Genomic DNA, 72,089 nt, shown 5'->3' on the forward strand with positions numbered 1-72,089 from the left:
GATGAGAAGGAAGGAAGCGGTGTAGTACAGCAGTTTTACGTTCTTTTACTGGAAATAAAATACGAATCACGAGCTCGGAACAGGGCTTTTGTCCACAAACGAATAAGATAAGAAAATAAACAGTTCAAAATTGGTAATGATAAACTTTCATTTATTACTCTGTACGGTCGCTGGTATGATGTTATTGTTTAGTTTTTTTCTATATGTCCCAACAAAAGATATGAGTGATGGAAAAGAAGACACTTTTTTACTAATAAGTAGAACAGTATTTGACAAACTCGCATGATACGAAGGAATTTCAATGAGAAGCTAGGTCAAGAGCATATTTTCAAACTGATTATAGGAAATGAAAGTTTGCATAAGGAAACTAATGATAGATGCGTGTAACTAGTGAACTTTGCAATCGCCGAAAACATGATCGTGAAGAGTGCAAAAACGCCACATCGCGAAGATCATAAATGTATATGGATCTCAACCAGATGATAAAAGAACACATAATCAAACTGATCACGTTTTATGAGACAGGAGAAAACAATCCAGCATAATCAATGTTCGATTGTTCAGAGTAGGTGACTGTGACACTGATTAGTATCAGCTGGCAGTGATAATCAGTACAGACTATCTTTGAGTAAGGGGAATATTCAACATCTGGAAACTGATAGGTTTAATTTAAGGTAATTAGAGTGCAACCAAAAGAGAGGGTAATAACAGATTAAAGACTCGAATACATTCTCGGTTTTAGAAGGTTTCAAGAAGAATAGTGTTGGGGTGCTCGGTTGAAATTAGGAATAGCAATAAAGGCAAAAGAAGAAATCGAGCAGGAATGCACCAAACTAGTGAAGCAGAGAAAGCAAGCGAAACAACTTTTGCTACAAAATCTGAACGATATAACTACACAAAATGTCGTTAATATCAGACGAAAAGTTTTAAAAATATATAGACAAATGCATTTTTTAAAGCTGAAATTAATAAACTTGAAGACAATAGTAAAAAGAATAATATTCGGGACATGTACAAGGCATCAACGAATTAAAAAAGTGCATCTATTCTACCTGTCTCCATTAAAGTCGGCGAAACAGTTCTCAATGATACGGATAGCATCTTGAATAGATGGAAAGATTTATTCGACGATCTGCTTCTCATGCAACTAACAATTAATGTTCGTTGGGAAAGGGGAATTCACAGAGCGGAACCATATATTGCACAGCCTAGTCGAACAGAAAAAGAAATAGCCATAAAAATTAAACAAAAATAAATCTTTGGTTGTTGATGAAATCCAGGTTCAATTTACTTTAGCTGAAGGGGAAAGATATTGAAACAAGATACGAAGACTCACTCTCATTACCTGGGACCAGAAGAAATACCAAAAGAATGCAAATAACATGTCACTGTTTCAATTTGAAAGAAAGGAGACAAAACTGATTTTAACACTTATCGAGGCAATTCTCTTCTGTGAACTTTTTTATGAAATCTTTTGAAACATTTTAGTGATAAAATTATTCACGTTTGCAGATGAAATTATTGGAGATTATCAGTGTGGATTTAGACGATATGGATCAACTAATGACCACATATATTTACATTCGACAACTACCCGAAACGAATTGGAACACAATACCAAAGTACATCAATTATTTATTTGTTGCAGTGTTGTTTACGATCGCATTAAGAAGGGTACGTTATAATGCATGTTCAAAAAAAAATCAGAATACCGAACAAGCAAGTTAGGTTAATTCAGACCTGTTTAAATTAGTAACAAAGTAAAAGCAGGAAATTTCTGTTATTATTCGGTTCAATGTATGTTCAATGTACGGAGGATAAAACTATTTGAAAATGAAATCCTGAGACGAATATATGGATATTAAAGGAAAGGGAATGGCGAATGGAGAAATCTTCATAATGATGAATTGTATAATTTATACGGTTTACCAAACATTGTTAGGGTCAACAAGTTTAAGAAGTTCAGATGGGAAGGTCATGTAGCGATAATGAAAGAAGGTAGGAATGGTTTCAAAGTTTTGGCTGGAAATTGTATCGGAAAACGTTTATTAAAAAGACCCGCCTAGATGAAAGGACAAAAATTAAGATGAACCTCCTTAAAATGTTATACGAGGTAGAAACTGAATCAAGTTTGCTAAGTATAGAAGTAAATGGAGAGCTTTTGCGTAAGTGGTATCAAGCCACCAGGTTCGAGAAGCCATAGGGTTAGTTAATTAATTAGTAAAATAGGAAAATAAGTTTTCTCCATAATGCCGGTAAAAAATTATTATATTCTTATTTAACGTAAATTATATATTTTCTGAACATGAATTGTAACAAAAATAACTCAATATTAAAGTTAAGTTGCTTGATGCATTACTTCCTTCTAACACTTTAAAATTATGGTATTATTTTTGAAGGAAATATTCTACTGAAATAAGCGGTACGCTTCACTCGGACAAAAGAATGATTATAATCAGTATATTAGAATAAATCTAAATAATTGTGTGGTTACCTTAAACTATTTTCAGTAATAACTTACGCAATGTATTTCTTTATCTTTGTATAAGTTTTCTCTTTGTATAAGCTGAAAGAAACTGAAACTTAGAAGTAAGTTTACCTATTTCCTTCTAATCATTAAAAGTAGCTTTACAGTGACATTTGTAAAAATGTCGGCTGTTGTGCAAATATTCGTATAATATATCAGAAGTATTTAGGGTTAGAGACACACAAAGAAATGGAAGAGCTTTTCATGCCTTCCGATATGTCTAAAATTAATCAAACAATAAACACCATAAGTTTAGACGTTTATTTATTGACATTTATCGTATACTTAGGCGTACACTTATAACTTAAAGTGGAATAAAAGCTAAATTACTTTTGTCTGTGCTATCGTGCTAGGAATGTGCACGGAACAAAAGAAAGTATCACATAACGTGTTTGATTTCATATTGTATTAGCATCCCTACTGATGTAAATTTGTTTATAACTTCATATAAATTTACTCAAAGATAACTTTCGCCACACACACACACACACACACACATATATATATATATATATATATATATATATATATATATATATATATATATATATATATATATATATATATAGCTATATATATATATATGTATGTATGTAAAGACGATTACCATTGTTGTTGTTGCAGGATTGTGGCAAACGTCTAGAAAACGTTAATTATATTGATTTCTAAGTGTGAATGTTGTCAACGCCACAATAAAATTCGGTTTTAGTTTTCCAAATTTTGCAGAAATCATCGTCATTTTTTTTCATAGGTAAAGTGGAATTCGTTCATGTTATATGATTATGAAATCCGAAATATACGGTACTACAAATTTTACTCCATTATCAGTACGAAACAATTCAATGCCCAAGGGTATCAAACTTTGCATTTGCAAATTTTCTGGCCAATTTGTTTAGTTATGCTAAACGGCAGAGAGAAATCAAAAATGATTGACAAGTGTTTTTTTCTTTCTTTCGTTTTCTGGTGCTTTTTATTTCTTCTTATTCCCCTTTCCCTCTCCACAAGGTTTAATTTATCAGAGTAGTACAAATATAGTGCAAACTTCTACTAACGAGTGTTATCTCCGGAGATACATAAAGGGATAATGGAGCTTAAATAACCATTGATTTTAAACTTATTTGTTCCATTGTGATACCCTCCCTGAAGCATGGACAGATAATTGCAATTCAATCCAAATTCGTGGAGAACTTTAATGAGAAAGTCGTGTGATGCAATCTCGAAAGCTTTTGAGAATTCGGCTGATAAAATGGCCACAGGAGTGGTCTCATGATAAGCTATATAATCTCTTACGTTAGCTAAAGCTTCATATATAAAGCATGGCGTCCATGGCCGTGTTGATAGGAATTCAGTAACTCTCCCGTATAATTGTCCATACAAAGAGCAAGACATCGGGCACATCGAGAGATCGGTCTTTTAGTCTGCACATAAAAGACTGATCGGGCGATTTTATCAGCCTGATTACCCAAGAGTCAATTCTATTAGATTTCCTACGTTTTCCTAATCTAATTGAGATCTTAACTACAACGATTGTAAAAGAACTTTTTCGATACTCTTGAGCATTTCATCTAGAATTGAATGATACAGTCTAAAAGAGAGTCATACATATCCGTTACCTGAGGTACTGAATGCAGTTTTTTTTATAATACTGAAGGAATTGGGGACGTACTTGCAAACCTTCGTAAATTTGGCCATTCTTGTCTTTAATGGAAGAAATCAACCTTTGTTTGCATCTGAGTCGGTCTTTTTGAATTTGTACAAAGCTAGCCTGTTTCGTGTGATCGGCCGGGAGAAGTTTGATTCGGACAATAAAACAAAAAAAGCCCATTCTCTGTTCATGCAATGTAATTAAAGGGCTTTGTTCTTTTTATTTGAGGCCTGACCAGATGGCCTCACAATTCTTGTTGCATTTATTCTCTAAGTAGGCCCGGGTAATAATTGTATTGAGTATGGTATACCTTGTTCCTTTGGATACAATATTGGTCACTGATGGATTGAAATCTCAGTTTAACTCGCTTCTCCGAAAAATATATCAATTTGAACTGATAGCCTGATATTAATGGAAACAAGATTCACCATTCCTCTCAAATTAAATGCTAATACTTAGTGTCCAGAAGTATAGAAGTGTTAAGATACCAAAGGGGACTACTTCAAAAAAAATTTGGACACTCGTAGGGCTATTCTCATATTAAGAGCATAGTGATTGCTAAAACAGAGTAACATCTTGTACTTGTGAAACAAGTGAGTGACTTATGTAAAAACGGTCCAAGCGACTAGAAGATTTTGATTGTGAAATGAATGACCTTGGTCAGTGTGCCGAAAGTGACGCCGCATATCATCTAGATTGTATGTGTCTACTATTTGCTGGAGTTCAGGAGGAAAGTTAAGTTTGGAATCTGGTCAACAGGCTGTAAAGCTGAGTTATAATCTCCACCTATATACAAGGGTACGTACTACTAAATAAAGCCTGTGCAAGGTCAATGTTGAAAAATCGTGCCTCCTTCTCTTTATGTGGAAATCAGACGGGATATAAAATTACATAATTTGATGTTTTGAAACATCCCAACGGAGATAAGTTCATTTGGGTGATAAGTAGCAGCTATAATCTCTACATCACTATGGTACATGGTCACGTACCTAGTCTATTTTCCGTAAAACGAGAATAGCATATATGGTTTGAAAGATAAACATACTCTTGAGGGGCCACTTGTTGAGCGAACAACAAATCAATATATGCTTTGCGCTTCTTGTTTAATGGAAGAGGTAAATAAATTTAGGTTAATGGAGAAAAAACTAAAACTATAAATAAATATAAAAATGTTAAACATAGAATCAAGCGAAATTGTAAACATTGCATAAAAGGCTGAAAAAGAGACCACAATATAACAAGGAAGATAATTTAAAGTTGTACCCAAGGGAAGTACCAGTTTTCAACTTGTTGAAGATGGCCCGAGTTCGTGCAGATGAAACTTCTCGCATAACATCTGAAGTACAGCCTCTTCTGGAAGTTTTTGAAACTCCACTAACAGTTGCTTTAATTTACGTTTTTTTTTTGTATACAAGGGCATTAAGATCAAATTCACTTGCAGAGTCACTGGTAAGTGATTGTACATTCCTGTCAAGCGTGATGTTTGAGTCTGCTACCAAGTGCACGCGAGACTGATTATCATGGTTGAGGGAAGTACTACGATCAACTTTTAAATTTTTAACTGAGTGTTGTTCACCTACTTGAGAAAGTTGTCTTTCCTGGATAATTTTCCTGGGCCTTAGGATCAGGATTATTTGTGAGTACTGCAGTAGTTTGCTGAAGGGCAAGAACTTTCTGGTCAGTAGAAAAAACTTCAACCGTAGGTGGGTCAGGGCGAATGACGGGATAGTGGGATATTTCAAGTGAAGGAACAACATGACTTGAAGAAATACGAGGGTGAGCAAAAGTAAGCAGTCAAGTCCATGCAGGTATCAGTATGTAAAGATTCTTTTCCGGTAGCGGTTGCGAATTTCGATCTTGCGCATGAAATATGAATTGCTGACCTTTTTTGCAGGGCACTGTAATAAATGACGGAATATTTTGTTAGGCCTTCATTTGAATTAATTTATGTCCTGTACGGGTGACATATACAAGATCCGCAGAATACTGTTCGTCTACGATTGAAGGTATTTAACTATAATGAGAAAACTCTTGTTAACCGTTATTACTAAATATCATCATGCACAAAGATGCTTTAACGACTGTAATACTGTTGTCAGCTACATCAATGGGAAGTAAGTATTCCTTGTCACTATTGGCGTATTTGAGTTTACCGTTAGTTGAAGATAGAATTCGTTCACACAGCACTTAGTTGACTAACTTAATATACATTTTTCCTTTTGGAATCCATTTCTCTACCACATATTTGATTAATTGTTCATTTGAATATATTTCGTATCCCTTTATGTATTAAAATTCAATTGAACTTTTGACTTACTTGACCAAAAGTGATACGTAAGGTATTCTCACGCTAGGAACTCATGTTGAATTTCCATCGTATAGCGACCAAAAAACCACTTTGAAGAGAAATATAGATCTAGAACACTAAGATGAACTGAATATCATACTAGGATATTAACGCAGTACACTAATTAACTTCTTGACTTGTCGTTTGTTGCAACACAAACGGTCAGCGAACGAGAGACGATAATACTAACACGAAGTGTCACGAACGTATGCTCACTGAGCTAAAACAACCACTATACACTACGTCGTTCTAACAAAATATTACGTAAAGACAATATCCATTACATACGCTCCTTTTGGTCTACTTTGGCTTTTCTTTTACTAAGCAGATCAGAATTATGTTCGATGCCTTTCTTTTAGTCTTATTTTACGTACGGAAAGATTTGTTTATATATCCTAATGTTTTTTACGTGTGGAAAGCTAAATGACCCACAAACATGTGTTGACATTAATACATGGTTTCGAAATATTTTATCATTAAGTATTTCAATGAATGTTGATTTTTTCTACACATACTAACCAATCTTATTATACTTAAAAGAAAAAAACACATCTGCACAACTTTTCTCGATTACAAATGTTGGCTTGGAAGTTCGAACGTGATTTACTTCTTTCGAAAAACACGCGAAGTTGCACTTAGAAGATTATTAAGCCAGATTAGCAATACGGAGTTCGATCATTCCTTATGGAACAGCATGTACAATATAGGCATTAATGCCTTATGAAGTGGCACTAAAAATTAGAAACAGAAAACAATTTGTTCGACAATAATGTAGAACATTTTTATTAATATTTTATGTTCTCATTTCCCCAATGATACTAATAGGGACTGAGCTTGCACTTAACTGCCATCAACAGTTTCTTTACTCACTGCTAGGTCACTGGTAAATATGAAATTAACATTAACACAGGCAATTTTCTATTATTTATCTAATCACACTCTTTATCACCCTAAGTGTGCTCAGGGCCCCGTCCCTAGTCATATCAGAACTTTGACTTAAATGGCTCTACGTATGAACCACTTAACCTAGAAAAATTAAAGAATTAACACTAATCTCGTTCCGATTCGATTTTCTATATCTATTGATTTCGAACATCTGGTGATGCTATTGGGTATTAAACATAAAGTTCACATTAAAAGTCATATAAAGTAGCTTAGGTATCCTGGAATGTAAGAATTTGACAAAAAATCAACCAATTATAATTATTTGTATGTTTCAAAATGTCACCCCTAAGGTGCTAATCGGAGCCTAATTCATCTTAAGTGTGTGTAGGGAGTCACTCTTTATTTCGGAAATCCCTAAAACTATGAATGCAAGTCTATTATTTTTTGGTATAATTGTATCTTACCCTAAAATTCCCCCAAAGCGTGCCAGGTGGTTCTTTCCCTAGCTAGAATTTTACCTTGGAGTTGTAGAGATACACTTTGTTTTCTTCATGAAACTTGCCGTGACCATGAAACTCCTGTGAAGAGGTAATGGGTATTCTACGGATGGATCCTCAATGACAGTGGCATCATGTGAACGACACATGAAATATTAAAGTGTGTGTGAGGATACATCATATTGTACCGTAACCAATAAACAAACAAGAGAGGATATCATGAATAACATCTAATGTAAAGGAGTAGGTACAGAACCTTCTATTTGACTGAACTAACCATTTTACAGGATAGACCTTATTGGATATTATGTATTGAGTTTGGGTAGCTGCATTTTGTTCTTTCCCCGAAGGTATATTCGACTTGTTTGTTTACGATAACCACGAGATTACAAAGCTAGATTTCTTTGAAGCCGAGTTCGCTTTTTCTTTTCACATATTATTCTTTCACAGGACTACCTTTTCAGAATAACTTCTTTTTCCAAATGTGGTCTCGACTTTGTACTTCTGTCGTGAATTTTCACACAATGTATTTTTATACTGTCACATAAACTCAGATTCGTTTGTCGTGTCTTCTCATCATTATCAAAACATTCGCTTACAATTCAGCATGTAGCTCACTCTTTCTCAGACATACGTTTCTTCTCATTTGGTATTAGACATTCTTTTACTCGAAAACAACTTTGCTGTGTACAGTTGAAGGTTTCACGTTGCGTTGCTTGTTTCTGATATGCAAGTTACCCTAGCGCCATCCCAGATACAAATTCGTTCCTACACTACAAAAATCTCAGGTGAAATTTAAATTAAATAAATGTGTATTATTTTTGTATACATTATTGCAATTTTATATCAGTGCAGAGCATTTTTGATGTCGCTACCTCCGAAGAGATTCATTTCTTATATTTGTTACAATTCAGAAATTGTTTCTATTCACATCGTATTTCTTATATACAATATTCATTCAAAGAATATTAAATAAGATCCTCTTAAACTTTCCAATCGTCTTCAATTCTTGGAAATGAAATTTGTTAATAACGAGAAAAGTAACTTAAAGTTACATATCGTTAGTAAAATGCACATTTACGATCATTTTGCAATGCATATTTAATGCATTGCTAAAGTTCGTTCAAAAACGAAATAAAACAATAAGTTCAAATAAACATCATACGAAAAGCGCAAATTATCAAAGTTATAAAGTGTCCAAAATAAGGAGAATCGTTGTGTGAAGATAATTGGATCTCTCGCGAGGTGTTCGGTGAGCTAAGCTAGAACAAGCACGCATTTTATGTAAATATCTATCGTGAAGAATGTTCTTGTACTCACACAGCAAATATTTAAATAGTACTTAAATTTGTGCTTTATTTCGTCAAAATATGTATATAAGTTTCGGAGATATAGCCGTATAGTATGTAGTATTTAGAAACAATGGATAACAATATAATATATATGTAAAATTTCTCTGAACATTGATATATTATTTTTATTATTCTATTGTTCGCTTGTTTCTCATGTACTAAAAAAGAAACACCTCCTCCAGTTCCCTTCCAGGCGGCAACGTACCAAGAACTGACGAAACGTTGCCACGTTGGACCGCAATGGATATACGTTGGAATAAGAAGGATGCTGAACGAACATCTCCACAAACGATAGATCTACGTCTGCCTACCTCTCTGATAAAATCAAGGCTTCTAGAGCACCATGCTTCACTGGTCCCGATGGCTATTAGAGCAAATATAAATTTATTGAGGAGATTATTGTATTTCCTTTCCTTTTCTGCCTCTCTACATCTAGCAACTTCTCCAGCATTCACAACGGTCAATGGCAGGCTTGAATGGGCGAATGTGACCGAACATGTAAAATCCCATACTAGAGATTTGCCTCTCATCCAAGGTATTAATGACATGCCATCAGCTCGTTTACCATTGGAAGGACAACAGCCTGACGGTTCACGAATCGAAGGAGTTCCTGACGTCGTGAGGGCTCGCAAAATGATGTCATTAACAGATTAATGTCTGGTGTTTCTGCTTATGCTCTTCATGCATGAGAGGCCATGCAGGCCGCGTTGGGTAACTTGATCCCCGGAAGCTGTACAGCGTTGTGGCTCACAAACAGCTGAACCTAGTCGTAGGGCTACTGCGATTCGAAAGGTTTAATTATGCATATGAAGACCTAACTGGGGAGAATGTAACGCATTTAACCTTGCACTAGCATGGGGAGATGACGCAGCAAGAAGTCTAGCTTTATCCTCTGGAACAGCAACGCATTGTAAAAGAAGTTTATGGAAATGTAGTGCTATTGGTGTGTACCAAGATACCTCACCTCACCTCTCACCTCTTTTGCTGATTTCTGGAAGTTCCGTATATGTTATATTTATCCATTTGGTGGAGCCTTCTTCAACTATCCCAGGGTCCAGGTGGTAGCCTTGAGGATGGAGAGCCTCGATTAAACGAAGAGATCAGTGGTAGGACGCTAAAAAGGTAGGAATCGCCATATCAACGGTTCGTCGAATACCAAGGCCTCCTAATCCAACAGGTAAGGATGCTTGCATCCAAGATTCGTCACTCAAGGAGCAGTTCAAAATTGACTCCAGACCCATTTTGAAGATATGATCATATTTCTTCAGCAGTGGAGTCTCATTTCAAGATGAAAGCACCGTAGAAAGTAGTTTAGACGAGGGATTGACAATGAAGCACGTAGAAGAAAAAAGCTCCGTGTGCTGAAATCGAGTCAAGACGAGACAGAAAATATTCTAATTTGGATATTTTGGTTGATAGCACAGTTGCAAATGCTTCCTTTGTGAGAGCAGAACCCAGAAGACAAGCATCCTGTTTGCTTAACTGAAAATTTGGTGCAGCTTCTCCAAATCTTCTGAATAATTGTTCGGATGTGACTTCATCTAATCAAAGAAAACCAACTTCGCATTTTGAGAAATTCAAATGTAAGCCAAGAGCTGACGCTTTCTCATTTATATGTGTTAACATTGAAAGGACTGCCTCAGGTTTGTCAGCAAATAGTCCCATCATCCAAATACCAGATGTTTAGTTCAGTATTAATCGAATGTACTAAAGAATGTATTGTTATGGCAAAAAGTGTTGGGCCCAAGGGATCACCTTGTTGTACTCTTCTCTGGGATGAAATAGTGTCTTGGCCTAAGAATAGGTTACTGGATTGAGCGTAACACTGGTGAACATATGGGTATCTTGCGCGAAAATATTTCAATACCTCAGTAAGCATGGAGTCCCGGCGAAGTTTATTAAAAGCGTTGAAAAATCCAGCTTTACGATAGCCTTTGGAGCTCTGTGTGTGGAGGAGAAATACATCCTGGTTGCATGAACGACTGCTTCGACTCCGTTGGGAATACAAACTCTAAGTTGATGGGGAGACAAGAAGTTCTTAATAGGCTCTCGTATTCTGAAGCATATAATTTTGGCTGATATTTTGCGCCAAATATTCCCTATGGCGATAGGTCTGATTCCACCACCCTGCTTTTTAAGAGCGATAAGTCTGGCTCCGAAAAACAAAGGTCGAACTTCTAAGGGCATTTTTCCCGAAATAATTAGATTGAACAGATCACAAAGTGATTTTAATAACTTTTCCTTCGATTCGAGTATTTGGCAAGATAAAAGATCTTTGAGAATCGAAGGGCGAAGACCATCTAGACCTCCCGAGCTGCCAGATGGAAAAGAATGTATAGCATTTTTAACTTCGTTTATTGAAACTCCTTGAACCCTGTTTTGATCTTCTGGAAGATTCGGTGAAGTAAATATTCCAGGGTGGGCTGGATGTTTCTCCAACAATGTCTCAAATACTGAAGTGTCAGGAGCTGCTATTTATCATCTGACATAAGTAAACGGGACACTCCTCGGATATCACCATCGGCTAGTTTGTTTTCAATAATTTTCAGATTTGACACATTCTGTTTAGGTATAGATTTCTTGACCTTTGGCGATTGTAAGGTTAAGGCGTCAATACCTGTATTATCCCAAACACGAACTCTTTGTTTTACCCATGAGGTAAGGTTCTTTACATTCTCGGATTGTTTGGAAGCAGTTAGTGCTACAAATGGAAATATAAACAGGTTGATCCATTCTCTTTCTCCATTTGAAATAGGTACTTGCTGTAATAACTTGGAAAGTGCATCGGCTACCTCAGTTCGAGCACCACGAGGGACACGTCTTAGGATGTGTGTAGAGGATCTTAATTACGTCAACACTTTAACCAAGTTAGGTAACGTTAATCCTGTGTGCTACCATTGCAGTTAGTGATGCTTACATTTGTGGCTCTACAGTCAGGAATGCTTTTATTATTGATATGAAGACAATCCTCTTCTGCATTTATGATCGGATGCTTTTTACCTATATGAATGGCTAATCCTCTTGCATTCACATAAAACTTTCCACAATGGGGATAAGGTAACACCTTCGCAGATCTAGGAGGGGCTGAAAAGTGGCCTTTGGCGGGCCTACCAGTGCTGGAGTCCAAGTCATTGCCAGGCTTATCGGTTTCACCTGATTCCGCTGAATTAACTGATGGAGATTGAACACTGGGAACGCTGCTTGAAGATTCCATTAATTCATATCGTATCTCTATGTGTAACAAGGTGCACAACAAAATAAAATAATTTTTATCGGTGATAAAGAAGTATTGATGATATTAATATTTGAAAAAGTTTAAATATTCGTTTTTAACGAATTTCCGTTGCTGTTTATTTCATTGTTAGAATACTATGTCGGAATTATGTCAATGCTTAAATATATATGCAATTACTCGTGATTCATTGGGAAATTAGGCACGTCAGTCAGTGCTGGATTTAGATAAAATAATACATAGTCACGGATTTCTCTATTTATGGTCCATATACTATGAAGTATTTATTACGACTGTCTTCACTTTCCAACTTCAAAGTTCTCAAGAATCCCCACCCAAAACTGTTTCCAAATAATGCCAAGGCAACCCAAGAGCAAAATTAGGTCAATTGTATGGGAGACTACAAAAGTGCAATACGACCTTCTATTCTCCCTTTCCTGCAATAGTAGCCACCACAAAGAAACAGTCATTCTGCCTGAGAATTAGAAAGCTGTGGAACCAAATCTCAATTTTGTTACAAATATATCAGTGTACCGAACTGTAAATAAAAGAATAAAATAAATTGTTAAGAATGAATATTTTCTTATCGTGAGAGCAATGGACGACATAAAAATTTACAAAATTAACTTACTTAAACAGTTCCAACAAGTTGAATGGTAAGAAACATATCAGAGGAAAGCATTTCTCTCCTTTCCGCCCCCCCCCCAAAGAATGTCATAAGAAAGAATCTCATAAAAAATAAAAACCTAACAGAACAAAAACAAACATCCGCATAAAATGGGAAATATACAAACAGAATAAGGGACAGCAGTGGCATAGCAGACTTTCGGCCCTTCCATGCCAGATAAAGAGATGGACCATAGCTTTAAACACAATTGTAATAATAATAATAATAATAATAATAATAATAATAATAATAATAATAATAATAATAATAATAATAATAATTATTATTATTATTATTATTATTATTATTATTATTATTATTAAGAAGTCGTTTCTTTTTCGAAATCTCTAACTCTGCCTAGGAACATGTTTGCATGTAGCGGTAATGTGTGCACTTTTTGCAATCAGAGGTCCCAAAGGCCAAAAGTTATGAAAATCTCCGAGAGAGAGGAAAAAAACTTTCTTATGATAAATTCTACTTCAAAATTCGAAGCACTTGATTTTGGCAGGTGCTTTCTTGTTTATTTTTTCCGGGAATAGAAATGTCTTCGAATCTAAGATATTACCCTACATAATATTGGAAATTTGCAAGACGATTTACTTAAATAGAAATTTGTGGTAATAAAAAATTATAATTAGAAGACATTATTGTAAAAAGTGAGTTTTATTTCTTCATTCATTGCAAGTCTTGGGGGCTCCCTATACCTGCCCCTCCCCCGAATATCAATATCGAAAATTTGGGATTATATATGAATGTCGATATATTTGCTATATTGAATGTTGATATATGTATGAATATCGATATCGATATATCGCACAGGCCTGGGTCCAAGAATTGATTTTTGAAATCTACTGGAATAAACTGCAATTTGCCTTTTGTTTATGATACTGAGTGTGGTCACAAACCAGCGACGGTACACATTCTTTACATATTATAGCAATATACTCTATAATTTTCCACAACCAGGCAAACCGGAAGATAAAATCCCTGTGATATTAAAGTAAAATATTCTACAAAATAATCATAATTCATTGTCCCTTGTTTTATCAGTAATTTTACTACAGAAACGAAATGAAAATTATAAGTTTTACGTCACACGATTATACCATGTGGCTGAAAAAGACGGTGATGATGAGAAATGAATGAAATAGTGGAATGAAGAAAGTGGGAGAAAACGGAAGATTTCTTAGAAAACCCACAAGTACTGCGTTTTTCCACCAGAAAGTTTACACTCCGCGAGCTGGGATCGAACCAGGGACTCAAACAACCGAATGTGATCAATGTACCACTGAGCAATCACAGAGTAAAAACAGTTGAAAATATTCCAGAGAAGTGATGGGTTGACGGGAGTTGTTTCTTGTGTGGGACCTGGCCTGATATGAATAACATTTTTGGATGGTGTCTTTCTCTTGTTATGGTAACTTTTCTTATACTAAACAAACTCATTCTTTCCCTCATCGTCTCGTCTCGCACTTTTAATACAGTTCCGAAAGTTTTCTTCTCATTTGTTTTCCTACACTTTCCTGATTTTTTACACTTTCGTTTGAAAGAGTAGTTCTTTTCATTTTCCGAGGCTGGTCTGGTGTAATGGAAATTTCATTATTTGGCACTGTTTCTATTTCCAAAGACTCAAATCCATATTTATCAGGTACATATTCAGAGCCACTATCACTATAGTAACAGCTTTCATCTAGATCCGAATTTATTTCAAATTCTAAATCATGTTCAAATTTGGAACTATCTTCTGCCTCGTCGAGAGCAGCCAATATCGCATTTTCACTGTCAAAACGTTAAGCATTATTGAGTATTCCAACTACTTGACATAACACAAACAACAATGAAAACTGATCAAAGACATTCAAAAAACACACCCGTTTAAAGCACCGACACGTTAGACTTGCGTGTACGAAGAAAGCCTTTAAGGGTAGGGACACGTCAAACTGGCGTGTAAATTCTAGAAACAATATCCATACGCAACGCCGTTATCGCAGAATTAACCTGCATTCATTACCGATTGCTGGGTAACTGATACGAAGTAGCACTGCTGGCATGCTGAGCGCCTCGAAGGGAGCATAGAAACAGGGGGTCATACTAACCTCACCTTCAACGTAAAATCAACGTATGCTATCTATCTAGGGTTAAAATGTGACTAATTAATGAAAAGATTAATCATAATCACAATATATTCAAGATGAAAAATATTCATTCACAACTCGTCGTAGTTAGTTTTCTGCACTGAAATTCCCATAATACGCTTTCTTCTTTACTAATATGAGCTCCTTGGTACTGAGTTATTTCATAACTTAGTCGAGAAGATATTTGTAGGAATAAAGAATTATCAAGTAGTTATTCTATGTTGCGTCAAGGTACTCCGAAGATAAGATTTCATTCTTCGTAGAGCCTAAAATAATCTTTCTGGTGTCGCCGATGCCACAAGAACAGTAAAGTAAATTATTAGCTTATTGTTAGCTTATTAATTTCCGAAAAAATAATGAGTTATCTCTTTTGGTTCAAATTGCAATAAGACAAAACAATCTTGAAAACCTTCAATGACGTTTAAACAGTCATTTTTGGTTGGATGAAGTGAGGAAAGCATCTTTAATTGTGCTTTAAAGATATCAAAATGTATGTTCTTTGAATACATTTAGAACAAAACTAGAAATATATGAACATGATTTCATTAGTATTGCTAATCAGCAACTGTTAAATATCCTACAGCACAGTGAAAATATAGTCCTGAAATCTTCTTATTAAAGTGTTTAAAACCAAGTCGTAGGTTTCGAAGTTTTCTTCACTGCAATATTCGTTCGATGCTGAGCATAATCAGTTTTGTATTTTGCCGTATCAAGCATTTTAGGAATTCTTCTTTGCTTTAATGTAGGACTGAAGTTAAATTTTCTTCCTTCTTGAAAACTCTTAACTTAACTTCAAAGAAGTCGTTAAGTCTTGACTGAAGAGAATACTTCATTACGTCTGCTCACCTATTTATCACTTCATCTTCTTCACAGATATTACTTTTTTGTAATTATTTGGAATAGTGTCCTCTCAAGGAAAATGTAGAAAGATATACTATTATACACATACATGTTATTGGCTTCGTTCATTCTATTTCTCTCGTACTCGTTGGTTCGTCAGATATGCACCATGAGTGACGTTAGGAATAATAACAGGGTATTACACCAGCAAAGAGAATCTATAATTTTTAGTAGTCTCCAGTTTTTCAAAGCAGAAGGTTCTTTAATCAACCTAAACAAGGCGCAGGAGAGAAAAGCAGAAGCTTGTGGAGCAAGCTACTCTGTTGGAGTATACTTGATTCTAGTGTGCCAAAAGAAGGAGTTTCTTTTTTTTCTCGTTCGGTTATGTATCTGTCCGTTCTTATTCACTCAATGGACATTGAGTTCAACAGGGTTGGTTGAGGAGCAGAAAAGCGACAAAGCGAAAACCAAACAACATTGTCAATGCTCCTGTTATTATATTCTAGTTTATTTGAGAGAATGTTACATCTACAGTGTTTGTGTGGTAGTTGAAAGCGGAGGAAAAAAAGGAAAATAAGCAACTCTTGGGAGATAAGGATGATGGATGATAAACAAAAGCAGCATATATAGTTTTGGAAGTAGAACGTTATTTATATAGTTACATCATCGTCAGTAATTAATTCCATGGAAAAACTGAGAGTGCATATCATTACTCGATTTTTATTATAATTTTCAATACGTCGTGAATTTTTAACTAATACTTCCCTTATTATTGACCGGGCTGTAGCTCTCGGGTTTTAGACAACGGATGAGAATTCAAAGAGCGCATTTTAGCCAAACTGCGGTATTTGGACTGCTCAACGATGGGTAAAGCGATATCGGGAAACTAGAGAATCTGGTAGCCGTTCAAGTAGTGGGAGAACACATGTAACAACACAAGAGCAAGATAATCGGCTCATTGCTCTTGCACAACAGAGACCACACACGATTTTCCGTCTACTGAGTTAGGTAGCGAGTTTCCCTGCTTCACGAACTGCTGCCAGAAGGCGGCTTAAGATAGCGGGTATCATGTTTGTGGTGCTGCAAAAAAGGAAGTCCTCTCACAGGATCATATATATTCAACTTCATATTGAATTTGCAGAGGCAAATAGGCTTTAGAATGGAACGATGCGATCTCCACATATGAATCCGTGTTTGTCCCTGAAATTTCAGGACCACTCGTCCTGTATAGACCAAAATGAACCAGGCATGATTCACAATATGTCTTCCCGCAATGTGGGTGTGTTTCGTTGTCATAATTTGGTTTTCTTTATGTTAAAGTCGTTAGAATTATTCCATCAGATAAAGGGACGTATAGCTGGTAAACAGTATGTGCACCTTCTTCGGAATGTCATGCTGCCACTCACCAATCCATACATCTCGGGTAGTTCAGAATTGTCTGGAGCAGCTGGGTGATCTGGATGTTCTGGATTGGACCCCGCGTGGTAGCGAAATGAAGCCGCTCAAGACGTGTGGGGGAAGTTACAAGAATTTTGAAGGAACAATGGCATAATCCATCACCCACCACGAAACCAGAATTGTGGAATTTAATTTCTGATGCCTGGAAGGAAGCCTCTGAGAGCGAGGGTTACCTTAGTACTCCCATTGAAGGGATGTCGAGAAGGACCCAAGCGGTTATTAAGGCGAACGGACATTGGACATTTGCATAATCAAAACAACCCTTTTCAGGGCTGAAAAATATATTCCAGAAGATTTCTAACTGGATCTGAATGCTGAGGTTTCAATTACTATACAGAAGAAACCTTGATTTTTTAAAAGAATCTCAGCTATAGGGGAGGTTAGAACTCAGAACTCGTTGCTTTGAAGCTCAGCCCCTTTGACTTACTGCATGGCACCTCCATTAAGGGGTACAGGACGGAAACATTTTTTATTTATCTGTGTCTAGAAAGAACACATTATAATAGCTTGAAAGTTGTATTCTTGAACGAAAGTCCTGAGGCCTGTAAAAATAGACATTCCGAGAAACTAAACATCGTTTTTAGTTTAGCACTCTATCACTTTTAGGTACACACTGTTATACTTCACTATTAATGTTCAATACAGTAATTTACAATTTAGGTAGTGTTATAATGTTTTTGTAGTTTACTTTCTCTCCTCATCTTCAACGTTTAGATTTATTCCGGATTTTAAAGTAAGTAATACAAAGTAACAGATTATAACAATCTCAGCATGATATTGCGCGGTGCAACCAATAATGTATAGGGTTCTAAATCCAAACACCATTGTTTCGAATCCTGGTATGAGATGCTTTAAAGAATGCATTGTGCAGACTTTCTTTGAATTTTGTGAGTAATTCGTCTCTTAATTTTGGCGAAATCACATTTATTAATAATAATTACTAATAATAATAACAATTCTTATCACTACTATTATATGCATGAAACAACACAATTGTTTTTATTGTTTTTATTCCTCACTCAGAGTTAGAGTCCATATCAAACGCACATGGGGACATGGGTTACATTTGATTAGTACGTCACATTCTTTATAATTTGTCTGTTATATGAACACAATTGCAAACAATTACAATGTAAATTTCTTACAGTGTATATTACGTACGCTAACAAACTGTTTAAATATGGGCAAATTCCGAAATATCTCTTTAATTATCCCACACAGCAAATCTCGCCAACACTTAGTGGCCCACTTGCTGGTAAATGTCCACCGTTGATATAGAAAGACGTCCAAGGATTGCCTCTAGTATGCCAATGGTGGCAGGGTTCGTCGGGTCGAAACATAACCTAGAGCCAGGGTATTGAAGTTACCAGCACGTAATAGCGAGGACTTCATTTTGACCAGCGCACCTTCGATTCGTTGCGTAGAATAGCAAAGAGACCAACACGAACTATCACTAGTCACGTACAGGTTGTTAGTATTATATGTTATTTTTCCTGAATACTTGTTCCTAAAGTGAGCTCCGCGGGTTAAGAGTAGCCCCTGCCTCTACATCATGAAGTAAAAAAAAATCTTCAGATGAGTGTGTATAATTGTATGAAGTTAAATGGAAACTATCGCCGATCATTACGAAGTGAATATTGGAGAACTATGAAATAAAGTAAATAGACGAGCGAAACTTTGTAATAAAATTACATGGCGAGTGCATTTTGTCAGATCCCAAGCTGTTTTCGTCGAATATACACGATTGAGGGAGTCCTGATTGCCAAAATTAAGAATCCCTTAATAATTTATCACTCTATAACCATGATTTTTGTCCATCGCTTTCGTGGCGAAGTCGGAAGAATATACGCTTTTTTAATCATATTGTTTACCATTCGCACCTACCCTCGGGTACTTGCTTTTAGTGTTTCTGGACTCACCTTTAATGCAAACAAATCACACATATTTTGGTGGAGTAATTTTTTGATTCATTTGCGTTTCGTTGCTTCTTTGCCGCTGGTGGTATAATTTTCAAAATGTATGTAGGGCCACCGCGGATCGTCGCTTAGGGGCCGCCAGTTTTTGGCGAGATGTCGCCAGTTGCCCATGCGTGTGCCATCGTCGCTTATTTCGTGGGGTACTTGTGAACGATCAAACATATTTCCAATTTGTTTCAATCAATTTCCAATTAATGGAAACAAAATAAAATCGAAGCTTATACTTAGAAGAGTGTAAAATTATAATGTAGTAATTTCCACTGTTACAGAGAAGAAAGTATTCTTCTTCAGGTGAATACTAGTTTTTATAAAATGTCGCGATCGCAAACTTTCGTTTGGAATTAAATGCAATGCAAATATACAAACCAAACAATTATATTTTTAATCCAATAATACACCCTTTGCCACACTTAATGTTGAGTGGAAATATATCGTTAATCAATGTGACACGTTAATATGACATATATGATATTATGGTACGTAATTAAATTTCAGAAGCAAACCCATGCTGTAAAAGTCAGTGGACCACCGATAGGGAACTAGCGACATCTCGCGAAATATTAGCGGCTGAACAGCAACGGTCCGCGGAGTCTCCACTTGTGTTATGAAAATTATACTACCAGTGGCACCCTGGCGACAGAGATGCGGCGAAATGCCAATCAACCGCAAAACTGTTACTCCAAAATATATTAAATTGCGTATATGAGTGATTTGTTTACATTAAGCTAAGTATAAAAACAACATAAAACAGAGAAAAACAAGTATTATCCATGTTTCATTTACTCTATTCTCAATTGCCTGTGTATATGAAATAAGGCCTAATTATAGACGACTATCTACTGGCAATTATTAAACATATATTAAATTACAATTCTTTAAAAATAAACTGGAATAGAATGGATTAGAACCCGCGACCCTTTTACTCGTAAACCGAAACACTGTGAACTGTGCAAAGAAGCCAACATGAAATACGAACCAGGACGAGTTTACAGTGTATGTGTGTGGATATAATAAGGTTAGCAATTGCAAAGAACGTAAGAATTACTCGTTTCTTCCAGTTCGACATCATTACACATACCTAGATACTTTCTACAATATTTTTCGGTATTTGCTAATCTACGTCAGGGAAGACAATTATTCGTATTACGGAAAGGTACTATAAACATTATTCAATAGATAGGGTAAGACCCGAACTGCGAACAGTACGTAGTGAACACTCAGAAAGTAAGAAGTGACTTCTTTACCAATACGCTAAGAAGAACACGACTGTTAGATAGTGAATTTGAAGGTGTTGGTGTGACCTGTAGGAAACGCATGCATAGTGCTTGTCTATGTATAGGAGGCAAGAAGAGATATAGGTGAGTTCTGTATATACCTTCAACACACACAACACACCAATGTGTTTAAGAAATGTGAAGGTATATTGTTTCTGGTAGTATTGCTATTCTAAGATCGGTTTGGATCAAGATACTAGCAGTTGCTGCATGCCTACCTATTGTCTGTGTCACAAGCTGCAACAGCTTAGGTCTCTAACCTCTGATACTTATCTCCAAGAAAACTTAAGCTTGCCACAAGTGTAGGTTGCAAGCTCAGAACATCTGTAACACTAAGGATGAGCACGAGCTTGTAGTCAAATCCAGTTTGATATTTAACTCCTCCGTGCAGATCGTTTTCACTGGTTTTGAAATCATCAACTGAGTGTTGGGGAAACCAAAGCTTTCAGAAACTTAAGCAGTAATGTGGAATAGTTTTAATGTTGTTCATGAGATGGGACAACACAAGCATCTCATTTATTTCGACAACAAGAGGATAATAATTTTTTATGACAAGAAAGCCTCGTCAAAAATTGTCTTCTGTGCATGAATATTAGTATTTTCTTACTATCGAGGAAGAGATGTCACGATCAAATGTTTTAGTACAAATCAAAGTCCAACCCGGGCTGGACAGGTTTCAATGTGTATGGTCAGCGCACAATAATTTCTAACCATTTTGGCACAAGTAGGTATATATGTTTCTTTGGAACTCAAACCGGAAACGTCATTAATGTCATCTTTGCCTTCTAACCTTCTCGACTATAGAGGACATTATTCAACCAGTAAGCGAATACTGTACTTTTAGTATTGCCCTTCTTCCATATTTATAGAAGATCAGTGCTATAATAGAAAAGAAGAAAGATAGGAGGAGATATGAAATAAAGAGTAAAAAAGATAAACAACTGAAAGAAGGGAAAAATTCTTTCAATTTCTTGTCCCTTTCTTCTTGTTGTTGTTCTTCCTATTCTTCTTCTTCTTCTTCTTCTTCTTCTTCTTCTTATTATTATTATTATTATTATTATTATTATTATTATTATTATTATTATTATTATTACTATTATTATTATTATTATTATTATTATTATTATTATTTACATAATTGCAGTGTAGTGGACATTAAAATCCAGTACTATCCTTTGTATTCTTGTGCGTCACGTCCTCGTGTGTTGTTTCCAGATTACTTAAAACTACACCTAGAATTTGCTTCGTTTTGAATAGGCTCGATTTCAGTGGGGGGAAATTTTTCGAGTCTAATCAAGTTCCAAAGAGTACTAGCTTCAACTCGCCTAAGCTCATCTCAAAAAAGCAATATGCTGAAGTATTCTAGTCTGAAAGTTTCGAGTCTCAAGATGGCGACCGGAGAAGACAAAGCTTAATGGTCCGTCTGTTATCATCTCTCTTTCCCCGGTAAACAATCTCTAGTGTGGCATTAACCTGAATAAGGGTTCTCCGAAGTTCACTTGCGATTCCACCCTATTCTATTGTGCAACCTTAGATTTTAATCTCATTCAAAAGTACTGTTATTTCATATATAGTCAGTGTTGCAATCGTCACAAAGAAAAATGCCAAGCAAGTCCAAAACATGTCTCTAAATAGCAGTGTGTGTTACTGGAGGAGGCCATTAACACCATGCAAGAGAAAGTAAGTTGGCTTGTAGATGCCCAAACCCAGTTAGCTGGGAAGTCATCGTCGACCTCTGCAAGTAATGAAAGAAGTGATGTGTCTGTGATTCTGCAAGAACTTGTAGAGTTGAAGAAACAAGTGAAAGACTTAAAATCTCAAGTGGAGCAATTACACGGGACAGTAGTGGCTCATGATGATTGACTGGACAACATGGAACAAATAGAAGTAGAAACTGACTGCTATTACATGGAATACCCGAGAAGCTTGGCGAAAAGCCTGCCAATGTAGCACTCGATTCTTTAAAGAGTAAATTGGACATTGATATCAACATAGAGCAATTGGAAAGATTACATCCTCTACGAATGAAACGCAGAACTAGAATTTTTGCAGATGTGGCGATTGAAGGATCCACTCCTTTAATTGTGAAATTTGTGTCATATCGTTACAGGGAAGTGATGTGGAAAGCCAAAAAGAAATTGAAAGGCAGCAAATTTCTTTTCACCGAATCTCTTACCACGAAACGACTGGCCTTACCTCGCCAAGCTAGGCAAGTCCTTGTTGTTCGTAATACTTCGACATCAGATCGCAAAATTGTCATTTCTCTGGAGAACCAGAAGCATTATATCACCTCTGAACGGCAGCTGCTTAACCTTATTACTGAAAGTGGGTATGGAACTTGAACGACGGCTTTGACTTTGCGAGACTTTTACGTTTGGAATATATGTGAAGAGTACAGTGTATTATTTCTTGTGTTGTGTTAATGGCATGTAATTTCCTTGTGTGTGTATATATTTTTAATAGAAGCATTTTCATGTGTAACTAGTATTCAGAAATCAGCAATTTTAGTTACCCACATCTTGGTAAGTCTCTTTCATATGTTTCTTCATTTTCACGTAGCTTACATAATAAGGTTTTTCATATATGTACCTTCTCTTTAATCACTGTTAACTGTACTTAAATTTTAGCATGCCTCAAATAGAAAACTGCAAGAGTTAGCAACACAGTCTTCAATTTCCACAAAAATATTCCTCACCTTCTTCTCCCTTACGGGACTGAAGATCACTTTCCACAAGCCAACGACGGCACATTTACTGCAAACTAAACTAGGTTAACCGGCAGCGGGGACAACCCTAAATGTCATTCATCTCAACTCACAGTCCCTTCTAAGCTCTTTCGATGAATTTCAAACTACTGTACTCCCTCAAAATAGTCTGCACTTGATTTTGGTATCCAAAACGTGGGCAAAGCCAAGCTTGAATAGCAGCCTGTATGAGTTACCGGGTTATCAGATCATAAGGAATGACAGAACGCAAAAGGCGCTGGTGGAGTTGGTATCTATGTGAGGGATGAGAAAGATACGAAAATTTTGGCTATGTCAGCACAGGAATATAGCTTCTGTAGTGAGTACATTATCATTGAATTAGTTTGTGGAATTAAACAATATATACTCTATTCGGTGTAAAGACTGCCAAAAGCAAATCTTAAAAATTTTTGAAGATAAAATAGTGGAATACTTGCCCTCTTATCAAAATTGTTTGGTTCTCGGTGATTTTAATTTTAATATGCTAAAATCGAACAGTGGAAGTGAAACATTTCATGATGTTTTATCCGGCCTTAATCTGACAATGTGCTCTCTATATCCCACTTTCCATACTGCTACATCACATTCACTACTCGATCTCCTCTTAACTAAAACTCCGCAAAAATTGATCACTATGGGCAATTACCAATTCCAGGTATAATTTACCACGAGTTAATGTTCGCCTGCTACTGTATACACACTCGGAAGGGGCAGAGAAGATTTATTTCGTACAGAAACTTGAATAAAATGAATGAAGCTGCTCTTTTCTTTGATGTGGCTAATACTCTTGTCACGTAATCTACAATTATTCGTCTATAGACGAACGACTTAATTGCTTTAATACCGCAATATTAACAATACTTGATAAGCATGCTCCACTCATTAAACGCAAAGTACCGCGACTTTCTTCCCCGTGGATAACTAAAGAAATTTTAAATTTAATGGCTAAACGCGATTCCTCTTATAGATAATACACGAAATCTCGTAAAGATAATCCAGTACATGCTTACGACTGCTTTAAAAATTACAAAATCTTACGAAATAGATGTACACAATTAATTAGGAAAGCCAAAATGGAATTTGCCTCTAACCTAGCGAATGGTACTGGTAACTCGAAAATTTTGTGGAAATAAATTTAAATATATTAGAGATCAAGAGCATTAGGAAACAAAATATGGCTAACAATAAATTTACTGCTTTTGAACTTAATAACAATTTTCGGGACATTAAGTTTTTAAGTAATGTAGATTACTTAAAAATCTCTCAAATGTATAGAAAACCTTTTTTTCCTTTGAATGTGTCAGTCCTCTAATAGTCATGAAGCCCATCAATTGAATAAAATCATATGCTAGTGAGGTGGCCAAATTAGTATTCAATTTATTTAAAAAGAAATGCCCTTTGTACTAAATCCCATCACTAATATTTTCAGTAACCAATATATGGGTATATAAGACCTGTAAGACTTGTGAAGGGTGAAGAAATTATGACTAATGACACGTGTTTATTATCACAAATTGCAATGTAAATAAATCCACTTGCCAATTTAGCAATATTATATAGTATAACTTCCTAGCCGTCAGAAGTTTTTCCGTTACCGGAAACAAATAAACAAGAAAGCACGTGTCTAAAGCAACTGTTTCGAACTTTGACCTAAAATTTGTCATTTTTTAATTCCTCTCTCTCTCTCTCTCTCGGAGATTTTCATTCATTTTAGCCTTTGCGATCGCTGTTTGCCAAAGTGGACACATGACCGTTATATGCAGATATGCTCCTAGGCAGAGTCAGAGATTTTGCAAAGGAAACGAGTTTTGAATAATAATAATAATACTCGTAATAATAATAACTATTATAATAACAATTGTGTTTAAAGCTATGGTCCAATCTCTTTATCTTCCACGGGAGGCCCGGAAGTCTGGTACTTCACTGGTGTATCTTATTCCTTGTTTGTCTCTCTTTCCGTGTCGTATGGATTTTTTTTCGCTGTTAGATTTTTATATTAAACATTTATATTATACAACCTTTTTCATTTTATACGGGGTTCTTTCTTAGGAAAAGAAGAGAAAAGCTTTCCTCTGATATCTGTTTCTTACCATTCATCTTATTTGAATTACTTAAGTAAGATCATTTTGTAACTTATACCATTCATTTCCTTCACGATAATAAGATCATCATTCTTAACTATTTATTTAATTTGCAGTTAGCCACACTGATACATTTGTAAGAAAATTGAGGTTTGCAACACATCAATGTCAATGTAATGAAAATTGACATTAAGCGAATTCAAGTTTGGAAAAACGTGAAGCTATATGTTATAATAAAGAAATACTTAAAATTCTACTTCGCTGTTACCGTCAATACCAATACTACTATTATTCTGAAGTGAAAGGCTGTTTCGTCACAAATTTTAATCATGAATACTTAAATGATTTCCTAGACGACATCTAAATGTACCCGATACTTCAGAACACAACTTGTTATGGAGAAAAGTATCTACATGTGTTACAGAGCTAAAGGTTTGACCATAGTTGTTCAATAATTTTGTGATATTGAGACTGAATAGGACAGACAGAGAGATAGCTGATCTGTATTGTCCTATTCACAATAAACGAACTGAGGTTGTGGAGAGGTGTAGTACCTCATTCCAATGTTCCTCAAACTATGCCACAACAGCTGTAGCATGGTGTAAGCATATAGTAATCTTAAAATATAATTTGCCTAGGCAACTCAATTGATTCAATATGATGCACAGTGTGTTTTAAATGTTGACAGTCACGGGTAATGACGCGACCTATACACTCATTTGATTGGAGTTTGAGGACTAGATAGTAAGTCATGTGCTTCTCTGGGCTTCAGCCACCTTATAAAACGAAGAGTGAATTTAAAATATACCATGACTACATTCGACACGATCCTATCCTCATTCATCCCCATCAACATTGTATTCTAAATGTTTGCGCTATAATAAGGACTTATGCCACCATATCACTACTATCTCCCAAATAACAATCAGCCGTATGTCCAATAGTATGTAATTTTCAGGACAAATGACGAACGTTGATGTAGGTTGAGATATGTGTTGCTTTGTATGACATTGGGAGTGCTGTAGAACAACGCTTCTCAGTAAATGTGTGCTTTAATCGGTCACTGAAGATTTTTTCTGACCACTATTTCTCTCTTACGTGTTTGAAAATAAGGGTATTTTTTCTGTTATACTCTACTCTGCTGCATTATACTTTATATGTTCCATTATATACTCCATTATACTTTTTCTATTATACGAGAGTGTTCCTAAGAGACATCAAACACTATTTTAATGTCGTCTTTTTCGTAATACTGACAAGTAAACCTTACGTTTGGGTGAATCGAGTTGCTGACTGAGACACATATGAGAAAGTAGTACTAAATGTAGTCAGTATTTCAGTGAAGTTGTAGCTGCGAAGCTCCAGGGATTTAGGAGATACAGCTACCAGAACATCACATGGAAGTACACAATAGTCTTCATACTGTTGGAGGTAAAAGCTCTGTAAGACCTCTTGTAACGACAAAAGGCGAATAACAAACATGTGGGTACATATTAGGACTATGGAGAAGTCATATAGTAAGGGTATACCTGACGGCGGCCATCTTGAAATCCGCCATTTTGAATTAAGGTTAAGTTTTTAAAATAGGAATAGCGTCATGTGATACATGATTTAAGGCGCAAATTTAATCAGAAGAACAATGGTGACGTTAATTTTGATTTTACGTGCAATTGGTAAAAAGTTACAGGGAAATTAAATATTGTTGCAGCATATGTATTAGTCCTTTACCCCACCTTGTAAATTTTGTGTTAATGATAATAATTAAATAAAAAACAGGTGTATAAATATTAGGTCTATGGTAAGAGTTGCCTTGATGGCGGCCATTTTCAAATCGATTGCCTTGTCAGGTGTGCTCACTGTGAGCAGAGCATTTGTGCAAGTCATGCACTCTTTTCTGAACTACATATTGATTGTACTAATTGAGGATTTTTCTGGAAGAAAGACCCAAGTTCAATTATGACTCAATTCTACTTTGGTCATTTTTACTTAAATTAGCAACTTGTTTATGCGATAACAAATGCTGGTTAATGATAAAGCAAAAATGGTTATACCGTTGGATTTATGGTAAAATTTGCTATTAATAAGGTGTCACTGTTATGCGTTTTGTTTAAAACTTTTGTCTGTTTCAAAATGGCGGATTTGAACATGGACGCCATCAAGGCAACTTTTACCATAGACCTAATATTTATCCACCTGCTTTTTATTTAATTATTATCATTAACACAAAATTTACAAGGTGGAATAAAGGACTAATACATATGCTGCAACAATATTTAATTTCCCTGTAACTTTTTACCAATTGCGCGTAAATCAAAATTAATGTCATCATTGTTCTTCTGATTAAATTTGCGCCTTAAATCATGTATCACATGACGCTATTCCTTAATTCAAAATGGCGGATTTCAAGATGGCCGCCATCAGGTATACCCTTACTATATCACTTCTCCATAGTCCTAATATGTACCCACATATTTGTTATTCACCTTTTGTCGTTACAAGAGGTCTTACAGAGCTTTTACAACAACTGTATGAAGACTATTGTGTACTTCCATGTGATGTTCTGGTAGCTGTATCTCCTAAACCTCTAGAGCTTCGCAGCTACAACTTCACTGAAATACTGACTACATTTAGTACTACTTTCTCATATGTGTCTCAGTCAGCAACTCGATTCACCCAAACGTAAGGTTTACTTGTGAGTATAGCACTAAAAACGTGCATATTCTGGAAATCAGACACGCTCTTGGTTTTGAGCTACCTTAACCTTTACTGTTCGAAAAACATTGCAGTTAGACAAATTCGCATATTGAGTTTGACAATCGCATTGCCATCAACATCCTGCGCTGCGGTCGCCGCCTCACGGTTGCCAACTGAAGCATTCAAAAGTCTTTGTTTTCAATTAAATTGATAAGCATCTGTAAATAAAATCAATAATAAGTAAAGCAACAAATATTTTAAACACGTTTTAACTCATTTCATTGTATGTTTCCGGACATGTCACATACTCTAGAAAACACTGAGCAGTTTTGTGGATATGATTGTGTTCGTGCCATGCTCTCATTGTATGTTACTGCAGGCCGGCTAATTATTAAGTTATTTGACAGCTAATAGATTGATCTTTATTTACCAAATGAACTGGAATTCTTATAACAAGACGTAAGGTATTGCGGCATAAATTTAGGAAAACAGTATAACTTGCTCTACACCGTGTGCTACACTTTAATAAGATTATCTTGTAACGGTGCAGTTGTTCTGCAAGCACATGAATAAATTTCTATTTACGGCCAAGATATTTGGTCGAAAACGATAGGACAATAGGGCACAATAGGAAAACAATAAGCTATAATCGCTGTTGTTCTGTAAATCTCGATGTTCAAAATGCTCCTTGCTCAGGGTGAAAAATCATGTCAGAAGATGATACTGCGCCAAAAGTGGAGCGTGACTACAATTTTAGCACTTATGGTAAGGCCAGTAACCTTGAAGATCCATTACCAAATTTATTAACTAACGAACTCTATGGTCTATAAATTCATCCAGTTTCATCCAGTTTCTACTTTTCCTTTATACCTTTGCGAGATCCAACATCATACTGTCCACCCATCTGCAACTAGGTCTTAATAATCATCATTTTCCAATTTGATGTCTAGCTGAAATTTTGAAATTTGTTCTATCTCTTCTTATTCTCGCTTCATGACCTGCCTATTGAGCTGCCTAGAATTGATCATTGTAACAGCATTTCAAAAGAGTTAAAAACTGTGGAGTTCCTCGATATGATGTCTCCGACTTGCCCTTCCGCCGTTTATCTTGTGTCTGAATATTCGTGTCAAATTTTGTGTTACATATTTTCAGTCTGCGTTCTTTCCTGAGAATAATAGTTTAACATGCACAATGTGTTTTATATATTTTAAGTTTCAAATTTTCTGATTTAATTAATGATAAAAAAAGTATTTTAATATCAAGAACAACACGAATTCCGTACTTTGAGTCTACATTTAATTTCTACGCGGATTCAATTTGGTTTGCTAATATTGATCCTAAATATTTGGGTACAAATTTTGTCTAAAATATTATTTGATATTTTGACGCATTCATAATTTGCAGTATTATGATCCGGGCTAACTTAGAGCTATTTATTTTTCTCTTTATTTGCTTCTAAAGCTATGTTCTTGCTAGCGTTTTATAAGACACATGCATTTTGTTCTATTATTTCTCATCCCCTATCACATTTATATAATCAGAGTTTAACAGCCGGGGGAATATCATTCATCTCTATTCTCTGGTTCCTATCTTCGATTATCCTTATAGTGTATTTGAGAACAAAGCTATACAATAATGGATATATTTCCTTGTTTAAGAACATCCTTGACGTGAAAGCTAATGAACCGTAATTCTCCAACCGTGACATTACTCAGGAATTCATTTAACTCCTTCAGTGTGGTTGGCGAGTTAACCCATGTCTTCAAAACGCACCTGCTGTGCGGATGGTGCATATATACGCTTTCATTTTGCTTTGGCTATTTTGTATTGCCTATGGCGAATATACTTGCCCATAGTATGAGTAATGTTATCCCGACAACATTTACGGAGTTTGAGCTCAGCTGGTTTCAATTGTTGCTTAGTTAAAATAAGAAGAGGAAATAGAAAGAAATTAAAATAGAGTTTGGGCTTCGTCAAATATAGTTTTCATTCTTTGTTTTGTTTGAGAGCAGACAGTACAATAATGGCTTCAAAACGATATTTCTACGATGCTGACATCGAGGAAGAGTTATCAATTAGTGATTTTGATGTAAGTGATTTTGAAACAGATTTAGAATCAACATCCAAAGTTCTCAAAAAAAACTACACTTTTTACAGCGGTTTGCATCTGAAAATTACCCACTGAAGGGGTTAAACACATCTTAATTAACGTATATAGCTTTCTCAGTTTTGAAAATTGTGTGAGAATATCACAGAACATATCATTCCTACCTGATGGTACATCTTTCTAAAATAAGTAAGTAATGGATGGACTTCCGTATTGTCGTGAATTTGTTGGTAAATATTTTGCCGATAGATTATCATTTGGATTGAATGTGCACTGATAATTCCTTGAGGATTTGTGGGTAATTCTTGCAAATATAATGTTTGACAAGATTTGGTAAGATATTGGCACAAGAGAGACGCTTTAATGATTATTACAAACATTGTTTGTCTTTCTTCTGAGGTGGAACAATTATTAACTATTTTCCGTAGAGTGCCAATTCCTCCATGTTCCATAATCTTTCCCCTCTGTGTAAAATTAACTCAATAATTTATATCTGGAATTATTGTCTAATTTATTTATATCGGTTTCTACTTCTGTTCGATTTTGTTCTTGAATATAGAGTTCTGTTATTTTCATTTTCATTTCTCCAAATATTTAGTTTTGGAGTACTTGTACAGCAAATCGTTAAAGAAGCTTTTCCTTCTATTCTAAATGCTATTTGTGCTAGTAAAATTGTTCCACCGGCTTTCTTTAATGTATAATTGCCAGGCTGAAAACATTTCTTAAGCTAGTTCATACAGTTATACCTGTCTGGATTCTTTAATATTATCTTCATGTTCATTAATTCTTGTTTCAAAAATTGTTGTCATTTTATTAAACTCATGGAAACTTCAATCCTGATGTTAACGAAATTTTGTGTTTACATGTTTTGGATTTTGTAGATAAGCTGGTTTGTATGTTTTGTTTTCTCATCTAGTTTTTCTAGTCGAACCATGTTTTAAAGCTATGTATATACACGTGATTTTTTTCTCATTCTGAAAATGTAGTGATATTCCTAATATCAACCCAAGTATGCTTAACAATGGTACACTTTCAAATTATACCTTTCAGTTTCAAAAATTTCAAATTTCACTGTATTTAAGCACTCTTTTTTCTTTCTCCTAACAGGTAAATGATCATTGTGATAATCTTTCTCTTAACGCCCGAACATTGAATATGCTTACTGCTTCTTCTATCTAGTAAACTATGGTCAAGTTGAGTGTATGCTTTCCCATCTGGTGAATAAGAATATTCATGAATGCCAATATGGGGAACGTTATATTTCAAAATCAGGATTTGTATGTTCTTAAGTTCACAAGTCCACATATTATGTAACTTAAATTATTCTTCATTTAATTAACATAAATTATTATTAAAACACACTCTTACCATCTCGTCTTGGACACTCAACACTCATTTGTATCACAAATCAAAATAGGAGATAATCAAATGTGAATGATTATAAAATTTATTTTTAAACGCTTTCTACATATGTCGTAGCATATACCACTACTTTACTCTCATTGTTCCATACATAAAAATTAATATATTTCACTGTTCATATTCTGCAATTGACATTAGTCTATGTATAAATAAATATATTCAAACAAACAATTCGGGACAATAAACATGCATCTGTGCCAGATATAAAAATAGAAAAGTAAACATTTCTAAATATTTGTAAGAAATACTTTTGTACACACAAAACCGACAATTTTAAAGAAAATAAAACTATGAAATAATTAGGTTATTTAATTTATTAACGAGTAATATATGGTTTATACTGTGACATTTTTAACAATAATACTACTTTTGTATATAGAGTTATAGCTCTGCGAGTATGGTTTATTCCTGGAATAATTGTTAGAATTCGTAAATTGTCTCATATTTGAAACTAACAGTTTCAGTGCATCAATACATTTACATATGATTCCAAACTTCCTATGTTCCCACCATCCATTCCTCGATACATTTAGTAATAGCTGAATGAAAGTTAGGTTACACTGTGTACTTACCTACAATGTCAATCAACTCCCGAGTCGCACGAATCTCTGTTTTGAAGTTTGAAACTTTTAAATGTATTCTAACTGTGGTGAATACAGATCCATTCTTGCCACGTGTGCTGCAAATAAGGTAGAATTTCAAACATTGGGAGAAAAAGGAATATAAAATATATATTTAAGACATAGATTGTGAATTATACGTAAGATAGTAGATTAATTTTCTTTTCTATTGCAAAGTAGGTGTACACTTCAATATAGCTCTTGCAGAACTCCTTAAATTGATATATATGTTGGACTACATTTGCATATGTAAAGAATTGTTTTATATATTCCGAAGTAAGAGTGGACTTTTAACATCAGAAGTCACAGTTGTTACTACATATTTCGATTTTAGTAACATATAAAGTTGGATGGAAAACAACTTTAAGGGGATGCTGAATTCATTCAAGACGTATGTTTATTCGTGGGTAATGTAGTTTTGATATAAGGAATTTTGAATATGGTAGTATTTAAACCTTGTGTACTACGTTAGAGTTCTTTTGGCTAAATGATCGTGAGAATCTAAATGTATATTTTCATTATTTCTCTTCAGTGTATGTTCTATATGTTGAGTACATAATTACGCTTGATGTGGTTTAACTAGTAGGCACAAAATGAGTGTTTACCACTGCTGTCTTAATACTCATACAAGTAATAAACTATTTTACTTTTTTAAAGTTTCTACTTACCAAACGAGAAAAATTACTTGTTATTGACATATTGAAGTTAGCACTGTATGTAGGAAGAAATATTTCTTGCGTTACACTATATTGTTTGTCATCGTCTCTTTTTCTTCCTCAGGTTACAGTTCCATGCAATATATATCTTGAAACTTTTTCTGATTTTCAACAGTTTAAGAATAACAAAGTGGCTAATTTCAAAGGTCTAAAGACCGTTAGTTTTAGCAAAAATCCCAAGATGATATGGCTTTATTATTCTGGGATATAGTTGCCTCTGTTAACTGCTAACGAGCTCGTCAAAGATTTATTTTCTTTCTTGCATGACGATAATGTCAGTGATGTTAAAGGTGACAGTCTGAGTTCGAGAGCAATGCAATAAAGTTTTGTTTTACTGTATATTTGGGTAAAATATCTATACAGAACGCCAATAATTATTTAATTTTTAGCTATGCTATCCAAGGTATTTCATTGTTTCACCTATGCAAATTTTTTTACAGTAATCACAAGCATTAATATTTAGTACTTTAAGTTTACTTACAGGGTTATGAAAGAAGAGCATCTGTATTCTTTAACCCTTATGGATATTACCTTTTCTGGTATATCTTATAGTTTTGCTATTATAAGTGATGACGGTCTAATAGACGGAATAGTTGTTTTACAAGACCTTGAATCTTATCGATAATAAAATTTCGAACTCTAAAAGTATTACCATAATTAAAACTGCAAAGTGATATGTATTGAATATATTTAAACTTTGATTAGTTTTATGTATCATATACCCATACTATGAACTACGAAAGTAAAATGAGCAAAATATCAACATTTTACACAGTAATTATATTAAAATATCGTAAGAACCAAATACTTTATTATTATCCAACAGTCTAATTTAATTCCAATACACTTAATGTTTTGCAGCGACGGAAATCAATACATAATTTCTTCTAAATTAACGCGACATGCGTTGCTTTTCCATTTAACAACTAATACTATGAAACATTTGAATATTAGAAATATTTTAGCTCATATTCTGAACATTAATTAAAACATTTCTTTTACATGCACACTACTCTTTACGTTACTAACCAGCAAACTATTGTTGGGATTAGATTCTTTGAGAAGAAAAAATTATAAGTACTAGATTGTCTTATTCTGTTCTATTTAAGTATTTTCGAAACAAAATTGCAAACATACAGATTTTAATACTAAGTTTTGCTCCTATTTAATAGTTCATAATATGATCCATTACTATTTCTTGCTTTTAAATATTGTAGATTTATAATATTGTTATACTCCTAGCAGAATATTGTTCCGGAAATCAAAACTGATTATCATACTCTAAATAGATTTATATACGTCCTTAAGAAAGTGGCCTTGACAATTGTCTACGGGAGTTTTCTGTGTCGTACTGCTTCATAGCTTGTTTTTTAGTCACGTGGATCAAGTGACGTCATGTTCCCTTTCATCGGTCACTGTAGATCACGGCATAAGAGGTTAATGATTTTAATAATTTTTAATATATTAGATTTCTCGTATATTGCATCTCATTGAGGGGGGGGTTAGGTGGTCCTAGAATACAACTTTGTTTTTCTTTTTTTTGGCCAAGAGATGTTCGTGTGGTCCTGTGGAGACATAGATGGGTAACGACTTACGACATTTTTAAAATATTGGATTTTGCATATATTGCACCTCATGATTGGGTTTAGTTGGTTCTAGAATGCAATATTCTCTTCTTCGTTTGGCGGAGGGGTGTTTGTGTGGATGTGTGGGACATAGATTGGTAATGATTTAGGATTTTTGTTTTATTTTGTAATTGGCGTACATTGCACCTCATGGTGTTTAGGTAGTCGTATAATGCATCTTTGCTTGTTTCATTTCATTTCATTTCTTTCCTTGATCCATCTTTCCTTATTCCATGTGGTTCGGACCAATTCACGTTAATTTTATTGAATAGAATATGACGTTCTAATAACATTACTTCGTTTATCATATGAGTTGTATATAATTGATTGTGTTATATATATATATATATATATATATATATATATATATATATATATATATATATATATATATGTTTCCTTCATAGATATAGAACAGATGATATATTGGGATTAATATTGTAGTGCGCGTGCGTTTATTCGCTTTGATAGAAAGGAACTGAAGGAAAATAAATATTATCGATGTAAATAATGAATAATAATAATAATAATAATAATAATAATAATAATAATAATAATTATTATTATTATTATTATTATTATTATTATTATTATTATTATTATTATTATTATTATAGTATCATAATTAAAATACAAAAAGACTTGAACCTACTGATTACTGTGGAACCGGAATCCCATGATCTTTTACCGGGAATCGAATCGTAGATTTGCATGTGAAAGGAGCGTACGATAGCCGCTTAGGCACGAAGGACCTGTATTTCATGGGTGTATGTAAGAATGACATCATTTTGAATAATATGATAGAAGGATAACGAAGTCACGAACACATTTGCGTATAAGAACATGTTTTCTGTTTATTAGAATGACATTACAAAGTACACGTTTTCGTTTGTAACAAAACCTGAGGAAAATGTTAAGTGAAAATGCACATGTGTGTTTGGTATTTCAGAAAACAGATCAAGATTCGTCATGTTTGAAGATGATTCAAATTGCACGAGGAAAGTGAGAGAGAACGTATTGTGTATGGTCTTGTTTCTGATATGTCTTGTTGCAGACAAGAGATGAAAAAAATGAATGCATTATTCATAGAAGAGTAATGAACATATGAAGAGATTATAATGATGAATACTGACAAGGGAGGGTGTCAGGTGTGACACGCCGGTTTTGATATGATTGCAAAGATATATAAAACATCGAAAAACAAGCGACAGGTACCTATTTATATCAACCAACACGCGCATTGAAAGGATCAAATAGGGCTATAAAAATAGGGTCAAAACGAGATTATGTGGAATATAGCGAGAACGAGAAGAGACGTCGAGAAACATTAAATGAACGAAATACTACTCATAGTCAGAGCAAGGCAATAAGTTAGAACACACCTATGCAAAGGAAGCAGAAATGGACCAATCACGTGTACAACATTGTTTCAATGTGCTACGAAAATGAACGAAGAGAGTGTCAAGTAGCAGGAAGAAAGAAAAAAACGATACAGAAAATACGTGTTTCGTTGCATTGCACTTAAGACGTAAGTCACGTCTTATAATGTGGTGATGAAGAGGATGGTAAAATAATAATAATAATAATAATAATAATAATAATTATTATTATTATTATTATTATTATTATTATTATTATTAGGCCTATATCATATGACGAAAGAGAAACGAATACCGTAAATGCATGTGACGTGAGAGAGTGGGACGTTGTAAAAGCCCGAGAAAATCCACGCACACAGTATTTTGTTCATGAGAAAGTTCACCTGGTGAGTTGGGGTCAAACTAAGGACACCTTCCATCAATGGTGAACACAAGAAGAAACAAGCAGAGTGAGTTTTGTGCACTGAAGTGTTTACTTGGCGATAGGTGGGATCGAACCAAGGACTAAGAGCATTGCAGCTTAACATTCTGTGATTGAACCTTTGGGACCTTAGACGTTGAATTCATGTGTGGTCCATGTACTTCAGATCTCGCTGAAAAGGTACGTTCACGTTTTGAAAGTGTAAAAACACACAGAGGAATAAACGCACACTAGTTTGCTGTAACATGAAAAAATATGAAATGTTTTAAGGAAACGCTGGAAGAAGAGAAGAGACAGGATCAAAGTTCATTTCTGTAGCATTTCGGAGTGCTGGTAAGTAAACATCAGTTGATACGTGAAAAACGTTGACAGATCATAGCTTAGTGAGTCCATGTGTAAGAGAGTGGGGAGTTGGAAGATCACATTTTAAGTATGAAAATAATGAGAGTTACCTTACAGAAAATAATAATATCTTACGGAATGCATTTCAACGTCCTTGTATTTCATAAATAAACATTCGTTGATTGCTGAATTCAATTTATAAAGTGTATAATATTTTGATGTTAATGAGTGCGTTTGGCCTTTGTAAATTCTCACGCTCCCCTACGTTATTTCCGATAAAATAGTAAAAGATTCATCATCACAAGAACAAAAAGCAATAGCTCACATCTGCGGAGGTCTCTGGCTGGAATATTGATGACGTTGGTTTTTGCTGGAAAACTACATGATCGTGTACTTTCTCAGGTACTTTATTTAATTCGCTCGTTCCCATTGCATGATTGGAAAAACTGTACATCATCTTAGATACAAAACATTTCGCTCACATTTGGGCTGGTGATATGTGGTTGAATTACCGGTGAATTAAGTTTGTGCATCCTGATTGCGGGTTTTCTTGAGGTACTATTGTTTCCTCTCAAGTTCTCATTTAATGATTGGAAACTGTTCCTCAACTTAGAAGCAAAAAACCTTTGCTCACATGTGGGTCGCGGATCTGTGCTTGGATTCCCGTTGAAGTAAATGTGTATAGGAAAACATCGTGATCTTGGGTTTCTCGGGGTACTTTAGTTTCATCCCATGTTCTCATTTCATGATTGATAACGAGGTTCATCATCGCAGAAGTAAAAGATGGGCTCATATCTAGAGCGGTGTCTGTGGTGGGATTTCCGGTGAAATACGTTTGTGCCGGAGAACATCTTTAGCGTGGATTTTTTTCAGGTACTTTAGTTTCCTCTCACGTTCCCATTGCATGATTGGAAAGAAAGTTTTTCATAAAAGAAGCAAAAGAATTGTCTCACATGTGGGCGTGGGACTCTGATTGAATTTCAGGCGGAGTAAGTTTGTGCTGATGAATGTCGTGATCGTGGGTTCTCTCGCGGTTCTCACTTCATGATTGGATAAACGGTTCCTCATTGTAGAAGAAAAAAAATATTGTCTCACATGTCGTGTATGGTCTCTACTTCGATTCCCGGATAAGTAAGTTAGCTAAAGATAACAATATGCTCGTAGATGTTCTGATTGTATGGTTAGGAAAAGGTTCATCATCACAGAAACTAAAAGAAAATTTGGTTCATCTGTGGTGGATTGGGTAAATGATTGGATTGGCAGTGCAGTAATTTTATGCGCAGAAACACAGACATATAATAGTGAAAAGTACGGGATAGGTGAGTTTGGGGAAAGGTTCGTCGCTAAAGAAAGGAAAAATGTTCACCTATATTTTGTTTTGAGGGTTTGTATATTTATAGAATCTCTTTAGTTTACCTCACACCTATACAGTATCGAAGAGAATGTCACGTTTCCTAGTTTTGGAGACAAAGAAAAATAGAGGAAGCGGAGGGTATCTGAAAATAATAATTAATCTGGCGATGTATACGGTAATTTGATGTTAGATTACTGTCTCACATTCCCCATTTAACCAATTTATTGCAAGGGTTACTAAGCGACGGTTTTAGTTATGCGATCGAAAAGGATTACGACGCCCCAGATGAAGTAAGACTTGCTGTTGGGCGATTGTGGAAGTCCGTACTCATTCACAACTTCGGCGACCACAGACTTCTACGCCATCTAATGCCGTACCTACAGCAAAGGTAATGGAAAGTCAGCCAACTCGCAGAGTCGCATCACGAAAACCTAACCTTACGAAATTATAAACAGTTACAGTTAAAGGCACTTTGCAGTGTTTCGATGTAAACAAACTAAACATTTGCTTGCTCAACGTTGGGCTAAGACTCATGTTTAAGGTACTCTTCTTACGGAGAAGACTCCATCAATCCGTCCACAAGGAAGAGCTAACGCACCTGATGTACAGAATAAATGGAATAATAAACATAATGTGAGAAAGAAAACTACCTTTTATCACTCTTCTCAAAGCCCTCAATGGCCAAAGATGACAAATATAACTCAGTTTACGGAAAATAAAACGAAAGCTCAAACTAACAAGCAAGAATAGCAATAGCTAGGTGAACAACACATAGTCAGGCTCCTCACATTTGAATTTTATGTACAGGTGTAAGTAAATATTTAGATAAAAGAGTATCATAAGATGATGTTTACGAGTTAACAAGAATAATTTAAATTATGAAGAGTTTAGTTGTGGCAGCACCTAGGTCCAATTATTTGTTTACTATTTACTTTTAGAATCCCTAATTTAAAATGACACAGTCGTGTGATACGAAGAAAATTTTAGAACCCAATGATTTTGACGAGGTATGAGACGAGAGAGTAAGCGAATCTGAAAATTATTATAACGCTCCCGCTTATTTCTTAGAGCTTGAAAGCCTACAGCTGAAGCAGGAAATCAATATCTTTAAAGAATTATCAGTATTATTAGTACACCCACGGTTCAGTCAACAACTGCTAGAATTGGAACCTATTAATTACATTTTTAAACCCTACATAGGGCACAATGAGCTCACGCCAGACCAGCAAGTTACGGTATGACTGTATCGATAAATTATGCCCCTGGAATATGAACACGGAAAATACTACGAATTTTCTGACGAACTGAGAAACCGCATCCCACTGGGTCCTATCGTATTCACTTGTATCGAGCTTACCGCTGCCACTTTAAGGCAAGCATTCCCTGAATGGTTTGTCTTAGACATGAAATCTTTAATTCCTATCTCTTTGGACAATCGACCAGAACCAGTCCCTCTTTCTGACCATCAACGGACTCATTTGATCAACAGCTCAGGGCTCCAGCGGGCTTCTTTCGAATCTGAAAATGACCAAGTGTTGCGCACGCACAATTGGCACTCGTAGAAAATAAAGTTGCACTCAGGACAAACTCGTGATGTGTTATGAAAGATCTATATGAAGAAAAGTTCTATATATAAAAGATCTATATATTGAATAAAAACATTTGTTTATAACCATTACTGAAATTATGATTTGAGTCATTAATTGTAATGAAATAAAGAAAAGAGCATAATCCCAACACCAAGTGAAGTTCTCATAAAGCAGTAAATTCGAATATTTCTTTGATTTCATTACTTCTTGCTATAAAGGTACAGAACATATGTAACTTTGAATTATTGTGCTTTGTTGGTAAACATGGTAATTCCATGGTTTGTAATTGAATCACCTATCTTATGTCCTTTCTGTGTTTTAATCACAACACTACTGTTGTTAAAAACAAATTTTACTGGGCTTAATGCCTCTAATAAGTATTGCAAACTTAATAGTTCTTATCATACTTATTTATGAAAGCTAAAAGCAATTGTCTACTCAGACAAGGATAAAGGCAAATAACCATTCTAAATGTATTCTGTAATTAAACAAAATATTTTACATCCAAAATGAATTTTTTAGGTCAGAGTTATTAGTCCCTTAATTTTTTGTCAGCTTACTTTTACTTAAATGGATCACATTTAAATATAACCAGAAGAGTAGTATGTATATCAAACCCATTTTAAATGACTAATTCTTTGTTATTACTCTGTTACTACTTGTAATATGTTAAGTCAACCCAAAAAAAGTATTAAAAACCCAAAATAAAATTTATTAACACTCCACAACAAATTTCGTAACATATTCAGGCTTCTTTCTAAGTAAAATATTCTCTTAACATGGAATTTAGAAACCTGTTAAAGAAATCTTATCTTTTAGAATAACTATACTGCACTTTAAGAATTTTCTTTTAAATAAAGTTTTCTTACTCTTTAACCATTATAATGCCTTTGCCAACTTAAATTACAAGCATAAACGTTGTTAAAAAGAGAACCCTAGTATAATTTTTTTTCTTTTTAACGAGCTTGACCAATAATATGTTACACAGATTGGATCTGTAGTGTCCTAAGGCCAGACTCAATGCATGAATATAGTCGCCTCATTCTCTACTGTGTAAGCGAGGAGGGAGAAGAGGGAAACGAGTCACACGAGGTGCTAATTTAATCAACAAGTAGTTATCTTGGAACGGAAAACCTCAAAGACGCGTTGCTCGTTTAGACCTGGGTTTGCAATTCTCTCAAACCACAGAACCGGGTTAATGCTATACATCTTTCTGTATCATCTCTATGTAATCAAAAACAAAAGCATCTGTACGTCGGCTTGGAAAGATATTACTATTACTTAAATCTCTTAAGGATAGTTTGAAAATAAATGACTGAAATAGCTTTTATTTCGTCTAGGTAATTAAGCACAAAATTTATATAGCTAGGGCTTAGGTATGCAGCATCAGAATCTCAGAAGTAATAATTGCTAATCTGTCGCTCTTTCGTCTGATACATTTTGTAAGTACTGCAATATGTTTCAGTTTCTGCTGAGATATAACAGTATTGAAAAAATAATTTTGTTTATGATCTCTATTGATGAGGTAGAGAAATGAAGGAAGAAAGAAATTTTCTATACCTTCTACTTGAGTAGACATTTTCAAAGGTAAAATAACAGTAGGGAACATAAAGCTTTAAATACGTCCAACAAAAGCGCAAATATAAACTTTCTTGTACCGTAATGTAATATCTCACTTGCTTCATGATTTTTGTATTATCGTGTATCTTGCTAGGGAAGGTCGCAACATGTTACTCTGACTTCATGTTGATATTATGGTCAATTGACTCGCCTCTACATTTGAAACAATTACGCAGAAAATCCTCGATACGAAGTGTCTTCCAATTACAAGCGTTCAATGTTTAAAGTTAAAGAGATTTTGCGAGTAGTGTGATGTTACGATCTTTGAGATAGATGTTTCATTTTTCGTATTAGTCGGTCTTAGATATCCAACACCGTGCTGAGGTAAAAGCATAAACAGTTTGCAAGATAAGGACACTTAGCGGGAAGAGGGTGGAGGGAAATGGCGTCATACAACTAACACATTGCCTTCTGTTCGGCATACTGTATCCATAAGCAAGTAAAATATACTTGCCACGCCGATTCGACAGTATTATTATTCAAATATCACTTTCATGTGTGGCCACCTTCAAACTCAACATTGACATTTGTCTTCGAAACGCTTTGCCAGGCATGAGTAATTCAATGATGAACGTCATGGTATTCATAATTGATCTGGTGAATATTTTTAAAAGGTTTTGTTACCAGTATGTTCTTTCGCCAGATCAGCTGTCCAACAAACATTTTGCAGCACTGGGCATACAAGTATGGTAAGTTCCAATGCTGCAAATCTCTGGCTTCTCCATCTTGCGTAATGACGAAAACAAAGTCAAGACGAAGAATGTGGTTACCACGGTTGGAAAGTAATTGCCTGACCCACAGAATAAAGTAACACAGGTTAAAACTATAATTATAAACGGAGCTTGGTCATCATCTTCTTTCTCGTTGGGACATAAACGTTATGATAACATAACCAGGAAATATATTTGTTTGAAAACGAATTTAATCTGGCGTTTCCTGTTTTAAATCAATAAATAAATATCTTTCTAGTAACTTTGTTGCGTGGCTTAAACTTTCTTGACGAAATTTTTCATTGTCAAGCGTCAGTTGATAACTGATATGTTCAATTTGTGATTCACCCATTGGATTTTTAAATAATAGAAAAAAGAAGGAACCAAATTCATTTCCTGATGAATATGTTTTGTGTAATAAATATCGCACTAAGATTTCTATGATGAGAAGTCTTTGTGAAGAAATCAACTATGTTACTATTCACTACCCAGATTTGATTGCCTATAACAATGAGTTCGAGTTTCAAGTAAAACATCTTTTGTTCGAGTATATCATTCAATACATTGCACTTTCATTGCCAATTCTATGTATGCATTTTGCCACTCTCCATACTACCAAGAAATATTACGAAACGATGCATTAACCATGCGTGGTAAATTAAAAATAATCGTATTACAAATGAGTATTTTCCATACCCACTTCTTCCTGCAAGAATACATGAAAGGTATGACTCCACGTTATATCCATGTTAAGAAGTATGATAATGCTCTCTTAAAACATATATTTATAAATATTCGTATTACATTTGCCTTCTTTTGATCAAAGGAATGTATCCATATCGTATTATATCAAACAAATTTGGAATTTCACGGCGTTATATGTGTTTCACCTTATATGTTTGTTTTGGGCGTGAAAATGATAACACGATCTTTCATCCTGTAATTTTTCTCATTTGTAATTTTGACTGCTGTGGTTCGAAATTCCTCTTCATCTTCTTTATTACATCAGAATTTATATGTCAGGAAATCTTGTCATGTAATGAAAATCCTCGTACTTACATACCTGATAGACTTTATTCGTACTACGATCTAAAGTACATAAGTCATATTTCTTCGAACCAGTCGACACGTACTCTGCAATATATGCCTCTTTACCATATTCGAGTATTTCATTTGTTAAATCACCTAAAAGTCACAATTTGGAATTGTGCTTTCACCAGATTCTTTTGTGTAAATTACCTAATCGGTATAAAAGTATAGTACTTTTTCTTTTAGCTTATCAAAATATTTATACAATTATAATCTAGCTTGTGCTGTTGTGCATGCAGCTATAGCAACGTTTACTGTTGCTAGTAAAATGTGGACTTCGTCAGTGTGTTGCCAATATACACATAACATGTCATCATTGACTGGAAATATTTTATGAACGTTTATATTATGTGCTGTTAATATATCATATTATTTTTGGGTTTATTAATGATATTTATATGTCCCATATTCTGATGCTGACCACATTTTCCTCAATTGAATTCAATATCAATTTAGTTAAACTTCTAGCTATTGGAATATGATTAATTTTCTTTACATCTACTGTTTTTTCTTCTTTTTCATAAACTTGTTGAATCTACTTCTCCTTTAGTACATCGGTCTCCCACAGATGACGGCCCCACTACCTTCCGTTTTTGCTTTCTAAAAGGTAATTATTTACTCTGCAAGCAATCCGCCACTTTTTGTTTCTTCACCATATTGAACAACATCATAAGCGAATATCTCACGAATGTCCATATTTTTGTATCCTTTTTCAAATGCTTTTCTTATTTCATCTTCTACCCACTTTCCATCTAGAATTCGACCTTCGTCACTGTGATTAGAAATGGTTTGATTTAAATCATTAAAGCACGTACGACTAACGTACGTGGAAACATTAATCTGTTATTTGATTTTTAAGGTAAAACTGGATGAAAGAGAGTTTTTGGTGAAGGAATGTTTAACCTAACTAATTTTTATACATCTTCAGTGCCAAGAAAATTTGAATGTAGTGACAAATAGATAGTTTGGTTACGAATTGGAAAATCCTCAGTTTTGGATACAAATGGCTACAAGCTGTCAAGAAGTGCATAACACACTTTTTTCTTCAGACTCTTCTCTTATATGTTATATTTATATGGCATTCAAACGTCCTCAATAATATGCCTCAGGAGGATACAATTGTGTTTTCTTAGTGTATGAACGATTTACAACATACTTCTTGATCTCTCCATTCCTTGTTTCTTTTTTAAATTCACATTCCCAAATTTCGTGAACTTCACATCATAATCCTTTAATTTCTAAATCTTCTTTTTTGTTGATTCATATTGTACTTATATTTTGTCTGCCATTGTTATACATGGGTTTATCTTTGTCATTCTGGTAACAATTACATCATCCATGCATAAAACATCAATTAGATTCCCATAAATGTGTTCTTCCTGCATCATCTGTCTATTCACCATTTATTTTCATTGATGCTATTCATTTTTCTTTACTATGCGCAGCACAATAAATTGAACTTTTCTTGTTTTTTTCTTCCCAAGATAAGCACTGCACTGCTTGAATCGATTGAACATCTCTCCATCGATAAGTCATTTTTTAGTATGATACTAATAGTAATTTAAGAAATTTCTTCAAACTATTAAAGTACTCGCACTAGCGATTGTAATATATCTAGTAGTAGATTTACATTTGTTTTTGGTTCAAATGTATTGATAACGAAAATACATGCATGGCGTAAAAATCTTATACATCTTGCATACAATACTTTATGAACTCTTCTTTCATTTCAAAGTTGTCATTTTGATGTTCTTTATACTATTCCATGAACTTCATTCTTTCTTCTACTTTCTTGGTGTCTGCTCCATAATACTTAATATATGGAAATTTACCTTCATAAGTTTTATTTTCTCGTCAATTGAGAGAGTGTGGGAAATATCCTTTGCAAGATTGAAGACCAAACGCACTACTTAATTTACTTAATGACATACGTAGAAAACTTTATGAATCTATAAAATTCACATTAGTTTAAAAGGGAAAGTTTTCTCTCCATTCATTACCATATCTGGGTTCAGTTCACCTTCTCAACTATAGTCTTAATGATGAAGTGCGCATCATACCCTTTTGAATTGTGTGGTATGCATGCTATTATGTTAAAGTTTGGACGTCGTTTTCGTAAATGTGTTAAGATGTCTTCTATTACATTTTCCCCATCAAATATATGTTCACGTTTTTAACAAATGATACAATCATTTTTCATGTTATCTTCATAACTTAGCAGATTGTATATTGACTAACCAAGACATTAGAATATATTCATATATGTTTGCTTTACCATCTTCTATTTTATTATCTTGTCTGCATTCAAACCAAACATATCATACCAAACAATCATAGCTTTCTTTTCCACTATAATTTTTTGATTTGGCATTTATGGTTTTCTTTAATTAACTTTGACATAACATTGGTGATTAGGAGGTACAGTAGTATAACAAATGTTGCAATATGTTTCTCCACATATCTGAGAATATTTTTCTTTCACAACATAAATTTTCAAGCACTCTACACATTTCACACTTCAATATAAAAACTTTCCACTTTTCATAAGGAGCTGCCTTGAGATAATCATAACGTGACTGATAATACAATTCTCGATTAGCATCATTACATGTAATGCGGCCTTCTCTAATGTCCCATGGGGGCTATTCTTGAAATCGGTAAAATAGAGCTATACAGTGTTTTTCATGTTCGTGCTTTGTTTAATATTTCCAATACCAGTTTTCACAAATATAACTGCAGCTAAAAGAGCGTGTCAAGCTTTGGATTACGGAATAATGATTCTCTATGAAAAGTTAATTTAAGGTTTTCTGTCTTTATCTCTCTGTGCCGATTCAAACATGACATCACTTCTGGAAAATGCCCTATACACTGTGATTTTATAAATTTTTAAATACTCTTGAAATTCTCTAATTTCAGGAATTAAACCACCATGACTGAAGTCTACGTCGGCAACTTCATATTAATCTTTTGCTTTATTCTGTACTACATATTTATGTTGTTATACAGAACTTTTGTATTGTGATTGATTTTCTTCCTCATGTTTTTTTAATCCCATAGCAACGAAGAATCAATGTCCTAAGCGTATTGTACCTTAATTTTTATTTCTAACAATACGATGTTTTGCTTTTCAATATTCGTTGGTATTCATGGCATGCCGTTTCAAACAACCTTCTCCTCATTGAATGCGTACATGATGGAAGTTCACTATACAATACACTCTTCGTTTCTAAGAAAAGCAGCATTACTTTGAAGTACTTTTTTCACTACTCGTCGTGAATACTTCTGCTGAGAGATCTTTAGCTTCTCTAAGAAGTACCCAAAAGCCGATGTCCTTCTCTTTTATTTCTTACCGTTATTGCGACGTAATCATGGTTCCACATTACGTAACAAATAATCTATTAGAGCGCGTAAGCTGGTTTCGATTGAGGTAAAAGGATTTTCATCTGTACGTACCGGAGCTAAACTTATTCTTAGCATTGTACCCTCCATATTTTATCTTCTATACTGGCTTTTCGATTCTGCTATTGTATGAATTCTAGTGTTATCATTGTTACTTCTATTACTATATCAAAACTCTATTTGTACTCTTACTGCTTCCATTCTGCTTTAAATTCACATAACTAATCGTTCATTCGCTTCTATATGTCTTCTTCGTCAATACTTATTTCTTGTTCAATATTATCTGTTAGTATTTCCACAATAGATGGATATATTTATATTTCTTTTACACTTCTTTTCCAGGGTTTGGAAAAGCCCTCATTCCAGAAACTGTATTTCTTTTTCGTAGAACTCTTCTTCTTCTTTACTTGCCTCTTTTTCGTTATAATCCTAGTGTACTCTCTGTGAGAAAGTTATATTTATTACCTCTTTCTCAGCTATAATATCACCATCATATTCTATTTCTTGCTACCACTTATTTTTTTCTATACAAATTGATGCTTCACTGTCTTCCTGTTTTCTTTTTGTATATATAAGAATTCTGAAAGAAATAACTATAAGGGACAAGGATAAGGATTATACACTCTTTGTATTGTCACTAAAGTAAAAATAAATACATCTCATTACCTATAAAGTCATTCCTTCAAAGTACAAATTTATACATACAAAGATACTTCTTCTCCTTATTATTACTCTTTGAATATTTTCTAATACATCTCAGTCGTTCAATAAAAAATCTCACTTCATATAAACGTGAGTGGATTTTACACTACGTTAGTTCTCTAATTACCTAATGCCGCATGTAGATCCCCCCTTAGTCTAGTGCTAGTACGCCTCACTTTAGTTCGTGTTGTCTCTTGTATAGCTGAGTCGTACTTGGATTTTGGAAATTAACTCTTTACATTAATTCTGTAATTCTAATGCCTACTTTGTAGGTTAAAATTTCGTAATTTTTGGTCCATTTCTTACCGTTTTCGAAATAAGGGCCCTAAACTCTCCACATTTTTGGCATTTGGCTCATCCCGTGGTGCTAGAGTCTTCAAAGTCTTTACATTTATTCTTTACGATAAAAATAGAATCTGGTATCGGGGCTGGGGGTGATTTTGAATTACTTCTGGCCTTTCTCTGTTTTCGAGATGTGGCCCTGAAGATTTCTTTAGCAAATGGACCACCCCAGGGTCTTAAGAAAGTTACATTTTTTCTGTAATTCTATTGCCTACTTTCTAGGTTAAAATTTCATAATTTTTGCTCTAACCTTTACCATTTTGAAATATGGGTCATAACATTTCTAAACTTTTGGCACTTGTTCCACCCTGTGATTCTAAAGACCTGAAATTGTATGCACTTATTCTTTATGATAAAAATCGACAGTTGGTGTCTGGGTTGGGGGTGACGTTTAAATTATTTTTCTTCTATCTCAAACCGTTTTCGAGATATGAGGTCTTCAATACTTTTTGCCAATTGGTCCACCCAAGGGTCTTCCGAACGCTACTTTTTAATATTAATTCTGTAAGTCTAATGCGTACTTCGTAGGTTAAAATTTCGTTTTTTTTCGCTCTTACCGCCCTTTGAGTCCGTTCATGAGTTACCAAAGTTTTGGCACTCGGCCTACCCCGTGGTTCTAGAGACTTGAAATTATATACACGGATGCTATATGATGAAAATCGACAGGAGTGTCAGGATTGATGTTAATTTTTAAATTATTTTTGCTTAATCTCTAGCCGTTTTCGATATATGTGTACTGGTTTTTTTTGAACAATTGGACCACCCCAGGATTTTCCAAATCTGAAGTAAATACTGATACAGGGTTTAGTTGAATCAGAGAGGTGTAGGAAACCCACATACAAACTTATGCACAGGGTTTGTATACCATAATTTTCTCTTGACGTGGACTGTGATCGAACTATGAACCTCATGCGCCAGAAAGGAACGTGGTCACAATGGTGTAGTGAAATAATGGAATGAGAATGTAGGATGAAACGGAACGGAGTTTGTCCATCACAAAGTTCACCTGACGTGAACTGGAAACAAAAGCAGGGACACTATCCACCACAGGAGAACGCTTTATCACCTGTCCATCACTATGTTCACTTCACTTCCTCCCTGAAATAAATTCCTCTCTATGTCCCAGCCCTCCTCTCATTCTCCATAACAGCTTACATGGAAAATTGAACTCTGTGGGTCTCTCTTTCAGATCAGATATATGTTCTAAAACATTGTTATTATTATTATTATTATTATTATTATTATTATTATTATTATTATTATTATTATTATTATTATTATTATTATTATTATTTCGTTATTTACATTTTAAAAATATTCCTCGTTCAAACTTTCAATCTCACAGCACGCAAATATATAAACCACGTCTTCACCCTACATATTACCTGAATTTTAATAGATAAATACAGTTAATATAAAAGCCCCCTACTATACGAACCTACCACAAACCCATGTTCCAAACCAATAATAATAAATGTGCTTATGACGTCACAGACCCCGTGTCATTCATCTAGTGCTCAAGCAACGACGTCAGCATAACAATAGGCCCGGTTGCGAGAATGATACAAGACTACGTGTTCCATGGGAAATTCCCCACTATCCAAGGGTACATCTACTGTTAATTGTTTGTCTTACTTGAATACTGAAAATCCAAACTCGAATCCACATCGTATGTCTACTAACATAATCTATCCAAAATAAAAATCCAACTCTACATTATACGGACGACCTGCAAACAACATTATTTTTCCTCACCCATCCTAGAACTTTTTAGAATGTTCTATGACGCTGATCATTCGCTATCTGTAAATTCTTTTTTGCACCTTTTCAACCCAATCATCAATTTTTTGTTTCTCTTCTAAAAAGATTTCCTCAGATTTTTTCTAGATGTAGAATCCAAGGATTCTATCTGACCTATTTATTTGAAACATTTTCTTACTAGATACACAGAATCATGTATAATTTATTTATGAAACACATGGGTTGATTTTAGCATATGATACCAACTCATTCTTGGGTTTGAATCTCGTTACTTAGTATTGACTTTACTTTCTAACATTTAAATGTCATAATTGTTTAAGTTGATATATTCTTATATTCCTTTAATTCATACATAAGTAAGCAGATCTTCAAAATAAGGCATTTTATTAAAGGAAAAGGGGAAAGAAAACTTAAGTATTAATCAGAATGATTTATGTCATACCCATTCTAGCCAAGGTATTTCGCATTCCAATTCCATAGATAGTCTTAAATCTTTGGACTGTTCTCTAGGCCATAAGGCGTTCAAGCTGAAAGTTTGTGTCGCTAAGATGCACTTAACCTAACCACAAATTGAATTTAACAGTCTTGCGTTCTTTAGACGATATGTAAAGTCGTTAGTGTTGACCCGATTTCATGGAATATATTTGATGGTAAGTTGATGGTTTTGAACTTATTCAATATGTTAGAATATGAGTCTTTTCTACTTATTTGAATTAAGCTTACAATCTTTGGTAGTCACAATGCTAATAATGTTTTGGTCACCATATGTTCCTTTTGTTGTTTTCTATTTATCTATTTTTGTAGTTAATTGGCAATTTCGTTCTAACCGACTTGGGTTATAGGGGATTAAATGTCATAAAAAATCCATATCTCTTAATGATAGAGAACTTGTTGAGAGATAAGAAAATCACTAACACTGAAAAAAACGAAGTAAGTCTTGCATCTGTTTGTCCTAGGTGTTGGTTTGATATCCTAATCCATTTGTATAATGAATGTTAATTCCATGCCCTACGAATCAAAGTTGACGCCTAATTTGGAAATTTGGATGTTAAGCGAATTGTAAATTATTGTTAATGTAATATATTGCTGTAGGATATGTTACTGCAGTGGTATTGAACATATATAATGGAAGCTTTCGTTCATAGAATGCCCCTTACCAAATTCTGATCACACTTCAATAGATCATAAATGTATTCTAGGCAAATATCTTTGTAACAAATAGATTTTGCGAGAGTAAATAGCGATGTTAGCTACCTTGTCCATCTAATAGTATTTTCTATCCCGAGAAACTTAACTGGAGAATGTGTTCATAAACTGTACATTTTACCCAGACTCCCTAAAATAATTGTTAAATCCTTGTGTCTTATATACTACGTACCTAAGGAGCTTATGCTTATTATCAGATGATAACCGCTTCGAAACCGATATCGAAATCCTTAATTTTCAACTGTTTTTTGTTTTCGGGTATTTAATTAATATTCTACGTCGATTTGTTTTTGCCAAAGGGAATAATATAGAAAATCCGAGATTTACTTTTTCTTGTATTTGCGAAACATTTAAAATATACCAATGGAAATTATAATACGTGAGAAACAAAACGTGGGCTTACAAATCTCACAACTATCGCGATGGGCCTCCTGCCAGCGGTCTCGGCTCTTAGCAGGTTGTATCATCTTGATTTATCGTATATTCCCTATATTTAGAGCTCTTACCACTAACAACTTATACGATGTCAATTATTTTATGTCCAAACTTCAGTCTTAAAATTTTTTTGAACAATTACCTATAGCAATGACAAATGGCCATTATAGTACCGGCCTCGGAAGAATATCTACCGGAAAAATAAAAGTTCGAACTGAAAAAAGAAATTAGTCGCTAACTCTACGGTAAATGTATATACAACCTAAAACGAATAATGAATATTGGTTATACATATCAAATTTAAAAATTATTTAACTGATTGATAACAAAAAAACAATAATTTTGTTTGAAAGCAAAGTATCCAAATTGTAAAATGCCATATAAAGGATACGTGCTTAACCCTAGGAACACCAAGGTATTATCGGGTTACGTAGAACACCAACGAGTGGGCCTCTAAACCACACAACATAAAGTTCATTATTACACAAGTAAAACAATTTATCTTGTCTGGTATGAACTTGGGTGTCTAGGACATCATATATTTTTATTCTCTATTATTACTAGGTTTCTAAATACAGTGCTGCGTATATGCGTGTAATTGTTTAAGTGACCATTTTTGATTTATGTCAGTAACTATAACCTATTTATTTTATTTGTTTGTGTAGAGAAAACTATCAAACAACTCAATAACGAGTTAGTATATAGTAGTATATGTACAAAGCCAGGTTCTAAAGGCATTTTGGTGGTGGAGCAGTAAAGTGGGGTAAAATGTGGAAGAGTGGGGTATACTTCAGAATTCCTATTAATTCAAGAATAATAATTTATAATTCCATCCCAGTTTTCCTTGGATTGGTGAAATTCTTTCAAATTTTGTTTTCACGAAAAGATAGACAGGGTGAGGGACGTTCATCGGACACGAGGAGATGTAACCAGAGAAGCAGTGTGACGAACATAAGTTACAATTTTTCTAGTAGCACAACGTCAGGTTTTTACAATATGGAATGAATATGTAAACGAACACAAACAAGCCACTACTTCTGTGTCAGTTTTGTAAATTAACACCACTACAACATCACGAATATTGCAAGAAATTCATTGCAAGAAACATATCATTCCATTTGATTCACTTTTGCTTTATCAAATAAAATGTTCAAATCATTGTCTTTTGCATCAAAATCTGACAGGATTATTTCTGCCTTGCTATATTTGACCTTACTACCTTCTATGTGAGATTTATTTAAAAGTTGAACTTTGGAGAAAAGCACGACTTGCCACTGTTCCAACGCTTTTTAGCTTCCCACATACAGCCACAGTCACATAATAACGAACTGACAATTTCGTAAAAACTATGCGTCTCCAGTCAGTGTTGCAGACTGCTACTTTGAGATTCTAAAGTTAAAAATACTTGATAACACCAGAGGTGCAGCAGCATAGTACTTTCCAATTACTATTGACACTTAATTCTCTCTCTCTCTCAATCTATCTATCTATCTATCTATCTATCTATCTATCTATCTATCTATCTATCTATCTATATATATATATATATATATATATATATATATATATATATATATATATATATACATCTGCTTATGCTTATGACATCAAATATGATCCGAAGCTTTCTGGCATCCAGTGGAAAGCTCGGAGTATATTAATATTTGTTTGCATATATTGTTATTGTAGAGTGTTCCCATAATGACCATCGACTTCGATTTTATAAAAAATGAGAGAGAAATTTAACTTTTTATTTTGTGGTCAATTTGAAGGCATTTTATTACACTGTCATTAACAAACCCATATACATCATCTTACGAATCAATCATTATGGAAGAATTGCATGTGTATGTTGCAGCAGTGGTACCAATCTTTGAAAGTTTCATTAACAACTATTCTTTTTTTAATTGATGTTCTGAGTAATTGCGCGTTCTGTGTAAAGGTGCAATAAGATTCCCTCTCTCTCTCTTTCTGTTTCCAGCTACCGGCATAGGCATATGGGAGCTATCAGATATACTTTCGTGTGTACATAAGTTAGTGTGTGTGTGTGGCGGGGTCGGGGGTATGAATTATTTATTACGATCACTTAGTGGAACTTACCGTAACATTCCGCACGATAACTTTTGAACGATTACGAATTTTTTAATTCTGTTTTTTGAAATAGATAAATAGAGTAATTGTCTCGAGGAAGTTCGTTAACGGAGATAATTTAGTCAACAGAAAGTGGTGCAAATGAACCATTTCCGGTTTCAACGTTGATCACTGTAGAGCACATACTGTAATAGATAGCGACAAACGGTTTTCGGCAATCGATTAAACGTTTCAAGGACAACTTCCGTATTCATTTTTAACACTATAGTAAAACCGGAAGTGGTATAAATGAGTCATTTCCGGTTTTATTGTTGATCACTATAGAGCAAAAACGGTAAAATATAGCAAGAAGCAATTTTCGGCAATCGATAAAGCGTGTGAAGGATAACTTTCATCTTCATCATTAACGTCCTAGTAAAACCGGAAGCAGTAGAAATTAACTATAATTTCCGACTTCAAATTAATCTACATAGGGAAATAGGGAGAAGCTGTTTTGGGAAATCAGTTTAGCGTTGTGGGAATAAGTATCGTTTCCTCTCTTAAACTTCTAAATAAACCGGGAGTGGCAAAACCCAACTACTTCCGGTTTTAGTGTTGATCACAATAGATTTGAATCCGTAATAAATAGCGAGAAGCGGTTTTCAGTAATCAATTAAGTGTTCCAAGAATTTTCTAATTCGTCTTTAATCTTTCTACTCAAACCGGAAGTGACAGAAATCAATCACTTCCAGTTTAAGCATTGAGTGTTATAGAATATATAGCGAAAAGGGAATAGAATGGAAAACTTATTAAGTGCCCAAGAGTGTATTCCATCTCGACAGTAATCACTCTACTCAACTAAAAAGTGAAAAAAAAATATACTACAACTTCTGATTTCCAAATCAATTGAGAAAATATTACGTAAATCTTTACTGTTTTTACTATTGGGATTACGTAGTGAAACTTGTAACATCGTAATGTTTGTACATACATCCGTCAGTTACTCCGTACGATGACATTTGGATGGATGCGAATTTTTAAATTGCTTTTGCAATAGAAAGATACAATGATTATCTCGAGGGAGTTCTTTAATAGAGAAGATTCACCAACCGGAAGTGGTAGAAATACGTCATTTCCGGTTTTAATGTTGATCATTATAGAACAAAAACAGTAATAGATAGGGAAAAGCGGTTCTTGGCAAACGATTACACGTTTCATAGCCAACTCTCATCTTCATTCTTAATAGTCTAATAAAACCGGAAGAGGTACGAATGAGTCATCGAGAATGGACAATCGAAAAAGCGTTTCAAGATTAATCTACGTCTTCACCCTTAACACTCTAGTAAAACATGAACTGGTAGAAATGAACCATTTCCGTTTTAACGTTGATCACTATAGAGAGAAAAGGGTAATAAATAGTAAGAGGTAGTTTTCGGCAATCGATAAATAGTTTCAAGAATAACCTTCTTCTTCATAATTAACACCTTAGTGAAAAAGATGTGGCAGAAATTACCTATAACTTCCGGTTTCAATTTAATCTATATAGTGCAAAAATTATAAGTTATAGAAACTGTTTTTGGGAACTAATTTAGCGTTGTGGGAACTGGTATCGTCTCTATTAAACTTCTAATCGAACCGGAAGTAGCAAAACCCAACTACTTCCGGTTTTAGTGTTGATTGCTATAGATTAGAAACTAATTAGCGATAAGCTGTTTTCTGTAATCAATTAAGTGTCCTAAGAATATGTTCTATCTCGACTCTAATCTTTCTACTAAAACTTGAAGAGGTAGAAATCAATCGCTTCCGGTTATAACATTGAGCGTTATAGAATGGATAGCGAGAAGGCATTTTTTTTTGGTAATTCATTAAGTGCTCCAAGAGTATATTCCATCTCGGCAGTGATCCCTTTACTCAAATCGGAAGTGAAATAAATATACTAGAGCTTCTGGTTCCCAAACCACTACACAAAATATAACATGATCCTCTTTAAGATTTTATTATTATTAGGATCACGTAGTGGAACTTGTAATATCGTAATGTTAGTACGTACGTACATACATACGTCCGTTACTTCGAAAGATAACATTTGAAAGGATGCGAATTTTCTATTATTATTATTATTATTATTATTATTATTATTATTATTATTATTATTATTATTATTATTATTATTATTATTATTATTATTATTATTATTATTTTCAATAAGTAGATAGTGTGATTTTCTCGAGAGTTCATTAATAGAGGTGATACGACCAACAAAATGGTAGAAATGATTTTTTTTCAGGTTTTAACGTTGATCAATAAAAAACAAAAACGATAATGGATAGCGAAGAGCGGTTCTGGGCAATCGATTTTACATTTCAAGGGAATCTCTATTCTTATTCTTAACATTCTAGTAGAACTGGAAATGGTAGAAATGAGCCATTTCCGATTTTAACACTCATTACTATAGAGCAAAAACGATAATAGATAACGAGAAGATGTTTCTGGCAATCAATTAAACTTTTCAAGGATAACCTTCTTCACATTTAACAAGCTAGTAAATTCTGAAAGTAACAGAATTGAGCCATTTCCTGTTTCAACGTTGATCACTATAGAGCGAAAACGATAATATATAGTAAGAAGCAGTTTTCGGCAATATATAAAGCGTTTCAGGATTAACTTTCATCTTCGTGCTTAACATCTTAGTGAAAAGGAAATCACCTATAATTTCCGGTTTCAATTTAATTTACATAAACTATAAGACATAGGGAGAAGCAGTTTTATGGAATCAATTTAACGTTGTGGGAACAGGTAAGTTATTATCTCTCTTAAACTCCAAACCGGAAGTAGCAAAATCCAACTACTTCCGGTATTAGTGTTGATCGCAATAGATTAGAAAAGATAACAGATAAGGAGGAGCGGTTTTCTATAATCATTTAGTGTCCCAAGAATATGTTCTATCTCGACTCTAACCTTTATACTAAAAGCAGAAGCGGCATATATCAATCACTTCCGGTTATAAAGTGAGTGTTATAGATTGGAGAGCTAGAAGGGATTTTATGTAATTCATTAAGTACCGCAAGAGTGTATTCCATCTCGACAGTAATCTCTGTATTAATACCAAAACTGAAAGAAATACGATACAAATTCCGGTATCCATATTAATTGAGAACATATTACATAAAATCCTCTTTACGGTTTTTACTAGAGTTTATTTTTAAATTAAATACTAGCCGGATGTTCACTACATTTTGTGAGCTACTAGCCCATTCCCTAAGGAATAAGTACTGGCATATTCTGTGGTCAAACTCGGGCAGGAACAGGGTGGACGCGGGGTGCATTTCATACCGTATTTCTCGATAACTACTTAATTAGGCAGCAGCATTTTCTTGATAACTATTGGCCGAATCGGAACAACATTCGGTGGTGGGCAGCCCTTAACCTAGTTAAGATCTCTACATTTGCTGGTCGAGTTTGGCCAAGTTTTGGGCTTGATTTGCGTGTGGTACTTTATTTCTCGGTAAACTCTTGTCAGATAAAATCTGAAGGATTTGCCATTACAGAAAGCCGCTCGTAACTATTTATCGATTTTGCTTTATAGTGTTCAACGTAAAACCGGAAATGCTTTATTTCTACCACTTTCGGTTGGTAACGAAAGGAGATGAAAAATATTCTTGAAATTTATTTATTTATTTATTTATTTATTTATTTATTTATTTATTTATTGTCCTTCAACAGAGAATAGAATCTCCAATTACAGAAGGTACAGAATATAGATAGTTCATATAATATAATATTATACATAATAGTGAATATAATGATACGGACAAAATTCCTGTAGATATCTGACAAAGACAATAATAACTATCGTAAGAGTATAAACCGTTAAACGTGAAGAGTATTACAAGAAACCATTAACAGTCAGATAATTAGTATACACATGTATATGGAAATACATGTATTCACATTCTAATACAATATATTTTCAACTTCTTTGTATACAGAGACAGATTTAATGCTATATCTAGATCTTTGTTTAATACTGATATGCTATTAAACCTACTGCACATTCTATATAATGGTGAGCCTTTATACATTTCAGTTCTTGGAACATCTACAGTCAACAGATGTCGCTTACGTAGATAGCCTGGTCTAGCATTGAGTCCAATTTTTTGTAAGAAATTACTATTGTCAACATAAGAATTTATAATTTTATAGAGAAACAATTGTTGAAAAAACTCACAATCGATTGCCGAAAACCGTTTTTGTTTTATAGTGGTCAACGTTAAAACTTGGAAAAAGTTGATTTCTACCACTTTCGGTTTATGGATCACTTCAGTTAACTAGCTCCTCCGAAATAATTACTCTACCCATAGTTTGCGAAAAAAATAAATAAATAAAAATAAATAAATAAAATAAAAATGTGCTTTCTTTCAAGAGCTATCGTGCGCAGTAACTTAGTCGCAGCAGCTATCGTGGTCTGTTATTATTATTATTAATATTATTATTATTATTATTATTATTATTATTATTATTATTATTATTATTATTATTATTATTATTATTATTATTATTATTATTATTAAGTATTCTACCTGGTGGCAGGTACTGGGACTAATGGTAGATGTGAGTGTGATTGTGTGTTTTCTTAGGTTCTGGTCTGGAAATTCTTCTTTCACCTTTCTCGGTCTTCAGCTTCCTCTGTTTATTCCCAATATTTGATACCATTTTTAAAATCATCGACCAACTCCATTCTTCTTCTTACTATTCCTTTCTTACCTTTCATTTCTTACTTTCAACTTTTCTCTTCCTCAGTGGGTTGAGAAAAGCTAATACGTTTTAATCTGGTTCCTTATAATTATTACTAGACTGCAGTTTCCTCTATCTATTTTTGAATACTATTTTTAAGAAATTGAATTATTATTATTATTATTATTATTATTATTATTATTATTATTATTATCGCGTCTATGTTCTGTTATTCTTTTAACTGGCTTTTATTCTTTTAACTGTTAGAGGAAAGGTTCATTTTTTCTACAGTCTCACTTTATCTATAATGCTACTTCGGTATTATACTTAATGTTTAGTTAACTCAAGAAAAAGCGGATCTAGTTGTGTGAATCCTCCATTTCATGTTAGCCTTCGGTGATCATTTAGTACTGTTCAGCGAGGTAATTTAACAGAAGTACAATGTTCTTATAGAGTATTCGTTGTAGTGTTATAAAGTAGGAAATGATACAAGACGCTGTGTTTTCTAAATTAAAGTTTTGGGATCTTCTAGGGCAATTGTTCCAACATTTTTAACAAGCGCCCACATTCTTAAACCCTACATACTTCACGCCTACATCATTCGCGATGTCTTTTACCGTTTCTGCAATTTTATTTGCAGCATTGTATTCTCAAATCATCAGTAATAGCAACAAAAATAATAACAATAATAATAACCTATACTGTATATAAGACAGTATAAGTGAGTTACTCATTATCGACCAAGCCATAATGCTATAATTAGCGAGAATACTCTTTTTGACGAAAGCAAGGGAAAAAGAAGGATTTTTGGAAATATGTATCCTTAGGGGCGTAAATAGGATAGTGTATCTTGCTAATCCCTGAGGTAAGGAAGATGAAACTAGGCATATGAACTAACCATTAAAAATAACTGAACATGTTTCTCAGAGTTTCTGAAAATTCCGCACCTAAACAAGAAAGGAGTAATTCGTATAACAATAATTTTTCAACTTTATTTTATTTCATTTATTTTTAGAAAATGATAAATGTCATCATCATAGGTATTCTGCCTTTATTGGCAGGTCACTTGCCGCAGCTGAGAAGCTTACATGCTCCACGGTCCTCCGGTAACCTCTTCGTCTTCGCGTATGATCCTTCTGTTTTTATATCATCCATTAATTGTAGTCTCCTTCACCCCCTGCCTCTCTTTCCCGCCTACTTACCCTCTAGGACGTCCCTCATGATACAATCTCTTCTTACGCAATGTCCCAACCAGTTTCTCTTCCTCTTCCTAATAATATCTAAAAGTGTTCTTTTCTCACCCACCATTTCTAACAATCTCTCATTCGTTATCCGCTCGACCCAACTAATTCTTTCCATTCTTCTCCACACCCACATTTCGAAGGCTTCCAGTCGATTTTCATCACCTTTCCGTAATGTCCACGTTTCCGCCCCATACAGTACAACACTTCACACGAAGCATTTTATGGTCTTTTTCTCAACTCTTTATTCAAGGTCCCACAAAACAGACGTCTCTTCCTCCTAAAGCTTCTTTCGCCATTCCTATCGTTGCTTTTATTTCAAGTTCGCACTTCATGTTATTACTAAGAATACTACCCAGATATCGAAAACTATTCACTTGTTCTATTTTCTCCCCTCCTACTTTTATATTTGACACAGACCCCTTCGTTCCAATCACCATGGGTTTTGTCTTTCTAACATTTATTTTCATCCCATATTATTCAAAGCCATTTCTCATTTTTTCTAACATTTTAATGATTTTCTTTTCAGATTCTACAACAAGCGCCATATCGTCTGCAAATCTTATGCATTTAATCATTCTACCTCCTACCGAAATGCCATCATTATCATGTAAACTCTTTTTCACTATCTCTTCTAGATAGACATTAAATAGTGTTGGCGAGAGGCAGCATCCTTGTCAAACTCCCCTTCCAATTGCACTCTCTTCCGTCAGTTCTTCCCCTATCCTAACACTTACTTGTGGTTTCATGTATAAGTTTCTTATTAGTCTTCTATCTTTCCATTGCAACCCTATCTTCGTTAGAACTCCCAACAACAATTCCCAATTCACGCGGTCAAAAGCCTTTTCTAGATCAATAAATATAACATACACCTCTTTCCCTTTTTCTATAAATCTTTCACCGATCGCCCTTAGTAATCCAATTGCATCTCTTGTGCCCTTGCCTCTTCTGAACCCGAACTGCTCCTCCTCAACTTCTTTATTCGTTCTTTCATATAACCTTCTGTTCAGTATGCGGAGCAGAATTTTAGCTGCATGAGATATGAGACTAATAGTTCTATAATCCTCACATCTCTTTGGGTTCGATTTCTTAGCCATCGGTATCATGATCGTTTTCAGAAAGTCTTTTGGCCATTCTCCTGTTTCATATATTTCATTGCATAATCCGAACAATTCTTTCTTTCCCTTGTCTCCTATATTTTTAATGAATTCGATTGGTATGTTATCTATTCCAGTTGCCTTTCCATTTCTAATCTCGGATATAGCATTTTCAAACTCATCCCTAAGAATACTAAATCCTTTATCATCCTCGCCTACTTCATTTTCTACTTCAGCATTTAGGCTACACGGTCTATTCCTACTCTCATATAAGTCTTCAACGTATTCTTTCCACCTTCCTATGACCTCATTTCTCTCGCTGACTACCTTCCCATTCTTATTTTCTACCGCCATCATAATACCCTCTTGATAAATGTAAGAATTCTTTATATTGGAGACGTGATATTTCAAAATCAAACTCAATTAGAAACGAACCAATACATGTTTAGGTTTTACGAAAATTCTGTCCTAAGATGAGAATGGAGGATAGTGTCTACCTATTAAAATTTCTGCATTTGCTTACGTTTGAGGTGTGAAATTTGGCTTTGATTTCTTAACTATAAATAATTGAAAGTATGTTTCCGGAAATTCCCCTCTTAAAGATGGAGAAAAGAGACGATTTCTATAATATTAAAATTTACCACTATTTATTCCGAAAATATCATGAAATGTAAAATTCGCTTGAATTCGTAATGTGAAATTTCGTAAACCAACTCTGAACTAAAAAGAATGGAATACGTATTTCAGAGTTTTCAAAATTCTCCTTTTAAGCAGAAGGAGGGAGAAATTAATTTACTTATTTCTCGACATTCAAATCGGCGTTCGCTGTCTCATCATCATAGAATATACGAGGAGAATTACTGAACATATTTAGAACTATTCTAGAGCATGGTTTCATCATATCACTTTCACTGAAATGCGTATCCTAAGGGGAGGGGTCAAGGTCTAAAATATTTGCTAAAAATACAGTATCTTTCAAATCTCTCATGTATGAAGATGAAATTTAATATAAAAACCAAGTGGACACGCAACCCAGCGTTCTAGGAAATTCCACTTCCGTCTCATCTCATGAAAAATGATTGAGAATTTTAGAACATAGTTAGCACTTGGCTGAAGCCATTTCTTAACCATGTCAGTTTCATTAAAATTCGTATCCTAAGAGGGTGGAGGAGTTAATATATACGGCGAAAATTAAATATCTTCCAAGCCAAGGAGATTAAACTAGGTATATAACTTTTTACTTAACGAGGTCATCATGTGGACATGCCCCAGCGTTTTCGAAAATTCTGCTTCCAAAAGAGGTTACAGTGTGGCAAGGTGTTTGAAACGTCTGAAATGAATTTTTAAACATATTGAGCTTGTGGGACATTTCTATATTATCAACTCACTTCGAAATAAAAGAATCGTAAAAGCAGAAGAGAATTTAGATTTCTTGCAAAGAATAAATACTGCATCGTATGAAACACATTTTTGAACATGGTCGAGCTAGGGGTTTTATTTCACTTTTGTTCAAATAAGTTACGTAATGGGGAAAGAGTGATCAAATATAACTTTCTAATATTTCCCATAAGCCTATTCTCCCGTACGAAGAACGGGCTTGCATATAATATTAGTAAATAATAATAGTCATATTCTCACAAATTTATATTTATTTCCAGCAAGATTCCTGCATAGCATTGTAATGCAGTGGAATATTATATTTTACCAGTTTTGTCAATGAAACCACATTTCTTACAGAATAGTTATTTCGTGTTTAAATATTTAATTTAATGTTTTTTTACAACATTCGTAATATTTGTAATTTTAAATTTAGATCTGTCAGAGACTCGGACCCATGGATTAGGAGCCACTGCTCTAAGGACTACCTAGAAACTTTGAATTTACATCTACATAGGATTTGTGACGTGGGGTACCAGTAAGAAAAATTTTTGAAAATTCACGAAAAGAGGAGGAATTGTGGTGAGAGTTATTTTAATAAGATACCCTCATCTCCGAAACGTATAGGACTGTGAACTTTAAATTTGGTATTTGGATTTCCAATTTAAAATAATTTAACACATGTTTCACCATTTCTTTTATATCTTAGTAGTAAAGGAGAAGGAAAAGATGAGAATAGGAATGATTACTCATATAATAGCATATCGGTATCTCAGAATCTCTGAAAGTTACAAACATGAAATTTGGCTTTAGGACTTCTCATTTAAAACAAAATCACTTAAAGACAGTAAACAGGACCACCCAATATTTTTAAATTAAAATTGAAACCAGAAGTTGTAGTAGATATCTACCACTTAGTGTTATTTACTAGTGATTATAGTGGAGATGGAATATATTCTACGGGCGCTTAATCGAATACAAAAACCGTGCCTATCTATTGCCGTTTGTCATATACAGTCTTGTTCAAGAAAACCTTGCCATTCATCTCTCTTTGAAAAGGCCTGTGGTCTTACCTATAGTTAGAATTAAATCAAATAAATGTGAATTTTGTTTGGTCGATTAAGAAGTTTATTTAGAGCCACAGCATTATAATTTCCTTTTGCGATTGCAAGAATACCATCTTTCATAGCAGGGTGAGTGGTCAAGATTTCTTGAACAAGACTGTACAACGATGAACGTTAAAACCGGAAGTGGTTGATTTCTAATAATTACGTTTGATTACAGGGTAAAAGAAGAGATGGTACCTATTTTAAGAACGCTAACTCATTTAAAAAAAAACTCTTCTCGCTGTCTCTTATAGGTCATGTTCTATGTATATTACATTGAACCTGGAAGTCATACTGGATTACCAGGGTGCCTATCGGTCACGAAAAGGATTAAAGAAAGTCACGAAATCAGAAAATGGTCATGAAAGTCGAGAAAGTTTGCTTTTGGCTCACGATTCATTTTATCTGTACAAATATAAGTACATACTTGTAAATGTTGTTCTATAAAGTGTCAAAATTCACCACCAAAAACGCATATAGTTTTAGACGCTACCAAATCACAAGTAAAGCACGCTTCTATCACGTGCGTGAAAATTTTCCCAAGTCGCACTAAAATTCGCTTTTGAGAATGTTACTAAATTTAATGGTTTGTTAAAGAAAAGGTCATGAAATTTCATTTTGGAATTTTAGTAGACACCCTGTCATTTCTGATTTTATTAGAGTGTTATGGAAACACAAAATGTATTCTTGGGATGCTCCGTCGATTGTCGAAAACAGATTCTCGCCATCTATTACAGCTTTTGCTCCACAGTAATGAAAAGTAAACCGAAAATTATTGATTTCTACCGCTTCTTGTTTTATCAAAGTGTTAAGGATAGAAATGAAAGGTGTTCTTGGAATCTTTTAGTCGATTTCCCAAAACTGCTTCTCTTTATATATTACAGTTTTTCCCCATTCAATGTTAAAGCGGGAACTTGTTTATTTCTGCCACTTTCTATTTCAATACAGTATTAAGGATGGAGTTGAAAGGTATTCTTGGGATGCTAAATCGACTGCGGAAACCATTTCTTGCTATTACCCTTTTTGGTTTACAGGATCAACGTTAAAAGCAAAAATGGTTGATTTCTACCACTCCTGGTTTCTGATCCATAACCTCCTGGTTTATGATCCTCTACTAACGAACTCTTTCGAGATAATTACTTTAGCTATCAATTGCAAAAAACAGAAGTAAAATTCAGTTTCGTTCAAGAGTTTCGTGCGGAGTAACGGACGGAGTAACTAACTGTACAATATTATTATAAATCTTACTCTGTAATCCCAATAATTAGATATATATTTCAGCGTTTTTCATTGTGATCTAGAAAGAAAGAAAAGTGTTTGGAAGAGAATAAAGGTGGATATTACAATTATTATTATACTAAGATGTTTATATCTCGGGATCCCGGAAAGTTGAAGACATGAAACGTGGTATTTGAACTGAAATTGGTATGCTTCCTGATATATAAAGTGCAAAGGTCATAGGCCGAACAAACACGGTGGCCTGGGAGCAAAGCCCCCAGGTATTTCAACTGAAATTCAGTATCCTTGCAGGTATGTGAGGTGCGAGGCCGTAAACCTAGCAAACACTGATGATTGCAGATTTGAGATGCAAAGCGTTAGACCGAACAAATTTGCGAGTCTGAGGGCAAAGCCTTCAGCAAGACGAAGGCTCGTATTGAATAAACTCTGATGAAGACACTAAGGAGGCTCACACAATATTTTCTTAATTAATAATGAAATAGGAAGTGATAGTAGATTTATACCACTCCCGGTGTTAGTAGAGGGATTGGATTGGTGACACAATTATATTCTTGGGGTGCTTAATTGATTGCAGAAAACTGCGTCTTGCTACCTACTTTCGTATAGAGGTTGATATCTACCAGTTCCAGTTTTAGTAGAGGGTAAAAGATGTAGATGAAGTGTATTCTTAGTCGATTGTAGAAAACCGGGTTACGGTTTCTGCTCTGCAGTGATCAACGTTAAAACCGGAAAGGGTTGATGTCTACCACCTCCGGCTTTAGTATAGGGTTAAGGATGGAGATGAGAACGGATTGTTAATCGATTATGGAAAACAGCGTTTTGTTATCTATTACAGTTTTTCTTCCATAGCAATCAACGTTAAAAACAGGAAATAGTTAATCGCTACCACTTCCTGTTTTACTTGTAGGTTAAGAACAGAGATAATATGCATTCTTAGGACGCTTAATCGATTTTCAGAAACAGCTTCTAGTTTTCTACCAACGTCTTTTGCTCTACAGTGATCAATCTTAAACCAGAAATCGTTGATTTCTGCCACTTCCAGTTCAAGAGTCACCTCCATTAATTTTAAAACATTTTTTCCTACATATTTACGTAACACTTGATTTAATTCCAACTAAACTTGATATGTCTTACAATCTGGAAAGAAATACGCGGGAGGGTAAGGAACCCCTAGCATCCCAAGGAGTGGGGATGGGAGAGCTGACATTTTAAAATAATTGTAATGGGCTAATGATCGATATTCGTGTTGAATCCATAGTTTTCGGGTGAGACGCTGATATGGATAATGACTGTTTCCAAGCCGCCCAAGTTCATCTATGAAGAATCGGGAAGAGTGACATTTTAAAAGTAATCGAAAATGACGGATATTAAAGGCGAATCCATAGTTCTCATTAGTGTTAAGACGATTAGTGGTACTTTTGATAAAATTTAAAAAGAAGTTAGAATGCATCTTTTAAATTTAATTAATGTAAACTTATGCATTAAGAAAAACTAGACTATTTGCCATCCAATAATATAGGTGCGACTGTAGAGTTTTTTATTATTATTATTTTTAAAGTATACTTTTAAATAGCACCACGACATGGGAGGGAAAGAGATTGAGAAATTTCTGGTCTTTTCGACATATTCTTAAACGTTTATAAAGATTTTATTAAGATTTTCTTATAATTTTAATTTATGCTTGTTTCTTATAATGCAAGTACATACAACTTGTAATATGTCAATACAACTTAATTTTGAAGAGACTAAAAAATGGTGACGCCATTTCCGGTGTTCTAGTAGCTAGCACCGCGCCTTTCGTGCACGTAGTTGCACGTTCGATTCCCAGTGGGAGTCTCTTACAAAATTTGGACGATTACTGTGTTTGAGTTTCGTCATAATCTTTTAGTCTACGTCTCATATAATCTCGATGCAGAAATGGAATTCTAAACTGAAATAATTAACTAACTCGAAACCGATGAGAGTTCAAAACTCAAGGTTTCGGCAGAAAACTAGCACAAAACTTTGGAATAGAAAAAGTATCAAGTATCCAGTTAGAGGGGGAGGGAAAGGATGGGAACACGGACATAAGACAATAAAACACATTATTGAAATGCCAGTCAGTGATAATTACAGACGTGGCTCTTGGGCCTAGAGCTTCGAAATTCCCTCTCGGGCATTTCCCGAGCGTGCTCAATCTGAGTTACCAGAATTTTAAAATTCTATATTCACCCATCGTTTATTCAATCCCCCCGCACTGGAAAATCTGAAATGAACATTGTCTCCTATCGTGCTCAATATGAATTACATGTATTTTTGCCGTACTGCTTTTCACCTATAGTGTAATTAAATTCTTCCACGAGAAAATCTGTAATCAACACTCAGGCACGTAGCCAGGGGGGTCCGGACTCACCTTCGAGACCAGAAATGAAAAGAAATAAGGAAGGAAAAAACAAAATGAAATGACAAAAAGAAGGATCAGCGTTAAAAATTAAAAAGGAAACTACAGGAAGCTTTTGCTTACTCTTTCTTATGAGGAGATTTGTATTACTTGTAATATAGTGGCGAGGTAAGCGAGGTATTCTGGAAGAGTCAGAGAATTTGAAAAATCAAGAAAAGTTACGGAATTCTCAGAACTCCTGCTACTAGTCAGGGAGATTTCAAGCTTTCGAAAACGTAAGTGCCGTTGTGTAACAGCGTGAACATTTTTAATCATAACTTTTCTTCATCGCATCCTTGCAGTATCAAATATGTCTTTTCAAGGACAATTTTCTGTTGCTCCTTTAACCTGTCATTTGGAACCGACAGTATATGAGGAATAATAAAAACAAAAAGTTCTGTTGAAAGAAAGTTCTGTTAGCATTTGATTCAACAGAGAAAGGAACGCATTTATTGTAAAACTAGTTGAATATACACATGCTTCGCACAGGGGCTGTATTTGGAAGTCAACGCCTGTGGGAGTATCACCATTGATCTCAGCGACCGCGAAAACTATGGATTTGATACTAATATCGCTCATTTTGGGATATGTTTTACATGCCTCGGTATCCACCCCCCGCTGACTCCCGGCCCGCATACTAGCAAGTCATCGCTAATGGAAGTTTCACCATTGATTTCAGCGACCGCGAAAACTATGGATTTGACACTAATATCGGTCATTTTGGATTACTTTTATATGTCTTGGTATCTCACCCCCCTCCGGTGACCCCCGGCCCGGAGCCGAATAGCCTGAATTTAGAAGTTAATGTGACTGGAGTTTCACCATTGATTTCAGCGACCGCGAAAATAAGAATTCGACATTAATAGCTCATGTGGTAGAGCGTTGGCTTCGCCTTCGGGAGGTCGTGGCTTCGAATCCCGCTGCCTACCATCCTGACTGAAGTTTTCCAGGGTTTCCCTCAGTCCTACCAGGCAAATGCCGGGATGGCACCTACTAAACTGGCCGTGGGCGATACCTCCCCAAATCCTTTCCATTGTTAATGTTGTTGGATATTGAATGCAAAATGGCCTCTGAGCTGTATCTGGTGATTGTTAAATAAATAAATAGTAAAATATCGGTCATTTTCTACTACTTTTACATGTCCTGGTAAACGCTCCCCTGGTTCGAATTTCGACAAAAACGTTTACTCTGGTCTGGAGCCTTGACCAAGATATTCGTGACTAAAATTTGGTAACGCTCGGTCAATTTGTCTGGTTCCCAAGCCGGTTCCGGTAAAAGACCCCTGAGACCTCACAGCTTCGAAATTTGAAAAAAATCGCTGCGTCTTGATCTGGGGCCTGGGCCCTGACCAAAATTTGGTAACTCTCGGTCCACTCGTCTGGTCCCCAGGCCTCACACAGACAGACAGAGACAAACACACAAACAAACTCTTTATTTTATTTATATTAGAAGATAGTTTACAAGACAGTATTCAGTATGTACTTTTTATAATAATTAAGGTCATAACGAAAGGAAAATTATTATATTTGAATAAACAGGAGCAGAACGTAAATATTGCAGAATCTTTTTCAATACTTTTTCTATTATTTTGCTCGAAATTTCTTCATAGTTTGTTATTAAAATACTTGCCAACATATCCTCATTTTATTGTTCTAACAAACCAATATATGTTGATACTAAAGTAGTTTAGATTGATCGAGGTACTGCGTCTTCAGAATTTCATGTCACTCCCCCTCACGGTTACGAAATGTTGGCTAAACGAACCAATATATGTTCCAGTAAAATAGTTTAGAGTGATCGAGCCCCTATTATGATGACCACAGTATTTCATGTCACGGACCCCCCCCCTTTCACGAAATCCTGGCTACGTGCCTGCAACACTGTCAGTAGCTACGTCCACGACTAATATACATTTACAAGTACAGCTTTATTTTCGTATATTTTTCAACAGTTAACGAATTTAAAACCGTATTATAATTCAAAGTACTTATCATATTTTTAACGCAAAACAAGAATATGTAGTTAACTTCTTAAATACTTCGCTCCGCAGGAACTCGTTCAGCGCGTGCAAGCAAAAACAACATGCTTGGCGTCTCACAAATGACAAAGGACAAAAAAGAAAAGCAAAACCAGCACAGTAGTGCCTTATCGCAGTCAGAGCTGAAAACATAGTTTCGGTCGTCACTTACGCCAATAGACCTACAAGCGGTGTACAAGAGTTATACAGCTACCATATACGTTGTGCCACAGTAGCGCTACAGGCAGAATGTGCACGAACTACAAATGAATATGTTTCTTACAAGTACCCATCACTGTTGAACCCTCTTTACATTCTACACATCAATTTTTCTCCCACTTTTTGACCTTGACAAGCAGAAGTACCAGGCTTTCCGAGTTCACAGCCATAATTATATATATGGACCCTACATATATACAATGAGAAGTACTTAAAATTGTTTTCGATAATATCTGGAAAACCTCAAATCGGATTTTAAAAAGTTGTAACAAAGGTTGTTCGTCTCAAAGGGGGACATCGAATGATACCACAGTCTAACCCTTGCACGAACCTCCGCGGACGGGGGGAGGGTCAACTTTGAAATCTTAAATAGAAACCACCAATTTCTATTGCATATTCTGATTTTTTGTCAAAAATACGTAACTTTTGTATCGAACACTTTTTTTCATTTCGTGATAGGTAGTGCTGTAATCGATAAAAATCAAAATGGGTTCCGAACAGTTGAAAAATGAGGCATTTAGAACTGCTTTTGGGAATATCCGGAAAACTACAAATCGTGTTTTTAAAAAGTTGTAACAAAAATTGTTCGTCTTAAAGTGACACATCAAATAATGTGACACTCGACACCCTACCCCCACCTCGAGTGCGGAAGGGGTCAACTTTGAAATCTTAAATAAGAAACCCTCATTTTCTATTGCTTGTTCTGATTGTCCGTGAAAAATTACGTAATTTTTGTATTGAACTTCTTTTTTCGTTGCGTGATGGATGGCGCTAAAATCGGCAAAAACAAAAAAGGTTACAAACAGTTTCTCAAGAAATACACATCAGATCAGAAAAAACTAATATTTTAATTATCTTCTATTGATGCCATACTATGAATTGACGCCATAGTTGATTCCCCACCACCATCCCAGGAATTTAGAAAGGCAGTTATTCGAAAATATGTAATGAGAAACCCAGTGGCTTATGTAGCCCAGAGCCGTGGGGCCTAGGCCCCCCAGTTTTTGAGTGACAAAATAATTTAATCTATTATTTATATATTTTTAATTTTATTTTTAATAAACTAATTGCATACCTATTATTATTATTATTATTATTATTATTATTATTATTATTATTATTATTATTATTATTATTATTATATTTGAAGGTCAATCAAATATCACGACATTAATTATTAGATTTAATTAACTGAATTAAGCTGAAAATTAAATCTTGATTTCGAAAGATTAACTACTAAGTTTATGCGTTCTATAATTTTCTAAAGTAATAAATGCTGGAACTGTTTTCAAGGCTAATTCTGAGTGAATACTTTCTTCCAAATAATATTAAACATTATAGAAAGATTTTCGAGACAGTCGAGTCGAGATTTTTACGACCAGATTCGAGTCGAGAAAGTTCGAGTCGAGAAATACGTTTGTTTCGACTTGTCTCGAATTTCACAAAGTGTGTCTCGACTCGTGTGTATTCCTATTATCAACATATTAAATTCTAGATTTAGCGTTCCTCAGGAACAAAGGGGTGGACGTAGTAATACTTTGTTTCCTTCCAGATGCTTTTTTAATGTGAGTCCCCTTGCCTCCCACAATTGGGATGCTTATTTTGGAAGAGTCCCCCTGCTTCTCACACATTTACATAGTTTACTGGAACAAATGTTCGAGATGATGCCCATTTTCTGCAATACACGTTGCAAGGCTTACATATACAGCGAGAGTCTAACCACAGACTGCAAGGCATGATCGGAGTCCTTCCTTCATAGACGATACTTTGAATGATAAAGAACGTATCGCAGAAAATAGTCACAATTTTGAACGCTTTATTATGATTTGTTAACGGTGTTTTAGGGATGGGTACAAGCAAGTTCGAGCGAGATTTCTTCGAAACTCCACTATCCAGTCGAGCAGACCCAAAACGAGCAAAATCCTGTGTATAGTTTCAAGTATCCTACTTAGAGAGTATAATTATTATTAATGATACTACTACTACTACTAATACTACTACTACATATTATTATTATTATTATTATTATTATTATTATTATTATTATTATTATTATTATTACTATTATTTAACAACACCGTGTATAAATATGACAGAAAGGCGGTTTGTATCTCAATACCAGAAACTAGTGGTCTGCCGACCTCGGTAGTCGTGAACCCAAGAAAGCAAGAACATCTTTCAGATGGTTCTGGGTTTGAGTTCCAGTGGAGTATTCCGGCTCAATCCAAATATTGTTAAAAGTTATAGGGCGCTGGCCAAACAACCTCGGCCCGGGTTTTCTTTTATTAACGGTTAGAACAGCACATTCACTAATGAACCGAAACGAAAATGAGCCGAGCCAACAGCTCATCCAACCGAGATGGCTCGAGCCATTGGATCAGTTGAGTCGAAACGAACTAAGGTTGTTATAAAAATGCCTTGTTGTCTTGTTATAGAGTTGAGACTAGATGCGACCAGTGGTAGCTCTCGTGAGCAACACAAAAAGTATTCCACATTACTGCTTACGTTTCTCATGACTTTTACTTTGTAGTCTAATCAGGCCATGATTAAAAACGAGCTGAAGGAGTGAGCCGTTTATCAAACTCGATTCAACTCGAAACTTGACGTCAAAAAGTTTGACTCGACTTCAAAAACATTGAATCGACTCAGAACTCGTAGCTCGACTTGTGACTATCCCTAACGCTGTTTACTCATTTTGATTTTTTGTCGATTACAGCGTCATCTATCATGCAACGTAAAGAATGTTCAATACAAAAGGTACGTATTTTTGATTGAGAATTGTAACGATCTCTTTACGATGAGCTGTGGAGAGAGGACAAAAATAAGAAGAGAAGGATTAAAAATATATCTCATCATTGTAAATCATGCTTTCCTTATGAAAGAGAATGTCTGAATATATGTATCTTTTTCCATCTTGTTTACTTTTAAAAAAAGTAAAAAGGAGAAGAGAAATGCAGAAAAGAATTTGTACATTGCAAGCTATTTTTATCAGCTGGAGTTGTAGTTAAGGAGAGAGAGGGGAGGTATTCTGTCATATTGCCTCAAGGCCGTGGACGTTACACGTTTCTCACATGACGCGATTGTGGCGCCAAGTACTTTGGTGATTTCACTCGTTCCTAGTGACGGCGAACTGACTATGTAGTGCCCGGTGCGTGTAGATGTCTTGGTTTGGTTGTTCGGAGGAAGGAGAATGGCTATTCTGTTAGCGTTCGATATGGTAGAAAGCGGACTTCAGTTAATGGGACATTGGATTCGTCTTTCGATTCAAACCAGAGTTCTTGTTGGATTTCTTCGTTGTTTGTAAAGTAACAGGAATGAGAATAGTAAGTTGTTGCTGTGAATTAGTTTTGTATAAATTTCAAAAAAGAAGTGCAGTGA

The sequence above is a fragment of the Thermobia domestica genome, chromosome 9 (genome assembly GCF_964235325.1).
Source record: "Thermobia domestica chromosome 9, izTheDome1.hap1.1, whole genome shotgun sequence".
NCBI classification, from domain to species: domain Eukaryota; kingdom Metazoa; phylum Arthropoda; class Insecta; order Zygentoma; family Lepismatidae; genus Thermobia; species Thermobia domestica.